This window comes from Arachis stenosperma, chromosome 7, assembly GCF_014773155.1.
Source record: "Arachis stenosperma cultivar V10309 chromosome 7, arast.V10309.gnm1.PFL2, whole genome shotgun sequence".
NCBI lineage: Eukaryota > Viridiplantae > Streptophyta > Magnoliopsida > Fabales > Fabaceae > Arachis > Arachis stenosperma.
The window spans coordinates 34,165,539-34,237,627 of NC_080383.1; the positions used below are offsets into that span (position 1 = coordinate 34,165,539).

The 72,089-nt window shown below is 36.8% G+C and overlaps 1 protein-coding gene and 1 non-coding gene across 4 annotated transcripts; both read right to left on the reverse strand.

Moving 5' to 3' along the window:
• Nucleotides 1-19,425: 19,425 nt before the first annotated feature.
• LOC130940164 ((+)-neomenthol dehydrogenase-like) lies at nucleotides 19,426-25,739 on the reverse strand. 3 transcript variants are annotated; one of them, XM_057868222.1, is made up of 5 exons: nucleotides 25,565-25,739; nucleotides 24,929-25,022; nucleotides 21,630-21,888; nucleotides 21,231-21,425; nucleotides 19,426-20,656 (listed from the first exon to the last, which is right to left on the reverse strand). In XM_057868222.1, the coding sequence occupies exons 2-5, from the start codon at nucleotides 25,018-25,020 to the stop codon at nucleotides 20,261-20,263; spliced, it is 942 nt and encodes a 313-aa protein (XP_057724205.1). In that variant the 5' UTR covers nucleotides 25,021-25,022; nucleotides 25,565-25,739; the 3' UTR covers nucleotides 19,426-20,260. The 3 variants fall into 3 exon arrangements, with proteins under 3 accessions (XP_057724205.1, XP_057724206.1, XP_057724207.1); XM_057868223.1 differs by having other exon boundaries at nucleotides 24,929-25,049; nucleotides 25,565-25,730; XM_057868224.1 differs by lacking the exon at nucleotides 25,565-25,739 and adding an exon at nucleotides 22,117-22,261 and having other exon boundaries at nucleotides 24,929-24,972.
• Nucleotides 25,740-51,457: 25,718 nt separating this feature from the next.
• Nucleotides 51,458-51,565, reverse strand: LOC130943025 (small nucleolar RNA R71). Its single transcript, XR_009071564.1, has one exon. It is a non-coding gene; the product is annotated as a small nucleolar RNA R71 (small nucleolar RNA).
• Between the last annotated feature and the right edge of the window lie 20,524 nt (nucleotides 51,566-72,089).

Here is a 72,089-nt window from a genome sequence, read left to right on the forward strand (position 1 = left end):
GCATCAACTTCTTGAAAAACCTTTTCCAAACTCTCCTTAATGTTACTCTAAAAGAAGTGCCCGAGCTTCAGAAAAAGGTGGTTGAAGGCAAAATGGGAGGCTGAAAGGGACCGCAATAAAGTCATATGCTGCCAAGCTTTGAGATATGGTGAATCAATCTGACAAAAAGGAAGATAAGGAGGAGGCCTTAAGAAAGAAGGCAGAGGAGAGCTATGTTTGTGTTTTTTGGGGAGAGGCTTGATCTTTAGGAACGACTTCAGAAGCTTAGGGAAGAGCATGAGGATCTGGAGCAAGCTTATGTGAAGGGCTTAGATGACACCGTTGAAAATCTGAAAGTGCAGTTTCAACTTCTCGTACCCGAGGTAGACATCTCTATCGTAGATCTGGACAAGAGCATAGCAAATGGTAAAATAGTCCTTATTCCGGATGATGATGAAGATGCTCTTCCTCCAAGAATATCAAAGCTTCTTCTATTGCTACTAAGGAGCTCTCCCAGACCATAGACCACAAACGACTGACCTGCCTCGGAAGCCCCTACAGACCAATCTACCCGCTAGTCCTAGCTTTTCTTTTATGAAGTTGATGACCTAAGTTTGTGGGTCCTTTTGAACAATATTTGATGTAATTTTTTTGATACTTTTAGCCTTTTTAGGTTTTTTAATTTTACTTGTTGGTATAGTTTCTTATTATGCTTTTGTTTATATTTGCATAACAAGTTTTTACTAAGTTATTTTTGCAACTTATTTTATTTTTACAACTTGTTTGCCTCCCAATTAAGAACTCATTAATCCGCTTATATAATTTCTATACAGTAACTCTGACTTTGTTGCTTTATCGTGCCAATTATAGGAGGTTGTTCATGATTTTAGTGTTTTATCGAGTATGAGTTCATACAAATAAAGAAGTAACACATGTAAAGAAAATGGTCTTTATTAATTAAAATAAATTATAAACTTGCTAGTTGCTACTAAGAGTTTTTAAAATTTTAACCCCTGGCCCTTGCTATGATACCTCGTTAAAATCCCTTTAGGAAAACTCGTTGGAAAAAAATCATGAAATCGGAAATAAGAGTACACCAGCAGGGAGCAAGGTTCACTTTCTAGCTATAGTATCTCTTCATATTGCAAGCATGCCACAACTTAGATAACTCTTCACCCTTCAGGTCCGACACTTTGTAGTAACCTCTTTCTAAGACTTCAATAATCTTATAAAGTCCTTTCTAGTTTGCTGCTAACTTTCCTTTGTCTGACCTCTACACTCCGATGTTATTTCTGATCAGCATAAGATTTTTCATGGTGAAATTCCTTATGATTATTTTTTGGTTGTACTCTATAGTCATTCTTTTCTTCAACGTTTTCTCTCATATCCGAGATTGTTCTCAGACTTCTGATAGAAGGTCGAGTTCCTCTTTTTGTGCTTGAAGACATGGCCCGAGTAGGTCTGACCACCACTTTGCAAAGGACTATGGTGAGGTGATACTGATGAGTTCCTCTGGAGGTGCCACGTGAAAGTTTGCATGTAGTTGGTAAGGCGGGCATTTCTTAACAAAGTCAACCAATAGAAACCAGCTCGTAGCACTTTATTTGCCAATGATCTCGCCTGCAGATGATTATCACATGTGCCATTATGGATCTCATCTAAGACTTCTTCCATCTTCGAGGTCGGAATATATTTCAGCAAAGGTGTAGATATCCCTTTTTTGTAAAGGACATTATGAACTAGTGTGTAATTTTGGGCTTCTCTTACCAATATCCTTGCTTCTCTTGTTCCTTGAGGAAGGATGTCGAACTTGAGGTATTTTATGATAGGAATCATCCAACCCAAATTCATATTAGCATGTTCGACCCATTGACTTTTTTTGCAACTGATAGTGATTGTAGTGTTTCTTGACTCAGGCATCTATTATTACCATATGGAGTTGTATTTGTCATTCAATTCTCGAGTTATATATCTGACCTCAACCTCTTTGAACTCAACCAATTGTGCTAGCATATTTTCTAGATACCTTTTCATGTTGGGATCTTTAGCATGATATTCACCATTTACTTGTGAAGTTATAACTTGGGAGACACTAAAGACTATTACTTTCAAGGCCCCAACCTCTTTAGCCATTCTCTGGCCAACAAGCATGACTTCATACTCAACTTGGTTGTTAGAGGTCGGAAAGTCATACCTCAAGGATAACTCCAACCAAGTTATCCTTTTATTTTCAAGAATAATTCCTGCTCCACTACTAGCTTTGTTTTATGAATCATCTACATACAAGTTCCGAGTGGTGGAGCTCTCTTTTGGCTCTCTCGTGTACTCTGCCAAGAAGTTGGCCAGGTATTGCAACTTAATGGTCGTCCGAGTTTCATATCTGTAGCCAAACTCTGATAGCTCAACAACCCATTGTAGCATTCGTCCCACAATATCTCTCTTCTATAAGATATGCTTCATGGGTTAGTTAGTTAGTCCCACAATATCTCTCTTCTATAAGATTGCAATCTCCTAGAAGCCAAAACAAGGGTGTAGAAAAATTTTTTGATGTTCTGGTAGTTCAACTCTGCTCCTTGCAATGCCTTGTGGTGCACGAATTTGCAATCCGTACAACTAACCAGCAAGTGCACTGGGTCGTCCAAGTAATACCTTACGTGAGTAAGGGTCGATCCCACGGAGATTATTGGTTTGAAGCAAGCTATGTTTATTTTATTAATCTTAATCAAGATACCAATAGAGTTCTTTAGCCTCGTATAAAGTAAAAAGGGCATAAAATAAATAGTTGTTACTTGTTGCGCAGTAATGGGGAATATGTTGGAGTTTTGGAGATGCTTTTGTCCTTTGAACTTCAACTCTTCCTTGAAATCCTTCAACACACGCAAGGCTCCTTCCATGGCAAGCTCTATGTAGGGTGTCACCGTTGTCAATGGCTACTTCCCATCCTCTCAGTGAAAACGTTCCTATGCTCTGTCACAGCACGGCTAATCATCTGTCGGTTCTCAATCAGGTTGGAGTAGAATCCATTGATTCTTTTGCGTCTGTCACTAACGCCCAGCCTTCAGGAGTTTGAAGCTCGTCACAGTCATTCAATCCCAGAATCCTACTCGGAATACCACAGACAAGGTTTAGACTTTCCGGATTCTCATGAATGCCGCCATCAATCCGGCTTATACCACGAAGATTCTGATTAAGGAATCTAAGAGATACTCATTCAATCTGATGTAGAACGGAGGTGGTTGTCAGGCACACGTTCATGGATTGAGGAAGGTGATGAGTGTCACGGATCATCACCTTCTCCATAATTAAGCGCGAATGAACATCTTAGATAAGAACAAGCGTGTTTGAATAGAAAACAAAGTAATTGTATTAATTCATCGAGACGCTGCAGAGCTCCTCATCCCCAATAATGGAGTTTAGAGACTCATGCCGTCAAAAAGTATGTAATTCAGATCTGAAAATGTCATGAGGTACAAAATAATTCTCTAAAAATTGTTTAAATAGTAAACTAGTAACCTAGGTTTACAGAATATGAGTAAACTAAGATAATTGGTGCAGAAATCCACTTCTGGGGCCCACTTGGTGTGTGCCAGGGCTGAGACTAAAGCTATCCACGAGTAGAGGCTTTTCTTGGAGTTAAACTCCAAGTTATGACGTGTTTTGGGCGTTCAACTCCGGATCATGACGTTTTTCTGGCGTTTAACTCCAGACAGCAGCATGTACTTGGCGTTCAACGCCAAGTTACGTCGTCTATCTTCGCGCAAAGTATGGACTAATATATATTGCTGGAAAGCCCTGGATGTCTACTTTCCAACGCCGTTGAGAGCGCGCCAATTGGACTCCTGTAGCTCCAGAAAATCCATTTCGAGTACAGGGAGGTCAGGATCCATCAGCATCAGCAGTCCTTTTTCAGCCTAAGTTAGATTTTTGCTCAACTTCCTCAATTTCAGCCAGAAAATACCTGAAATCACAGAAAAATACACACACTCATAGTAAAGTCCAGAAATATGATTTTTGCTTAAAAACTAATAAAATTCTATTAAAAACTAATTAAAACATACTAAAATCTACATGAAATTACCCCCAAAAAGCGTATAAAATATCCGATCATCACAACACCAAACTTAAACTGTTGCTTGTCCTCAAGCAACTAGATAAATAAAATAGGATGAGAGAAATTAAGAAGTAATAATATCTAAGAGTTTTAAATGGAGCTCAAATTCTTTTTAGATGAGCGGGGCTTGTAGCTTTTTGTTTCTGAACAGTTTTAGCATCTCCCTTTATCCTTTGAATTTCAGAATGATTGGCATCCATAGGAACTCAGAATTCAGATAGTATTATTGATTCTCCTAGTGTAGTATGTTGATTCTTGAACACAGTTATTTTATGAGTCTTGGCCGTGGCCCTAAGCACTTTGTTTTCCAGTATTACCACCAAATACATAAATGCCACAGACACATGACTAGGTGAACCTTTTTCAGATTGTGACTTAGCTTTGCTAAAGTCCCCAGTCAGAGGTGTCCAGAGCTCTTGAGCACACTCTATTTGCCTTGGATCACGACTTTAACCACTCAGTCTCATGTTTGTAACTTGGACCTGCATGCCACAAGCACATGGTTAGGGACAGCTTGGTTTAGCCGCTTAGGCCTGGAATTATTTCCTTAGACCCTCCTATCCACTGATGCTCAAAGCCTTGGATCCTTTTCACCCTTGCCTTTTGGTTTTAAGGGCTATTGGCTTTTTCTACTGCTCCTTCTTTTTTTTTTTTTTTGCTTCAAGAATCAATTTCATGATTTTTCAGATCATCAATAATATTTTTCGTGTTCCTCATTCTTTCAGGAGCCAATATTCATCAAATTCAAAGTACAAGTTATGCACTGTTCAAGCATTCATTCAGAGAACAAAAAGTATTGCCACCACACATAGTTAATTATAATTTTTATTATTAAGAACTCGAAAAATATAGATTACTTCTTTATTCTAAAAAAAATCTACTACTTTATTCATGCCTGATGATGATGAGAAAAATAAATTATAGCTTAATTGAAAATAAAATCAAAATAGATATACTAATTACTACTACTATATATCTCCTAAGGTAAATTTCTATAATAACACTATCACTAAGTTAAAGCAGAAAAATTGGAACTCAGAAACCTGTTGTTTTGAGGAGTAGATGTTCCTCTAATCTGTGGGGTGCTTTTCAAGGATTAATTTTTGGCGCTTCAGCTCCCTTAGATCACGCCCTTGCTCTTCCTGTTCCTTAAGCAGTTTGCAAAGCATGCTACCTTGATTGTTCTGTTCTTCCTTTATTTGGTCCATAGCTTCTTGCAATTTGGAAATAGAAGCCTCAAGGTGTCCCCAATATTTGAATTGAGGCAGTTCTGGGAGGGCTTCCTGTGCTCTCCTCTTGGCTGAATCATCTTATTGCTGTTGTCTGACCATTGATATTCCAGTGATTGGCCTCTCAACTGGAATATACTCTGTTATTCCCATCTTCACTCCGGCATCTTTGCAGAGCATAGAAATTAAGCTTGGATAGGCCAATTTGGCGTCCTTGAAATTCCTGTTTGCTATTTTGTATAGCTCACATGAGATCAGTTGATGGACTTCTACTTCTTTTCCCAACATGATGCAGTGAATCATTACTGCTCTTTTAATGGTAACTTCAGAACGGTTGCTGGTGGGCAATATGGAACGCCCAATGAAATCTAGCCAGCCTCTGGCTACTGGTTTTAGATCTTCTCTTTTGAGTTGAATTGGGGTGCCAGTGGTGCTGGTGGTCCACCTGACTTCAGGGATGCATATATCCTCTAGAATCTTGTCTAGACCTTTATTTACCCGCATCATTCTCCTATTAAAGGAGTCTGTGTCATCTTTCAGTTGAGGAATCTTAAATATCTCCCTGATCTTGTCAGGATGGGTATGAACAATCTTTCCTCTGACTAAGGTCCGATGGTCATAGAGAGAAGCTCCAATTATTCTTTGCCTGTCTGTCTGCCATAGATTAGCATAGAACTCCTGAACCATGTTCCTTCCCACTTTCGTTTCAGGATTGGCCAGAATTTCCCAATTTCTGTTTCGAATTTGCTCTTGGATCTCCGGATATTCATCTTCTTTCAGATCAAATTTGACTTCCGGGATCACTGATCTGTGACTCATTATTTTGTAGTAATGGTCTGAATGTTCTTTAGTTAAGAACTTCCCTTGATTCCAAAGTGGCTTTGAAGTACTCTCTTTCTTGCCTCTTGAGGTGGGTTGTTTTCCTTTAGGAGCCATGATCTTAATGAGTATGTTTTTGTGATCACAGATAACCACACCAAACTTAGAGCTTTGCTTGTCCTCAAGCAAAAGAGAAGAAAGGAGAAGGATAGGAGGAGAGCAAGTGTTGCAAGGTGATGATGAGTGGGGCGCCGAACTCAATATATAGGGAGGGGGTGGGAAATTTCGAAAATAAGAAAAGAATAAGATAGAAGATATGATTTAGAAAAGATAGATATGATAAGAAAAGGATATAGTTTAAAAAGAGAAAGATATGAATAATAATTAAAAAGATAGATTTGAATTTTTAATTTTGCAAAAGATTTTAAAAAGATAATTGAGTTTTGAAAACAAACTTTTAAAAGAGTTGGATTGGATTGAAAAATAATTTGTCTTTATGGATTAAGATATATTTGAAATTTTTGAAAAAGGGATTTTAGAAATTAGGGTTCTTAAAAAACCAATTTGATTTGAAGGATGACATTTTGAAACATGTTGATGCAAGAAATTATGAATTGAAACATAAAAATTTAGAAAATTTGTAAAAAAAATGAATTTTACCTCCTCCCCACCATCCTGGCGTTAAACGCCCAAATGCTGCATGTTTTGGGCGTTTAACACCCAAATGTTGCTTCTCCTGGGCGTTCAACGCCCAGCTGATGCATCTTTCTGGCGTTGAACGCCAGGAAGTCCTTTGTTACTGGGCATTTTTCTGAACGCCCAGGATGCTGTCAATCTGGCGTTAAACGCCCAGAAGGTGCTTTTTTCTGGCGTTTAACGCCCAGAAGATGCTCCTTTCTGGCGTTTAACGCCCAGATGGCTACCCTTACTGGCGTTGAATGCCCAGTGGGTGCTTCTTTTGGGCGTTCAACGCCCAAAATGTTTCTTACTGGCCTTTTTTCGCCAGTGAACTTCCAAATTCCCCTTTAACTCTGTGAATCCAATCAATTGCTTTTTTACCTTGAGGATATTTTGACCTATACTTGTAAAAATCAACAAAAAGGAATAAAATTAAATTTTGTGATTGGCTGGGTTGCCTCCCAGCAAGCGCTTCTTTAATGTCATTAGCTGGACTAGTACTGAGTTTTAATTAAGTCTCAGTTTTGAGCATTCTTGCTCGAAATTGCCTTCAAGATAATGTTTAACTCTTTGTCCATTAACAATGAACTTTTTGTTAGAGTCATTATCCTGAAGCTCTATGTATCCATATGGTGATACGTTTGTGATTACATATGGACCTCTCCACCGGGATTTTAATTTCCCAGGGAATAATTTGAGCCTAGAATTAAATAGCAGAACTTTCTGCCCCGGCTCAAAGACTCTGGATGACAATTTCTTATCATGCCATCTTTTCACTTTCTCTTTGTAAATCTTTGCATTCTCGAAAGCATTGAGTCTAAATTCCTCTAGCTCATTTAACTGGAGCAATCGTTTTTCTCCAGCTGTCTTGGCATCAAGGTTTAGGAATCTGGTTGCCCAATAGGCCTTGTGTTCCAGTTCCACTGGCAAGTGACATGCCTTTCCATACACAAGCTGGTATGGAGAGGTCCCTATAGGGGTCTTGAATGCTGTTCTGTATGCCCACAGAGCATCATCCAAGCTTTTTGCCCAATCCCTTCTACGGTTAATTACAGTCCGTTCCAGGATTCTTTTGAGTTCTCTATTTGAGACTTCAGCTTGCCCATTAGTTTGTGGGTGATATGGAGTAGCTACCCTGTGGCTAACTCCATAGCGAACCAGAGCAGAGTAAAGCTGTTTATTGCAGAAATGAGTGCCCCCATCACTGATTAATACTCTATGGATACCAAATCTGCTGAAGATGTGTTTCTGGAGGAATTTTAACACTGTTTTAGTGTCATTGGTGGGTGTTGCAATAGCCTCCACCCATTTGGATACATAATCCACTGCCACCAGAATATAAGTGTTTGAGTATGATGGTGGGAAAGGTCCCATGAAGTCAATGCCCCATACATCAAACAACTCAATCTCCAAGATCCCTTGTTGAGGCATGGCATAAATGTGAGGTAGATTGCCAGATCTTTGGCAACTGTCACAATTAAGTACAAACACTCGGGAGTCTTTATAGAGGGTCGGCCAGTAGAAGCCACATTGGAGGACTCTTGTGGCGGTTCGCTCACTTCCAAAATGTCCTCCATACTGTGATCCATGGCAGTGCCATAGGATCTTCTGTGCTTCTTCCTTAGGCATACATCTACGGATTACTCCGTCTACACATCTCTTAAAGAGATATGGTTCATCCCAAAGATAATACTTTGCATCTGTGATCAGCTTCTTTGTTTGCTGTCTACTGTACTCTTTGGGTATGAATCTCGCTGCCTTGTAGTTTGCAATGTCTGCAAACCATGGCACTTCCTGGATGGCAAAGAGTTGCTCATCTGGAAAGGTTTCAGAGATCTCAGTGAGAGGGAGGGACGCCCCTTCTACTGGTTCTATTCGGGACAGGTGATCTGCTACTTGATTCTCTGTTCCTTTTTTGTCTCTTATTTCTATATCAAACTCTTGCAAAAGCAGCACCCATCTTATAAGTCTGGGCTTTGAATCCTGCTTTGTGAGTAGATATTTAAGAGCAGCATGATCTGTATACACAATCACTTTTGATCCTACTAAATAGGATCTGAATTTGTCAATGGCGTAAACCACTGCAAGTAGCTCTTTTTCTGTGGTTGTGTAATTCTTCTGTGCGTCATTTAAAACACGGCTGGCATAGTAAATGACGTGCAGAAGCTTGTCATGCCTTTGTCCCAACACTGCACCAATGGCATGGTCACTGGCATCACACATTAATTCAAATGGTAATGTCCAGTCTGGTGCAGAGATGATTGGTGCTGTAACCAATCTAGCTTTCAGAGTCTCAAATGCTTGCAGACACTCATTATCAAAGATAAATGGCGTGTCAGTAGCTAGCAGGTTGCTCAGAGGTTTGGCGATTTTTGAAAAATCCTTTATAAACCTCCTGTAGAATCCTGCATGCCCCAGAAAGCTTCTGATTGCCTTAACATTGGCAGGTGGTGGTAATTTTTCAATTACTTCAACTTTAGCTTGATCCACCTCTATCCCCTTGTTCGAGATTTTGTGCCCAAGGACAATTCCTTCAGTCACCATAAAGTGACACTTCTCCCAGTTTAAAACCAGGTTAGTCTCTTGGCATCTCTTTAGAACAAGTGCTAAATGGTTAAGGCAGGAGCTGAATGAGTCTCCAAACACTGAAAAGTCATCCATGAAGACTTCCAGAAATTTTTCTACCATATCAGAGAAAATTGAGAGCATGCATCTCTGAAAGGTTGCAGGTGCATTACACAGGCCAAATGGCATCCTTCTGTATGCAAATACTCCAGATGGGCATGTGAATGCTATTTTCTCCTGATCCTGGGGATCTACTGCAATTTGATTATAACCTGAATATCCATCCAGGAAGCAGTAGTATTCATGACCTGCTAGTCTTTCTAGCATCTGGTCTATGAATGGTAAAGGAAAATGATCCTTTCTGGTAGCTGTATTGAGCCTTCTGTAATCAATACACATACGCCACCCAGTAACTGTTCTTGTAGGAACCAGTTCATTTTTTTCATTATGAACCACTGTCATGCCACCTTTCTTAGGGACGACTTGGACAGGGCTCACCCAGGGGCTGTCAGAAATAGGATAAATAATCCCAGCCTCTAGTAATTTAGTGACCTCTTTCTGCACTACTTCCTTCATGGCTGGGTTCAGCCACCTTTGTGGTTTAACCACTGGCTTGGCGTCACCTTCCAGTAAGATCTTGTGCATGCATCTAGCTGGGCTAATGCCCTTAAGATCACTGATGGACCATCCAAGAGCTGTCTTGTGTGTCCTTAGCACTTGAATTAGTGCTTCCTCTTCCTGTGGCTCTAAGGTAGAGCTTATGATTACAGGAAAGGTATCACCTTCTCCCAAGAATGCATATTTTAGGGAGGGTGGTAATGGTTTGAGCTCGGGTTTAGGAGGTTTCTCCTCTTCCTGAGGGATTTTCAGAGGTTCTACTATTCTCTCTGACTCCTCCAGATCAGGATGAACGTCTTTAAAGATGTCCTCTAGCTCTGATTCGAGACTCTCAACCATATTGACCTCTCTTACCAGAGAGTCAATAATATCAACACTCATGCAGTCATTTGGGGTGTCTGGATGTTGCATGGCTTTGACAACATTCAACTTGAACTCCTCCTCATTGACTCTCAAGGTTACTTCCCTTTTTTGGACGTCAATGAGGGTTCGGCCAGTTGCTAGGAAAGGTCTTCCTAGAATGAGAGTTGCACTCTTGTGCTCCTCCATTTCCAGCACCACAAAGTCAGTAGGAAAGGCAAATGGCCCAACCTTGACAATCATGTCCTCAATCACGCCTGATGGATATTTAATGGAGCTATCAGCAAGTTGAAGACATATCCTGGTTGGTTTGATTTCTTCAGTTAAACCAAGCTTTCTGATAGTAGATGCAGGTATTAGGTTGATACTTGCCCCAAGATCACATAAAGCTTGCTTGGTGCAAGTGCCCTCTAATGTGCATGGTATCATAAAGCTCCCAGGATCTTTAAGCTTCTCAGGTAAGCTTTTCAGAATGACTGCACTGCATTCTTCAGTGAGGTAAACTTTTTCAGTTTCCCTCCAATCCTTCTTATGACTTAAGATCTCTTTCATGAACTTAGCATAAGATGGTATTTGCTCAAGTGCTTCTGCAAACGGAATCTTTATTTCAAGAGTCCTGAGATAGTCTGCAAAGCGGGCAAATTACTTATCCTGTTCCGCTTGGCGGAGTTTTTGAGGATAAGGCATTTTGGCTTTGTATTCCTCAACTTTAGTTGCTGCAGGTTGGGAAGCCTTTTTAGAAGGGTTGTCATCAGCACTTGTATGTGACTGATCCCCCACTGGCATTTGAATGCCAGGGGTGGAAGCTGGAGTGGCGTTAGACGCCACTTCCTTGTTTGTTACTGGCGTTTGAACGCCAGAACCATGCTCCCTTTGGGCGTTCAACGCCGGACTCATGCTTGTTTCTGGCGTTGAACGCCAGGAATGAGCATGGTCTGGGCGTTCAGCGCCAGCTTTATTCCTCTCTGGGCTCTGACTGTCCTCAGAGGGATTTTGAGTAGTCATTTGTTCATTTCTTAGTTTCCTGCTGCTTTGAAGTGAGGTATTTAATGTTTTCCCACTTCTTAATTGAACTGCTTGGCATTCTTCTGCTATTTGTTTTGACAGTTACTTTTCTGTCTGCTTTAATTGTACTTCTATATTCCTGTTAGCCATTCTTGTTTCCTGTAATATTTCCTTGAATTCAGCTAGCTGCTGAGTCAGAAAGTCTAATTGCTGATTGAATTCATTAGCCTGATCCACCGGACTGAGTTCAGCAGTTACTGTTTTAGCTTCTTCTTTCATGGAAGATTCACTGCTTAGGTACAGATGTTGATTTCTGGCAACTATATCAATAAGCTCTTGAGCTTCTTCAATTGTTTTTCTCATATGTATAGATCCACCAGCTGAGTGGTCTAGAAAAATCTGAGCTTTTTCTGTAAGCCCATAGTAGAAGATGTCTAATTGCACCCATTCTGAAAACATTTCAGAGGGGCATTTTCTTAGCATCTCTCTGTATCTCTCCCAGGCATCATAAAGAGATTCATTATCTCCTTGTTTGAAGCCTTGGATGCTTAGCCTTAGCTGTGTCATCCGTTTTGGAGGGAAATAGTGATTCAGGAATTTTTCTGACAGCTGCTTCCATGTTTTTATGCTGTTCTTAGGCTGGTTATTTAACCACCTCTTAGCTTGATCTTTTACAGCAAATGGAAATAGTAATAATCTGTAGACATCCTGATCCACTTCCTTATCATGTACTGTGTCAGCAATTTGCAAAAATTGTGCCAGAAACTCTGTAAGTTCTTCATATGGAAGACCAAAATACTGACAGTTTTGCTGCACCATGATAATGAGCTGAGGATTCAACTCAAAGCTACTAACTCCAATGGAGGGTATACAGATACTACTCCCATATGAAGCAGTAGTGGGGTTAGCATATGACCCCAGAGTCCTCTTGGACTGTTCATTCCTACTTGCTTCCATGATGGAATACAAGGGATAATTTATATGTTGATATTATTTTTTTTTGAATTAATTTTTATAAAATAAAATAAAAAAAACGAAATAAATAAAAGAAATTGGAAATATTTTGAAATTGAAATTTGAATTTTTATATAAAATTTTCGAAAAAAGTAGTTCAAAATTAGTTAGAGAATATAATTTTTTTTGAATTTTGAATTTTGTGATGAGAGAGAAAAACACACAAAAGACACAAGACTTAAAATTTTTAGATCTAATGCTCCTTATTTTCGAAAATTTTTGGAGGGAAAACACCAAGGAACACCAAACTTAAAAATTTTAAGATCAAGACAAGAAAAACTCAAGAAGAACAAAAGGAAGAACACCAAACTTAAGATTTTTAGAAAACTTTAATAAAATTTTCGAAAATTATAAAAAGATTAACAAGAAAACACCAAACTTAAAGTTTGGCACAAGATTCAATCAAAGAAAAATTATTTTTGAAAAAGATTCCAAAGAAGATACCCAATTATCAAGAACAACTACCAATGCTCCAGCCAATTGGGCAGTAACTTCAATGTTGGTTTTAAAAATGTATTATATTTATAGATAAAAATATAAATTTTTGAAAATTAATGTTTTGAAAAAGCACAAGAAAAACAAGAAAAGACACAAAACAAGAACAACTCAAGATCAACAAGAAAGATAAACAAGAACAACTTGAAGATCAAGGAAAAACAAGAACATGCAATTGACACCAAACTTAAAACAAGACACTAGACTCACGAAAAATTAACAATTAATAAAGAAAAATAAATTTTTGGAAAGAAATTTTTGAAAAGAAACCATCCTATCAGAATTTAATGACTCTATAACAATAAAAATAATAAATTATTCCTAATCTAAGAAATAAAATAAACCTTTAGTTGTTCAAACTCAAATAATCCCCGGCAACGGCGCCAAAAACTTGGTGCACGAATTTGCAATCCGTACAACTAACCAGCAAGTGCACTGGGTCGTCCAAGTAATACCTTACGTGAGTAAGGGTCGATCCCACGGAGATTATTGGTTTGAAGCAAGCTATGTTTATTTTATTAATCTTAATCAGGATACCAATAGAGTTCTTTAGCCTCGTATAAAGTAAAAAGGGCATAAAATAAATAGTTGTTACTTGTTGCGCAGTAATGGGGAATATGTTGGAGTTTTGGAGATGCTTTTGTCCTTTGAACTTCAACTCTTCCTTGAAATCCTTCAACACACGCAAGGCTCCTTCCATGGCAAGCTCTATGTAGGGTGTCACCGTTGTCAATGGCTACTTCCCATCCTCTCAGTGAAAACGTTCCTATGCTCTGTCACAGCACGGCTAATCATCTGTCGGTTCTCAATCAGGTTGGAGTAGAATCCATTGATTCTTTTGCGTCTGTCACTAACGCCCAGCCTTCAGGAGTTTGAAGCTCGTCACAGTCATTCAATCCCAGAATCCTACTCGGAATACCACAGACAAGGTTTAGACTTTCCGGATTCTCATGAATGCCGCCATCAATCCGGCTTATACCACGAAGATTCTGATTAAGGAATCTAAGAGATACTCATTCAATCTGATGTAGAACGGAGGTGGTTGTCAGGCACACGTTCATGGATTGAGGAAGGTGATGAGTGTCACGGATCATCACCTTCTCCATAATTAAGCGCGAATGAACATCTTAGATAAGAACAAGCGTGTTTGAATGGAAAACAAAGTAATTGTATTAATTCATCGAGACGCTGCAGAGCTCCTCACCCCCAACAATGGAGTTTAGAGACTCATGCCGTCAAAAAGTATGTAATTCAGATCTGAAAATGTCATGAGGTACAAAATAATTCTCTAAAAGTTGTTTAAATAGTAAACTAGTAACCTAGGTTTACAGAATATGAGTAAACTAAGATAATTGGTGCAGAAATCCACTTCTGGGGCCCACTTGGTGTATGCCAGGGCTGAGACTAAAACTATCCACGAGTAGAGGCTTTTCTTGGAGTTAAACTCTAAGTTATGACGTGTTTTGGGCGTTCAACTCCGGATCATGACGTTTTTCTGGCGTTTAACTCCAGACAGCAGCATGTACTTGGCGTTCAACGCCAAGTTACGTCGTCTATCTTCGCGCAAAGTATGGACTATTATATATTGCTGGAAAGCCCTAGATGTCTACTTTCCAAAGCTGTTGAGAGCGCGCCAATTGGACTCCTGTAGCTCCAGAAAATCCATTTCGAGTGCAGGGAGGTCAGGATCCATCAGCATCAGCAGTCCTTTTTCAGCCTAAGTCAGATTTTTGCTCAGCTTCCTCAATTTCAGCCAGAAAATACCTGAAATCACATAAAAATACACACACTCATAGTAAAGTCCAGAAATATGATTTTTGCTTAAAAACTAATAAAATTCTATTAAAAACTAATTAAAACATACTAAAATCTACATGAAATTACCCCCAAAAAGCGTATAAAATATCCGCTCATCACCTTGCTTGTAAAGTAAATAGGTCACTGCCTATCTTCATCTTCTTGGATAAGGAAAAAGGCTATGGCTTTGTCAGCGATAGCTAAATATAACACGTGTTCTTCTCCAACTTCAGGTCAAGCCAATATATGGGTTTAACTCAGGAACTTTTTTAAACTCTTGAAAAACTTGTTCATATTCTTGAGTCCAATCAAAATTGTGTCCTTTTTTGAGAATTGCAACGTGGTAGTGACTTCAGGGCTGAGCCAGCCAAGAATCTTGATAGGGGTGTCAGTCTGTCATTCAATTATTGGACTTTTTTCAAACAAGTTGGGTTCTTCATGTCCAAGATCGCTTCGCATTTGTTCGAGTTAAATTTATTGCCCCTTTTGGGTAAGCATAAACCCAAGAAACTTTCCTATTTCTATTGTAAATGTGCATTTAGTGGGATTTAACCTCATTACATGCTATCTTATAGTATTGAACACTTCTGACAAGTCAGTCAGTAGGCTGGCTTCACTTTTGATTTTGACAAATATATTATCGACATAGACTTTCACTAGCTTTCCCAAGTGAGGTGAAAACACCTTGTTCATTAATCGCTAGTATGTTGCCTTTCAATTTTTTAAATTAAAAGACATAACCACATAACAATAGTTGTTCCTAGGAGTGATGAAAGACGTCTTCTCTTGATCGGACTCATACAACGGGATTTGTTATGTCCTAAGTAAGCATTCATGAAAGAGGGAAACTTGTATCCTAAAGCTGAATCCACCAAGACGTCAATATTCGGCAGTTGGTAAGGATCTTTAGGACAAGCTTTGTTGAGGTCGGTACAATCTACACATATCTTTCACTTTCTATTTTGTTTTTTTACTAGGACAACATTTGCTAGCCATAAAGAGTATTTTACTTCCCTTATAAATCCAGAATCCAGGAGCACTTGTATTTGCTCCTCCATGACCTGTGCTCTTGTTGGACTGAGCTTTCATCGTCGTTGTTGTACAGGGTAGGAGCCCGGGTATATAGCTAGCTTGTAGTACATGAGATCGGGATGGATGACGGGTATGTCAGAAGCTTTCCATGCAAAGAGGTCGGAACTCTTTTGTAAGAGCTTGATAAGATCTTCTGGTCTAAATTGGCTCCCACATTAGTGATTTTCCCGACTTCGTTGCCTATCTGTACTTCTTCCACTTTTGCATCAGGCTGAGGTCTTAAATATTCTCAAACTCAGACACCTCTGAGCTCTTTTCAATTGACCTATTTACCTCTTGCACGTCCTCTCAAATTTAAGCTTTTGTTATAATATTTTTTAGCCAATTTCTAGTCTCCTCGTATAGTAGATATTCCTTCTTGAGTAGAAATTTCATACAAAGAAGAGGAGTTGACACAACTACGGTAAGTTGAGTAAGAGTTGTCTGACTGTTTAAGGCGTTATATGTTGATGCTACGTCTACTATAATGTAGTCGATGCTTATAGTTTGTGTTTTTAACCCCTTGTCAAAAGTTGTGTATAAGGTAATGTACCTTATAAGTCTGATGGGTGAATCTCCTAACCCAAAAAAACTGTCTGTGTAAGCCTTCAAATCTTTTTCTTTCTAAACTGAATTTGTCAAAGGCTAGCTTAAACAAGATGTTAGCTGAGCTCCTCGGATCTACCAATGTTCTGTGAATATTAGCATTACTAGGATCATAGTTATCACTATTGGATCATCATGTTTAGGGACCACACATTTCACATCTTCCTTTGTGAAGACTATTGTGGGTATGTCAGGTATATCTCCTTTTCCTCGATTTGGTAGACCTCCTTCAAGTGCTTTTTGCAGGAGGACTTAGTCGTTCCTCCTCCTGCAAATTCACCAACAATTATGTCAATGTGCCTTTCAAATGTTCTTGGTGGTTGTTCATATTTTCTTTTATCTTCATCATTCCTCTTTCTTTTGTTATTTTCTTCCGACCTCTAGCCAAGGAACTTGTCCAATCGACTTTTTTCTGGCCAACTTTTCTATCACATTTTTTAAATTATAGCAATCATTAGTAGAATGGTCATAAATTTTGTGGTATTCACAATACTTTGACCGGTTTTCTCCTTTCTTGCTTTGAATTGGCCTCGGAGGTGGTATATTTTCAGTGTGGCATATCCCCCTATAGATGTCGACCAATAAAACTTGCAATGGAGTATAGGAATGGTACCTCTGATGCCTTTTCGAGTTGTATTCTTCCTTCTTCTTTGTCTCCTTTTCTTTATCTCGGAACTGACACTGGCTACTTTGTCCCATTGTAGGTTTTCTTGATTGAGTGATTTCTTCCATGTAAATATACATCTCTGCTCATTCTTAAACTTCGTACAGAGAAGTCGGTGCCTTTTTTATATAGACTGTGAGAAGGGACTCTCTCTGAAGCCATTGACAAGGCCTAAGATAGCTGCTTCAGTAGGCAAATTCTAAATCTCCAAATATGCTTTGTTGAACCTTTCTATGTGGGTCCTGAGGGGCTCTCCGACCTCTTGTTTAACATCCAAGAGGCTTAGAGCATACTTGGCTTTGTCCTTCTGAATAAAAAATCATGTGAGAAAGCTTTTGGCCAGGTCATCGAAATAAGTAATTGACATGGGGGGAGATTGTCGAACCACTTCATTGCTGCCTTAGTTAATGTGGCCAGGAACGCTTTGCACTGAGTTGCATCTAAGGCATCGGCCAAATACATACGACTTTTGAAATTTCTTAAATGATGTCGAGGGTTAGTCGTGCCATCATAAAGATCCATGTCAAGGCCCTTAAAGATTTTAGAAACCTTTGTTCGCATGATTTCCTCCAAGAATGGTTCTTCACTTCCTAAGGGTGTGGTGTCCCGATCAGTTCGAGGTCTCCTACCCTTGAGATCGAACTCCAATCTTTTCAGTTTTTTCTCCAACTCCATATGTCATCGTACCTCTCTTTGTAGGGCCCGTTTAGATTCACATTGTCTCTTTAAATCTATCTCGAGTTATTCTAGCTAACCTTGATATCCGTGAACTAGCCTCATGAATTATGTTGCATCTTTATCTTTGGATGTCCCAGGCCTGTGAATTTTGGAACTTATTCTTTTTCCTTCTAGATTGCTTCTATTTTTACCGTCATCAGTACCTTTCCTTCTTTCAAAATGTTGGAGTATGACAATTGGTCGATTATTGCTGGGTTGATCTTCTTCATGGGGTTCTATATCAGATGCAATGTATCCATCTTATAAGTAATCATCCACCATGAGTGGGTGTTGAACTACAGTTTTCCGACAACGACGCCAATGTTCCAAAGTTTCCTGAAACTGATAAGATTTGAATTTGAACATGAGATTCAGATTCTGTTTTATTAGAATTCCGATGTCTTTTCTAGCAAGCAAAACCGTCTGAGATCTTTGAGTGAAGATGAGGGATAATACCTGTATAGAACTCTAATACTTAACTTAGCAAGGATTTTAGACACGTTTTTTATGAATTAGACTTTTAAATATCTGTGTATGATAGAATATTTTTATAGTAGCAGTGATAACTTTGCTATCTTTTTGTAACTTATCCTCTTATAATAAATAAGGGGGTTACTTCTTTTATTTAGGAGTTATTGAGATCCCTTATTTAAATTTAAAATGGTAGACTGATATGTAGAGATACATGTTGGTGCAATTAAGGTCTTCTTGACGTACAAATTGGACACGAGCTTCATTAAGTTGAATACGCTTGATATGGTAAATTCGAATTCCATATAAATCAGGCCCTATTCATTTTAGGCCAGACTCTTTTTGGATCAGGATATAAATAATATTTAAAATGAAATCTCTGTCTCAACTCAACCACACTAGTCTGCAATAATTATTTTTCCTTTGTGGGGACAACGCTAGCATGAGTATTTGAACAACAACAAAAACAGCGAAATTATAAGTATTTAAAGTTAGATCCGAAGAAAAATGACTCATTTTCATCTTTAGGAAGAAAACAAAAAAAATGCTATTTCCTTCATCCAGACGAACACAGGTGTCGGACCTGCCCCTAAAAAAAAAAAAAAATAAAGAACACAGGTGTCGGTGGATATTGGTATGGTTAACTGAATAGAACCTACCGTCCTATCCCAGTCATATTATCATAGGTATAAGTTAAGTTATTTAATACATAACTATTTCTTACACAACCTACATCATCACTTCATATCTGCATTGTTTTTAACTGTTATCATATATTATTATTACAACTAATATCACCTTTTTAGCTAACCTACTTCAGAGTTTATCTGTATTCGATGTTAACCTACCAATATGCCAAGAAGTACACTTAAACGCTCAGTTGAATTAGTTGCAACGTACATTGATAACATCTATAGTTCAAACTTTTTTATTCAGCTACTGTTTCAAGTCATTAATTTTATTGATCAAATTATTGAACCTATAAAAGGAAGACCAAAAAAAAAAAAAAGTAATACCAATTTAATCTACAGTTCAATTTTTTAAGACATTGTTCTTCCCCTTGTAAGGTGATGTATACTTTTCGTTTTTCCCTGGTATCACATTCCTATTATAAAGGAAAACAACCATTTTTCAAACGTTTCTATGATTGCATGCTCTTTCAACGAAAAATTCCTCCAAGTATTTTTTTAAATAATATAAAAAAAAAACTATTTTGGTCCTTACGGTTATATGTGAAAATCGAAATCGTCTTTAACGTCTTTTTATTCAAAATTGTTCTTATTGTTGAAATTATTTTAAAACGGTCCTTTCCTACCCTAATCTTATTTTCTTGACTAAATTACCCCTAAAAAACATAAAATTATATAAAAATTTCTCCCGGTACGCCTTCTCCATCAGATCACCCCAATTATACACATCTCCATCAAGCCACCTACCTCCATCATCAACATCATCTATCATATCGTCTCATCCCATTCACAGCTCTCCTCTCCATGGGAGAAGTGTTAAAAATGCAGCCTCAATATCCCTCCACCAAATAGAACATACCTTCCCCCCTTTACAGGCTCGTCTGTTCAGCACCAGAGCAATTTCAGCAAGCACCTTTCCTGGATCATTCGACCACAGCCTCTGGCACTAGATCCAAAACTTGAATCGCCAATCCTTTCTCTTTGTAATTCTCCTATTCTCACATGTCATTCTCCGGCGGCGCTCCAACTCCACCATGCAGATGCACCAGATACACGTCATGGTGGATATGTACTCTGTGGGGATTTCCGTCGAAGGTGACGAAGAGTAACTTGACCGTACATTCGATGACGACGACCTCCAACAAATGCACCGTCAAGTTATTCTTCGCTAACTGAGTACATATCCACCGTGACGCGTATCAGGTGCAGCCACATGGTGGAGTTGGAGCGCCGCTGGAGAATGACATGGAAGAAGAAAAAGGAGAATTACAAGGAGAAAGGATTGACAATTAGAGTTTAGGATCCAATGCCAGAAGCTATGGCCAAATGGTCTAGGAAAGGTGCTTGCCAGAAATTTTACTTATCTGATTCCTTAAAAGTTGATTTCTCGTCTCTCAGCGAAAAATTTCCCAGTAATTGGTTGGTGGGAAAGAAGGGCTAGCCACACACCAGTATCAGCTCCTTCCTCGACGGTATTATTGCCGGCATAGCCAGTAAGAGCAGTCTTCACCCAACCTGGGCAATAGCAGTTAACAAAAATCTTTTCATGTTCCTGGCGATCAGAAAGTTTCCTCGCCATAAGCCTTGTATATGCATTGACTGCGAGTTTTGACAGAGAGTAGTCAGTATACACTTGAGGCCACCCACCAGATGCCCAAGTTCCATCATCGACTTGTCGGAGAAATGTGGATAGAGCCGTGTTGATTAGTTCCTCCGAAAGAGACTCCACATCACTCAGTTGTTCCCTCAAAGCTGCGTTGCTGATCCTCTGCCATTCAACAAATTTAAATCAGTTTGAAAACTACCAAAAGCCATAGTGGGAGCTGCTGTAACCTATGAAACACACACCAAATCTTTAAAATCAGATGACATAGACGCAAGAAATAAGTATATGTATATTTACAAGATTTATACAGTATTTAAACATTTATAAATGTCAAATTACCAATATTCTCAGTACTGTCAATATTTATGATACCAATATTAGCATTTTTGAACACTATTGACACCATTTCCAATTTGTATTTCAAGTGTTTTAGAATTAAGAAACGAAAAAAATATTTGGTCAAATACAGAAGCACAAATGGTATGTGTCGTGAGTAACTTCTGAGTAATGGACACTGGTACATGTCAGACACATAAACATCTCACTTGGTTGGTGTGTCCATGATCCATATGTTGTAACAGTATGTTTCATATGTGGAACCATGGGAGTACTCACAACCGAAAGAACTAAAGACTCGAAATCTTAAAGCAATTTTAATTATTATGTGAAAAGTAATAAATGAAAAATGCTAGAATATCTTTTTAGGGAGCACGATAGAAAAGCCTTTATAACTTACATTGCGTCTTCCATTTAGGCGCCCTAGACGAGAGCTAACATTTACGATACGAGCACCGACGACAGAAGGTTTCATCAGTGGAATCATTGCTTCAATCATACTCTTGGTGCCATAATAATTTGTTTCAACAACGTTACGGGCATTTTCAACTGAGTTATCAGACCCAAGATTGAAATTAATGCCAGCATTGTTCACCTGCGGTTGACAATGCTTAGATCACATGAATAAGGAATGTGTTAAACTGTATTCTACATGCTTCCTAGAAAATTTCAATGAAATGAGGAAAAAGAAGGCAGAAGCAACCTAAATGGATTAAACTGGCATGTAGATCTCAAGCAAGCATTAATTCGGTTTAAAAAGCCAGAAAAAATGTAAAAGAAACCATGTTTAGAAACTGACCAGAATATCCAAACCACCATAATTTTCCTTCAACCACTCAATAAACCGGTTGATTGATGACAAATCTAGAATGTCAAGTTGATGATAAATCAGGCTAAGGCCAACTTCACTCAAAAATTTTATTGACTCAAGCCCAGCACCGGGATCTCTAGAAGTCAGTATAACAGTCACTCCATGAGCAGCAAGTTGCCTGCAAATCTCTAACCCGATCCCTCTGTTTCCACCAGTAACCACTGCCACAGTTTCCTTGGACCACCACCTTCAATAGCATTAAAAAAAGGACTAAGTTTAGAACAGGGGTATAGAAGATCGCTTAGCAAATCTGTAATGTATGGATGGTTCAAAGATGAAATAATAATGATAGTCAAGAAATTTGCTGAACAAAAATTACCACATGCTTGCTAAATAAAGAGAACAAAGCCTGTATTGTGAAAATTTATAACTACTTCATAACAGAATATATAGAGAGGAAAAAAATTGCACATACAAAATTATAGCATCCACATCTAGATGACTCCAACTTTTAAGAATCTTGAGGATATACTTTGACTTTGAAATGGATCCTCTCATTTGAGAAATTCTCTAAAACATCGTCAAGTGTTAGATTCACACCCATCAATTGACAAGGTAGCCTAGCCATGGGTCCCACAATAAAATCTAATCAATGATATAAATCCACATTGGACACAATCAAGTAAATATTTTCAATTTGGAGTAAGGTAGCGAAAATCAAGATTTTACGTAAAATCAGAAAGATGATTTTAAAACCGTAAACCGCAAGATCGAAAAATAGATAGTAAGATTCTATGAATATATAAATATATCAATATAAATTAGGTGTCATATAATACGACATAACTAGCAATATAACTAAAGGTTTGAGTTTAAATGTGTCAAAAATATCAACATTATGCAATTTTGCCATAATATTAATCAAGGACAACAACTTAGTCAGGTTCAATAAGCAACAATTTATTATTCACACATTCAAATTTCAACTTTTAAGGAAAACAATATAAAATGATATAAAACAGAGAACTACTCCACAATTCACTACTAAGCCACTCTGTTGTTAAGGAAAAAAAAGATAAATAAAAAAATGAAAATTAAAAACGTTGAAGAGGAATAAAACCGAAGTTAGAAGGAATAAGCCAAGAAAAATAGAGCAGCAGACGGAGAAAAGATAGAAGAGGAACAAACACCAATCCAACAGGGAGCAGGGGTACAAGCATCAACAACAGAGCGCATCACCAGAGCTGGAAGCATCACTGGTGACAATGGCAAAACTCAAAAAAGAGAGGCAGCAGAATGTGATGGGTGTAGCACTGTGACTGACTAACAAACACGAATGAAATTGAAGTTGAAAGGGTGTCGAGGGCTCAAGGGAGGTGCAGGAATTGGAGGTTATGGGTTGTAGCTAGTGTCTCTCATGCATCCAGCCAGTTTCTGCCTCTATGTGACGTCAAATCTGAAGCAGTTGGAAGTGCAGCAAGTCCATGTTTTGAATATCTTCAATGGCGATTCCACCAATTGGAGCCTCAACCGGCGCAGAGGAGGGAACGGGGGCAGCAAGCACCAGCAAACTCATGGAAATGGAAATCTATGGGAAAGCATGCGATTTTCGTAACCTTGATTTGGAGGATCTCATTACCACTTGACCATGTCATGGGTACATTAGCAACATTGATGGGTAAAGGTTCTCACAAAAGAACCCAATCAATGATGGAAATGTCAATTTCAGATTTCTGCCAATGACTGAGAAGGTGGCCATGATGGCCCCAACATGGGTCCCACAAGAAAATAATGAAAAACGGAAACTGAAACTTGACATTATCGAGTGAGATTTTCAATTTAAAGTTCGTTTTCACTTTGGGATTATCATCCATAGAATAGGCATCAACCAAGCTTGACTAAAGGTCTAGCAAGAAGCATGAAACAAATAGGAAAGAAGCAGAGGTGGCATTCTCTTGTGAATTTGAGGTGACAAAGGGAATGATTCGTTTAATTGGCAAGGAAAAGTTATGCACATACTTAAGAGCTTGACTTGAAAACATTTTTTGGGTTTAGTTAACAAAATGTGCACCCATGAGCATTGATTGATTGATTTGCTAGTTATATAATCATAAACTTGAATACACAAAGCTATACATCCATGCTACAAGTGTGACTACCATTCTGCATTTGCTAATATCTTAATTTATATTGCATAACACAACACCACGGTGCATCTTGAGCTTCTGTGTCTAATCAACACCCAAGTTCTATTTGGGTCAAACTCATTAGTTCAGTGCAATCAAAGTAAGGAACACTGTCCTTGGTCACCTTAACAATGCTCTGCAAATCCCAGACAATATACTTATTGATTGGCAGTATATGGCAAGCAATAGGGCGATGTATGGTCCTATATAAAATTAGTTGTAGCTTTCTACCTTTGAAAATGCTATGTGGATGAACTAAGGTTAATTTGGAAACTTCCATTAGGAAGTAGGAACCCAATCAATCAATAATGACATCTTAAAATCGGGTGCAATAACAACAATAGTAATAACAAATATCTGAGAAAATTAGAATTAGCTTATGCGTTATGCACATTGTTGACTATTTTCCAACAAAGAACGGATAAAACAGGCTAAAATCCAATTTGCTACGAAAAGAAATTGCAGGAGTTAAACCAAAGCAACACTAGAGAGTATTGTTTAAGCCTATTTTTGCCACCAAAATAACTTAGTTAAGATACACAAAACTTGTACATAGTGGCAAATTTGAAAGTGAACAGAAAGTGTAAAGTAATATGAATTTAGTAACCCAATTCAGTGGGAGCTGTTATTGTAAACACAGCTATGAATATAAAAAGATTTAATTACTTTGTCTATCCCTATAGCTTCACCAAATTTTCAATTAGAACTTTATAGTTTTAAACGATCTTAATTGAGTCCCTGTGCTATATAAAAATTTTACATTAGATCCTTGCGAAACCATATATATATATATATATATATATATATATATATATATATATATATATATATATATATATATGAAATATTCTTGAAATATTTGTTTTCATGTTTGATGTTGGATGGATTTATGCTACATTCTAGAAGTGAATATTCTAGAATTATGCATTCTTTTCTGAAAGATACTAGTTGTTTTATCTAGTATATAGACCCAATTACAAACTTCTAAATTATAAGGACATAATTAAATAAACAATCATGAACAAAAAAAGAGAAAGTTAATTGCATAATAAAAAATCTCTAAACTCAGGGTAGGAAAGAAAATAGCAGGAAAAATCAAACCTCTGGTCATCGGAGTAGGGAACAGTCATCAGATGTTGCATCTCTTGTAGCCTCTTTTCTCTTCTCTCCTTTGCTTTTTCTTTCTTTCCCATTTCTGTGCAGATTTTATCAACCTTTGAGTCTTTGAAGCACGTGTGACCAATTCAGGTTTCATTTTTATTAGCCATATCATTCAAGTTACATGATCACCACAATTTCTTGCATATACAAGAGGTTTGCATAGAAAACCCCAATTCCCAAGCATGTCACTTATAATCTATTTATTCATTTTATAATAATATCTTTTCCAGTTTTTATTTTTATTTTTATTTTTATTTTTGAAAAAAATTTGACACCAATAATCAAAATCAAACCTTCTACATTACCCCCAAATTATTTCTATCACCTCAGAACCAGGATATATTAACACTTAACAATTGAATTACATGACTTTTATTGTAAACAAAGTTCAGAAATTCAACTATTTAGACTATCAGAACCCTAATAAAACATCACTTAACCAAAGCAACCATACATCAGAAACCAAGAAATAACTGCAAACTCCATCTACTGAAACTGACAAAATTGATAAATGTGATGAAAAATCTACAAACTCAAATTTAATGGAAAATACTAGGGCAGTGGATAGAGTAGCACCTTCTCTGAAACAGTGTCAAGAAAGCAAATGAAAGGGAGAGTCGGTGAGAGGAGAGCCACGATGAGAGAGAGAGAGAGAGAGAGAAAAGGGTGAAAACTGCTGAGAGGAATGAAAGAGGAAAACGAGCGAGTGTACTCAGTGAGTCAGTGAGAGGGAGGAGCTATTGGAATTATGGTCGGGTTAATACTTAATAGTCAAATTTCCTATTCTTTAAATTACTCTTCAAAATATTTTTTTGTGATATTAAATTATTAATATTAGTTTTTGAAAGGTAAAATATAAGTTAAATTGGTTCTTTGATTAATTAGATGATAATGTGTATATTAGTTTGTAATAGACAATATTAACTTGATCAATGTTTTAGTGCGCTGTTAGAGTTTTTTAGTGTTCTGTTAGGGTTTCTTAACGGAGTTTTTATTGCCGTCAAGACTACATTGTCAACGTCAATTAAATCTCAATACAAGTCTCCGTAATCTGCATGGCTGAGACAACGAGGGATGAAGATCAGACCGAGGAAGACAACCAGAAAGGAGGTAGGAATGTGATTCTACTGGAAGAGACAGACATATCAGAAGGTATTAACGCTTGCTCCAATAGTCTCTATGGCAGACTCTTTGCTTCCAAAACCTTCTCAATTGGAACCATGGGGAATGCTTTAAAGGCTATATGGGGAAACCCAGAAGGATTTAGCGTGAGTGATAAAGGGGATAATTCCTTCCAATTCTTTTTTAATAAAGAAGTGGATGTCTTGCGTGTTGAACGTGGTTCTCCATGGCTATTCAAAGATTATGTGCTCCATGTCAAGAGATGGAAGGAAGATCAGAACTGTGATGAAGAAATTATTTCCAATTTTTCAGTTTGGGTTCAATTTTGGGGTTTGCCAGAATCGTTTAAAACCCTCGAAGTTGGACGTAAATTGGGAGAAAAATTGGGCACAGTGTTGGAGGTAGGTAAATTTCAGATGCGAGGCAGATAAACTAGGATTGTGAAGACCAAAATCAATATTGATGCTGCCAGGCAAGTGAGAGATCAGTTAATAGTGGCAGAACCTAATAAAAAGGGGGTAGATGTGGCACTGCGCTATGAGAGACTTGGAAAGTTCTGTACCTATTGTGCAAAATTGGGGCACGAGGTGAAAAACTGCCATGATCTGTTGAAGGACACAGAGAGTGATATGGTAAAAGAGGATGACATTGGCGAATAGGTTAAAGCCAGCCAAGTGGGAACGCGAATCTACTCTAAAGGAGAAAGAGCATTCAACAACTCAACCCAAAACCAGAATAAGGCCACTCAACGTAAGAAAAAACCGGTCTTAAACTGCTTATTGGAAGAATTTGCAGGGATGTCAATGCAAGAAGGGAAACAAAGTTTGAAACCACAAGACACTGGTAATAGCGCAGCACCTGAGTCACCTCAATCAGCCAATTCTAGAACAGAATGCATGGAGGTTATCATAGCTGGTCAGTCCAATACCAAGGAGGATGAAGGGCAGCTTATGCAATTCGCTATTGGGCAGTGTCCCACCACAGAGAAAGGTAGGAAGTGAAAAAGGTTAGCAAGACAAGGTGCTGCATAGTCAGATACTAAAAGTGAACCCAAAAAAAGGTTGATGAGTGGTATAGCTGAAGGATCTACAAAGAAAGCAAGAATAGATGATGAAAATGCAGTTGAAGAGATGGTGGAGGGTGCCAGCCTACAAATGGCACCTAAGGCGCCATGAGAACTATAGTTTGGAATTGTCGGGGTTTGGAGAGACCCCTGACAATTCACACCTTAAAAGGGATCTGTAAATCCCACTCCCCCGAGATTGTGTTTATAAGTGAAACAAAGAACCAATCTCGACAGGTGGAAGCAAAACTTCGGGTATGCGGCTACAAAAACTGGCATATTGTTAACCCGGTAGGAGTGGCAGGAGGACTTGTGCTAGCTTGGAAGGACAGCATCAGTGTTCAAATTATTACCAGTGGAGAATTCTTTGTGGCAGCCGAAATTAAGGAAGTCGGAAGTAGTGAGGTATGGGTGTTCATTGGTGTCCATTTGAGTTGTTCGGAACGAATTCGATCCTTACAGTTTGAGGAGCTTACAACAATGAGCCAACACCTAGAAGGAAAAGTGGTAATAGCAGGCGATTTTAATGCTATAACAAGCCAAGCGGAAAAGGAGGGTGGAGGCCAAAAATCAGCAACCACCATTGCAACATTCACTAATTTTATTGACAGTAACGAATTAGTGGATATTGGAATAGTGGGGCACCCTTTCACGTGGACAAATCGAAGACAAGGAGAGGATTTGGTGAAGGAGAGGCTTGACCGCTATTTAGTTGGGATGGAATGGAAGTTGAAGTTTCCGAATGCAGTGGTGTACAGGCTCATAGAGTCAGGCTCGGATCATGCTCCACTTTTGATGGAAACCGAACCTCAATCCTGGCATAGTAAAAGGCGGTTTAAATACCAGGAACGCTGGTGTGGAGAAGAGGATGTCAAGAGAATTGTCAGTGAAGTGTGGAGAATGGAAGTTGTAGGCTCAGCTATGTTCTTCTTGGCCCAAAAGTTGAAAGTTTGTAGACATAGACTAGTTCAATGGCAGAAAACTCACAAAGCAAACTCTCGAAAAGAAATTGAGGACCTTCAAGCTAAACTAGAGGAGTTGCGGGTGGCTGGAATCAATGGGGGAGAGGAGGTTACCAGTTTGGAGAAGAAGTTGGAGCTGGCATATTTGAAAGAAGAGAGCTATTGGCGAGAAAAATCTAGAGTCAAGTGGCTAAAAGAAGGAGATCAGAACACTAGATTCTTTCACCAGAAATTTCAATCAAGGATGCGAAGGAACAGAATTTGGAGATTAGTGGGGAGGGACAATGAGATTGCATCGAAACCGGAGGATATTGCAAAGATAGCTGAAGACTACTTTTGCGATATTTTTACTTCTTCTTGTTCGGCTGATCCGAATCCATACTTAGAGGATTTGGAGCCAAAGGTTACAGCTTCCATGAACCGTAGGCTCCAAAGGCCAGTAACTATGGACGAGGTCAAAAGAGCTATGTTTAGTGTTCACGCTCAGAGTGCTCCTGGTGATGACGGGTTTACAGCTAAGTTTTTTCACTTTTTCTGGGATATAGTTGGAGGTGACGTTTTTAAGACAGTAAGAAGTTTCTTTCATAGTGGCAGAATTCTAAAAAGCTTCAATCATACTCAAATTTGTTTGATTCCAAAAGTGCCAGATGCCAATGACATGACTCAGGTACGACCGATCAGCTTGTCTTCAGTTATGTATAAAATTATTTCTAAAGTTATGGTGCATCGATTACAAGGTATTATGAATAAAATTATAAGTCCAAATCAGAGTGCGTTTCTCAAAGGTAGACTCATTTCAGATAATATCCTAATTGCCCACGAATGTATGCACTATTTGAAAAATAAGAGAAGTGGGGCAGAGCATGAGATGGCTATTAAACTAGACATGAGCAAGGCTTATGATATGGTCGAATGGCATTTTTTATGGTATATTATGGATAAGCTGGGCTTTGATGCTAAATGGATTAACTGGACTAAGGAATTGGTAACGACTGTTTCTTACTCTGTCGTTGTGGAAGGTCAACCTTTTGGCTATTTTAGGCCAAATAGGGGCATCCGACAGGGTGACCCCCTATCTCCATATCTCTTTCTTTTTTGTGCAGAAGGGCTTTCCTTCTTGCTACACAAGGCAGAGCAAAACAGATTAATTCAAGGAGTTCAAGTTAATCGAAGATGCCAAACAGTTAATCACCTTTTGTTTGCTGATGGTTCAATCCTTTTTTGCAAGAGCGAACCTAATACAAGCCAAAGTATTCTAGAATTGCTAGAGATCTATGAGGGTTTCAGTGGGCAAAAAGTCAATCTGAATAAGTCAGCTATCTTTTTCAGTCACAACACACCTCAGAACACAAGACTAGCAGTTGCTCAGACACTAAATATTGAACATATCGGAGCACAAGACAAATACCTGGGATTGCCCTCTATAGTTCAAAAATCAAAGAAAGCAACCTTTGGAGCTATCAAGGATAAAGTTCAGAAGAGAATTATAGGTTGGAAAAAAAGTTTATTGTCATCAGGTGGTAGGCACACGCTATTGAGAGCGGTGGAGGAGGCAATTCCTATTTATACACTCTCTTGTTTCAAGCTCCCGGACACGCTGTTGACTGAGATTCATAGCATGCTCTCGCAATTTTGGTGGGGTCAAAAAGGCGCAGAACGAAGAATGGTTTGGATTAAATGGGACACAATGACGAGACCGAAGAAAGATGGAGGGCTGGGGATCAAGGAGCTAAGGGCGCAAAATTTGGCTTTATTGGGAAAACAATGTTGGCGTCTAATGAAATATGATGAGCGGATAATTTATACGCTTTTTGGCATTGTTTTTAGTATGTTTTTAGTTTGTTTTAGTTAGTTTTTATTATATTTTTATTAGTTTTTAGTTAAAATTCACTTTTCTGGACTTTACTATGAGTTTGTATGTTTTTCTGTGATTTCAGGTATTTTCTGGCTGAAATTGAGGGATCTGAGCAAAAATCTGATTCAGAGGCTGAAAAAGACTGCAGATGCTGTTGGATTCTGACCTCCCTGCACTCGAAGTGAATTTTATGGAGATACAGAAGCCCAATTGGCGCGGTCTTAATTGCGTTGGAAAGTAGACATCCTGGGCTTTCCAGCAATGTATAATAGTCCACACTTTGCCCGAGATTTGATGGCCCAAACTGGTGTTCCAAATCAGCTCAAAACTGCCCGGCGTTAAACGCCGGAACTGGCACAAGAATGGGAGTTAAACGCCCAAACTGGCACAAAAGCTGGCGTTTAACTCCAAGAAAAGTCTCTACACATGAAAGCTTCAATGCTCAGCCCAAGCACACACCAAGTGGGCCCAGAAGTGGATTTTTATGTCATTTACTCATTTCTGTAAACCATAGGCTATTAGTTCTCTACAAATAGGACCTTTTGCTATTGTATTTTCATCTTTAGATCTTTGAATCTTTTGATCACATTTTGGGGGCTGGCCTCACGGCCATGCCTAGACCTTGTTCTTATGTATTTTCAATGGTGGAGTTTCTACACACCATAGATTAAGGTGTGGAGCTCTGCTGTACCTCGAGTATTAATGCAATTACTATTGTTCTTCTATTCAATTCGGCTTGTTCTTGTTCTAAGATATCACTTGTTCCTCAACTTGATGAATGTGATGATCCGTGACACTCATCATCATTCTCACCTATGAACGTGTGCCTGACAACCACCTCCGTTCTACCTTAGATTGAGTGGATATCTCTTGGATCCCTTAATCGGAATCTTCGTGGTATAAACTAGAATTGATGGCGGCATTCAAGAGAATCCGGAAGGTCTAAACCTTGTCTGTGGTATTCTGAGTAGGATTCAAGGATTGAATGACTGTGACGAGTTTCAAACTCCTAAAGGCTGGGCGTTAGTGACAGACGCAAAAGAATCACTGGATTCTATTCCAACCTGATTGAGGACCGACATATGATTAGCCGTGCTGTAACAGAGTGCGTTGAACATTTTCACTGAGAGGACGGGACTGTAGCCACTGACAACGGTGATGCCCAACATACAGCTTGCCATGGAAAGGAGTAAGAAGGATTGGATGAAGACAGTAGGAAAGTAGAGAGACGGAAGGGACAAAGCATCTCCATACGCTTATCTGAAATTCTCACCAATGAATTACATAAGTATCTCTATCTTTATTTTATGCTTTATTCATAAATCACCCATAACCATTTGAATCTGCCTGACTGAGATTTACAAGATGACCATAGCTTGCTTCATACCAACAATCTCCGTGGGATCGACCCTTACTCGCGTAAGGTTTATTACTTGGACGACCCAATGCACTTGCTGGTTAGTTGTGCGAAGTTGTGATAAAGAGTTGAGATTGCAATTGAGCGTACCATGTTGATGGCGCCATTGATGATCACAATTTCGTGCACCAAAATACCCTAATTCTACTCTATCAAGAATGCTCAAAGCTAAATATTTCAGATATACAGATTTCCTACGTGCAGAGATAGGAAGCGTACCGTCGTGGGGCTGAAAAAGTGTTCTTGAAGGGCGCAAGGTGATCGAGAAAAGCTTGTTATGGAAAATAGACTCTGGCACTAATGTTCGCATCTTCCATGACCCCTAGCTCCCACCACCAGTGCCCTTTAATGTCCCTCAAAATGCACTCAAAATCCTGCCAGATCTGCAAGTGTATTACGTTAGTGCGTTACTAAATCCTGATAGAAGCTGGAATAGAAATCTGATTGAGTCGATTTTTTCAGTTGATATATGCAATAAAATTTTTTCAATCAAACCAACAAAGAAGGAGGATGAAGTTAATTGGTGCTGGACAAAATCTGGTATATATGAAGTTGGGTTAGGATACAAAATTGCTTATGGATTCTTTCATTCTTCTACTTCATTGAGGCCCCAGAACATACACAACAAAGTCTGGAATAGCATTTGGGAGTTGATATTACCACATAAAATTAAGATTTTTCTATGGAAAAGTCTTCATGAAAAGCTTCCAGTGTTGCAACAAGTCCACAGCCGATTCGCATCCACTCCTGCCACTTGTCCAAGATGCATGTTGAAGGCTGAATCAATTTCTCATGCTTTGTTCCAATGCCCCCTATCTTCAATAATATGGAGACTAAGCTTAATAACCCCTGACCTATGGATGAGAGAAGAAGAGACATTTTTTAATTGGTGGCAACGAGTCTTATCCTGGGCAGCGACTCAATTAGACGGTAGACAAAAGACCCTCCTCATAGCGGCGCTGTGTTGGAGCACTTAGAAAGCGAGGAATCGGTGTGTTTTTGAGAAGATAATAAGCCCGGCACCAGAGATAGTGAAAGAAGCCAGCAATTTAGTGCGTGAACTCGTGAGCCATACCTGATAGATGCTGCTAATTTTCTTTACTCTTACTTTACTCTTCTTTAAGCTCTTAGTTTTTCAGTCATAGTTGGTGATAAATGGAAATACCCAATTCTTTTGTACTTCCTTATGGAAACACTTTTATTTTATATTAATAAAATAACATTTATCTTTGAGAAAAAAAAATTAGATGATAATGTGTTATGTTAAATGCCATGTAATATGATCATATAGTAGGTTAGTGTGACGTATTATAAGATGACAAGATAATTAGTTGACGTGTCAAGTTAATGACATCTAACATATTACATGTCACTTCATATGTAAAAGAATTATTTATAATTAAAATAATTTTGAAATTTCAGACATAAGTTATTTTCATTCTTAAAATTTTAAAAATTAATAAAATTACTCTTTATATAAATATTTTTATTTTTTCTTCATAATATTAAATTTAAAATATTTTTTGATATTATTAATTTTAATATTATTTTTTAGAATTTAATAAACAAAATTTTTTTACATAAAATAATAAAAATATTAAATTATTATAAAGTTATTTTGTCATTTATATTTTAAAATTTTATATTTTTAAATTATAATTTTTTTATTTAAACAAATTTATCAAATTATTGTTGATTGTATATTTAAAAATTTAATATTAAAATTTTATTTATTAAGGTCTAAAAAATAATATTAAAATTAGTACTATCAAAAATAATTTTAAATTTAATATTATAAAAAAATTAAAAAAATTTATATAAGAACTAATTTGATTAATTTTTAAAATTTTATGATTGAAAATGACTTATGTATGGACTTTCAGTAATTATTTTGATTATAAATAATTTTTTTACATATCAAGTGACACATGACATGTTAAGTGTCACTGACCTTGACACATCAACCAGACACGTGGCATTAATCTACCACGTCATTATGTCACGTAACATTTAACGTGATACGTCATCATCTAATTAACAGAATGACTAATTTGATTTTCATTTTATCTTTTAAAGACTAATATGACTAAAAAAATTTTTAAAAATTAATTTAAAAAATAAATCATCTTTTAAAAATGAATTTGAGTATTAATTTGATTGTGGTATGTGAAAGGACACGAGTGAGTTTTGCTGCTTTGTTCTTGCATTTGATTTTTTTCAATGCTCTTCTTTCTATTGATTGTTATATTTTTAAAAGGAAAATGATAAATTTATTTCCATCTTGCTTTGGCGATTTTTTCTTTTTTTAATATGACTATTAGTGTATGTTCTCGTGTCCTGCACGAGATAATATATAAAATTATATAAAAATTTTTTTATTAAAATTTAAATGAAAAATATCTATAGTAATTATTATTATAAATATTTTACCACTTAAAAATATTAAAAATAATTAATATTTATTTTAATAAATTTGGATTGGTTAAATTGTCATCTCATTTGTCCGTTTAAAGTCAAAACAATATGATCAACATTGTTACTTATTAAAACTTCATATTTTATGAAATAATTTCTAAATTTTTAAATTCATAAACTTATGTCATTACAAAAGTTATTAGATCAATTAATATTTCTTGATAACATAGTATACCGAAACACCATAATTGAGTATTAATTAGTGTGAAGAGAAACCAATAACAACTTTTGTTATTCAATATATAATTTATTCTATTGAAAAATAAATTAATATTTTCTAAACTTATAAATATATTTTCTTCTAATTTCTTACACTATTTTATTTGACAATATTTACCATTAAAACATAGCAAATGACCATACTATTTTACAATATATATGATGTACAAAGTAATTTCTTATCTTGAAATTAATTCTAGTTAATAAGATAAAATTTAAAATATTTATTTTTATTTTTTTCTCAAATTTAAATTTAAATTTAGAATTGATTAACAACTCATTTTTTTAATTTCAATAAAAAAATAAATTGGTTAGATACAAAATATTTAGCATTTAATAATTTCAATCATTTAAATTTTAATTATAAAAAATTGGATTAAAAATTAATTATAAACTTAATAATCGATAATATATATATATATATATATATATATATATATATATATTAGTACGTAAATAATAATATCCAATGTATTAATTATTTATTTTTTGACAGAATTAATGTATAATTTATTGAGGATTGATTTATTATCTAAAATTTTTTTCATAAACTTTGTAATATGTAAAAATAGTGATCTTATTTTTTATTATTATTTAAAAAATTCTTCATAATTTTTTAATTACGTAATTAACTTAATTAATAACCTTTATTATTGCTTTTATATTAAAAAAATATCAGTTTATACTATTTACATATTTTGTCACTACGAATAAATAAATAAGTATTTGCACTATTATATTTATTGTCCTAGATACTGACATAAGTTACTTATTTTGTATGTTAAATTTATTAAATATTAAGATGAAAAATTTTTTCAATAAATTATATAAATAGTCATTATAGAAAAGAAAAAAATTATATATCTTATATAATAATCCTTGATATATATAGTGTCATGTATATATTAAGATTATCTATTTTAATTATGTGAGTGATTATTGTTATTTTCACTTTTTCGTTACATTAGAAAATAATATTTAAAATTAAAAAAGAGATCATTAATTTTTTTAATTTGAATTAAAAAATATCTTGTAAATATATTCAACTTTTACATATACTAAGTGTTAGGGCCCCGAATTCGACTTAGGTTCATTACCTTAAATGCCCAATGCAAATGAAGTCCACGCGTTCCCTCTTAAATCGGCTAAGATTGGATCCCATTATGAGTACTCAGGGGAACGTGAGAAGCCCCTTCCCATCCCTCACTCATATTTAAAAAAAATTCCCCCGTTCCTTCTCTGTCATTGCAAGTTCCTGTTTAATAACCCCTTAGGGAACATAAATCTCCTCGGGTATCTACGAATATTCTTTGGAAATTTTTGAAAAAAATTAACATAAGACATAATATAATAATCATAAAATAATCAATTCAATATAATTTAACACAATTTATAACATATTCGTTATGAAAAATAATATTTTAAAAGGAGAATACATAAAACTATATTCCAATATAATAACATAACATAATTTTTTGGGACGATACTAAGCAATGTAGTGATGGACTTGAGAGGCAGAGAAAGTGAGTTAGAGAGAGAGAGAGAGAGAGAGAGAGAGAGAGAGAGAGAGAGAGAGAGAGAGAGAGAGATGATTGAGGCTGAGAATGAGTCTGGAAGAAAAAAGAAGAATTTGAATTGGAGGCAGAAATTAGGGTTACTAAATTCAAGAAATCGATTTATGTATATATAAATTAGGATAAATTAATAATTTTATATTCGCGTGGGTACTTATGTCTATGTCCCATTAGGGGTGACAAATAGGAAACCCACCCTATCTTGCCAAAAGCCCGCCATCTGGTGGGCTGACCTACCCCGCCCCGCCTAGTAAGGCAGTCCTGAATTTCTCCCCTGCCCCGCCTAATGGTACGCTGGCGGGTTGGCGGGTTCTCCTTTTTTATATAAACCATTAAATATTAAACAATAAATATAATTTCACAATAATTTCAATAAATTTATAATTTCTAAAAATATAAAAAATTATAATTTTTAAATTCACACATATTAAAGTCTTTATAATTATAAATATGTAATAAACATAATTATAAACCAAATTTATTGAAACAAAATAATAAAACCAACATTGTCCAAAGTAAAATAAATATTGTCCAAAATATATAATTGAACATCTTCAAGTTTATGATCAATCAAACATAAAACATAATCCAAAATATAATTTAGAACATCTTCAATTATCATCTTCATCCTCTTGTATATCAATAACATCATAGAAATTTGTAAAAAAATGGTCGTGACAAAATAAAAGCTTGGCCCAGCGGGGAAGCCTGCCGCGTCCCGCCCCCGCCCCGGCGAAGCTCGCCAAAGATCATGGATTAGGCGGTGCGGGGTAAGTGATGAGCGGATAATTTATACGCTTTTTGGCATTATTTTTAGATAGTTTTTAGTAGGATCTAGCTACTTTTTAGTATATTTTTATTAGTTTTTAAGCAAAATTCACATTTCTGGACTTTACTATGAGTTTGCGTATTTTTCTATGATTTCAGGTATTTTCTGGCTGAAATTGAGGGACCTGAGCAAAAATCTGATTCAGAGGCTGAAAAAGGACTGCTGATGTTGTTGGATTCTGACCTCCTTGCACTCGAAATAGATTTTTTGGAGCTACAGAAACCCAAATGGCGCGCTCTTAATTGCGTTGGAAAATAAACATCCAGGGCTTTCCAGCAATATATAATAGTCCATACTTTGTTCGAGTTTTGACGACGCAAATTGGTGTTCAAATGCCAACCTCCTGCCCTATTCTGGCGTTAAACGGCAGAAACAGGTTACAAGCTAGAGTTAAACGCCCAAAACAGGCTGCAAACTGTCGTTTAACTCCAAGAAAAGTCTCTACACACGAAAGCTTCAATGCTCAGTCCAAGCACACACCAAGTGGGCCCGGAAGTGGATTTCTGTCTCATTTACTTATTTTTGTAACCCTAGTAACTAGTTTAGTATACATAGAACTTTTTACTATTGTACTAGGGGAGCCGGGGACTTTTGGAACATCTTTGGATCATTTTTAGTCCTTAGACATTGGGGGCTGGCCTCACGGCCATGCCTGGACTATTATCACTTATGTATTTTCAACGGTGGAGTTTCTACACACCATAGATTAAGGTGTGGAGCTCTACTGTTCCTCGAGTATTAATGCAATTACTACTATTTTCTATTCAATTCAAGCTTATTCTTATTCTAAGATGTTCACTCGCATTTCAACCTGATGAATGTGATGATCTGTGACACTCATCACCATTCTCACTTATGAACGCGTGCCTGACAAACACTTCCGTTCTACCTGCGAAAGCTAGAGTGTGTATCTCTTGGATTCCTGGTCCTTGCATTTGATTGCCTCTCTTGATAACAGAGCCTTCAATTTCTTGAGATTAGAGTCTTCGTGGTATAAGCTATAACCAATTGGCAGCATTCTTGAGATCCGAAAAGTCTAAATCTTGTCTGTGGTATTCCGAGTAGGATCTCCAAAAAGTCTAAATCTTGTCTGTGGTATTCCGAGTACAGGTTTAGCAATAGCAAGCCTTTTCCATCATCCTCTCAGCAACAGACAGAGAATTCTGAGTAGAGCTCCTCTAGCTTAGCAAACATAGTCTCTGATCTATCTAAGGCCACTCTAAGTTTCATGAATAAAACAAGGTCCTCCATTAGAAATTTGGAGGCACAAGTGGGCCAGCTGAGTAAAAGAGTCACTGAAACTCCTCCTAGTACTCTCCCAAGCAATACAGAAGAGAATTCAAAAAGAGAGTGCAAAGCCATAACCTTACTTGGTGTGGCCGAACCTAGAGAGGAGGAGGAGGACATGAATCCCATTGAGGAAGACCTCATGGGACGTCCTCTGGACAAAAGGGGTTCCCATTTGAAGAACCTAAGGAATCTGAGGCTCATCTAGAGACCATAGAGATTCCATTGAACTTAATTCTGCCATTCATGAGCTCTGATGACTATTCCTCCTCTGAAGAGGATGAAGATATTACTGAAGAGCAAGTTACTAAGTACCTTGGAGCAATCATGAAGCTAAATGCCAAGCTATTTGGTAATGAGACTTGGGTGGATGAACCCCCCTTGCTCACCAATGAACTGAATAACTTGATTAGGTAGACATTACCTCAAAAGAAAGAGGATCCTGGAAGGTTCTTAATACCTTGTACCATAGGCACCATGACCTTTGAGAAGGCTCTGTGTGACCTGGGGTCAGGCATAAACCTCATGCCACTCTCTGTCATGGAGAAACTGGGAATCTTTGAGGTTCATGCTGCAAGAATCTCACTAGACATGGCAGACAAATCAACGAAACAGGCTTATGGACTAGTAGAGGACGTGCTAGTGAAGGTTAAAGGCCTTTACATCCCTGCTGATTTCATAATCCTAGACACTGGGAAAAATGAGGATGAATCCATCATCCTTGGCATACCTTTCCTAGCCACAATAAAAGCTGTGATTGATGTTGACAGAGGAGAGTTGGTCCTTTAATTGAATGAGGATTACCTTGTGTACAAGACTCAAGGTTCTCCTTCTGTACATATGAAGAAGAAGCATGAAAAACTTCTCTCAATACAGAGTCAAACAAAGCCCCCACATTTAAACTCTAAGTTTGGTGTTGGGAGACCACAGTCAAACTCTAAGTTTGGTGTTGAGAGGCCACAACCAAACTCTAAGTTTGGTGTTGGGAGGCCCCAACCATGCTCTGAATGTCTTGAGGCTCCATGAGAGCTCACTGTCAAGCTATTGACATTAAAGAAGCGCTTATTGGGAGGCAACCCAATTTTTATTTATCTATGTTATTTTATGTTTTCTTTAGGTTGATGATCATGTAGAGTCACAAAAACAACTACAAAAATTAAATTAAATTCAAAAACAGCATTAAAAATAGCACACCCTGGAGGAGGAACTTACTGGCGTTTAAATGCCAGTAAAAGTAACAGAATGGGCGTTAAACGCCCAGTTTGGCACCATTCTGGGCGTTTAACGCCAGAAATGGGCACCAGACTAGCGTTTAACGCCAGAACAAGGCATCAAGCTGGTGTTAAACACCAGAAAAGGTATAAAAGCTGGCGTTTAGGCCAGAAATAGGCAGCAGTCTGGCGTTAAACGCCAGAATTGCACACTAAGGGTGTTTTTGCACGCCTAAATGGAGCAGGGATGAGAAGTCCTTGACCCCTCAGAATTTGTGGACCCTACAGGATCCCCACCTACCCCACCTCTCTCTTTGTCCCACTCACACATCTCTATAACACTCTACCCAAAACACCACTCACCTATCAAATCCTATCCTCTTTCATATATTCTCTTCACCAATCACCTCCATCCCTTTTCCCCAAAATCCCCATCTACCTCACTTTTCAAATTCAAACACTTTTCCCTCCCAAACCCACCCAATTCCATTCGGCCACTCTCCCTCTCTTTCTCTATAAATACCCCTCTTCACTCCTTCATTTTCACATTTCACAATCACCTTATACCCCCTTGGCCGAACCTATCTCTCATCTCCCTCTCCTTCAATTCTTCTTCTTCTACTTCTTTCTTTCTTCTTTTGCTCGAGGACGAGCAAACCTTTTAAGTTTGGTGTGGTAAAAGCATTGCTTTTTATTTTTCTATAACCATTTATGGCACCTAGCTAAGGCCGGAGAAACCACTAGAAAGAGGAAAGGAAAGGCAAAAGCTTCCCCCTTTCGAGTCATGGGAGATGGAGATATTCATCTCAAAGGTCCATCAAGACTACTTCTATGAAGTTGTGGCCAAGAAAAAGGTGATCCCTATGCAATTCAGTTAGAATTGTCATAGACAAAGACATCCTCATTGAAGAGGACAAGCCCATCACTAGAAAAATGATGGAGCAAACAAGAGAGCCCACTCATGGACCTCAACAAGAGCATGAAGAATTCCCTCATAAAGAAATCCCTGAGATACCTCAAGTGATACATTTTCCTCCACACAACTATTAGGAGCAACTAAGGATAGGAGTACCAAAAGCTCTCCATTATCCTCCATGAAATTAGAGAAGATCAAAGAGTTATGAGGGAGGAGCAACAAAGGCAAGGAAGAGACATAGAAGAGCTCAGGCGTTCCATTGAATCTTCAAGAGGAAGAACTAGCCGCCATCACTAAGGTGGACCCATTCTTTAATTTCCTTGTTCTTATTTTTCTATTTTTCGATCTTTATGCTTTATGTGTTATCCATGTTTGTGTCTTCATTACATGATCATTAGTGTCTAGTGTCTATGTCTTAAAGCTATGAATAATTCTATGAATCCTTCACCTCTCTTAAATGAAAAATGTGCCTAATTACAAAAGAACAAGAAGTACTTGAATTTCAAATTTTATCTTGAAATTAGTTTAATTATTTTGATGTGGTGGCAATACCTTTTGTTTTCTGAATGAATGCTTAAACAATGCATATTTTTGATAGTGAAGTTTATGAATGTTAAAATTGTTGGCTCTTGAAAGAATGATGAACAAAGAGAAATGTTATTGATAATCTAAAAAATCATGAAATTGATTCTTGAAGCAAGAAAAAGCAGTGAAAAAGAAAAAAAAGTAGCGAAAAAAATATGGCAAAAAAAAGAAAGAAAGAAAAAGAAAAAGAAAACAAGCAGAAAAAGCCAATAGTCCTTTAAACCAAAAGGCAAGGATAAAGAGGATCCAAGGCTTTGAGCATTAATGGATAGTAGGGCCCAAAGGAATAAAATCCTGGCCTAAGCGGCTAAATCTAGCTGTCCCTAACCATGTGCTTGTGGCATGGAGGTCCAAGTGAAAAGCTTGAGACTGAGTGATTAAAGTCGTGATCCAAAGCAAAAAGAGTGTGCTTAAGAACTCTGGATACCTCTAACTGGGGACTTTAGCAAAGCTGAGTTACAATCTGAAAAGGTTCACCCAGTTATGTATCTGTGACATTTATGTATCTGGTGGTAATACTGGAAAACAAAGTGCTTAGGGCCACGACCAAGACTCATAAAGTAGCTGTGTTTAAGAATCAACATACTGAACTAGGAGAATCAATAACACTATCTAAAATTCTGAGTTCCTATAGATATCAATCATTCTGAATTTCAAAGGATAAAGTGAGATGCCAAAACTGTTAAGAAGCAAAAAGCTACTAGCCCCGCTCATTTAATTGGGACTAAGCTTCATTGATATTGTGAGATTCATTGTATGTTCTCTTCTTTTTATCCTATTTGATTTTCAGTTGCTTGGGGATAAGCAACAATTTAAGTTTGGTGTTATAATGAGCGGATAATTTATACGCTTTTTGGCATTATTTTTTGATAGTTTTTAGTAGGATCTAGCTACTTTTTAGTATATTTTTATTAGTTTTTAAGCAAAATTCACATTTCTGGACTTTACTATGAGTTTGTGTGTTTTTCTGTGATTTCAGGTATTTTCTGGCTGAAATTGAGGGACCTGAGCAAAAATCTGATTCAGAAGCTGAAAAAGGACTGCTGATGTTGTTGGATTCTGACCTCCCTGCACTCGAAATAGATTTTTTGGAGCTAAAGAAACCCAAATTCCATGCTTTCAATTGAGTTGGAAAGTAGACATCCAGGGATTTCCAACAATATATAATAGTCCATACTTTTCTCAAGTTTTGATGACGCAAACTGGTGTTCAAACGCCAACCTCCTGCCCTATTCTGGCGTTAAACGCCAGAAACAGGTTACAAGCTAGAGTTAAATGCCCAAAACAGGCTGCAAACTGGCGTTTAACTCCAAGAAACGTCTCTACACATGAAAGCTTCAATGCTCAGTCCAAGCACACACCAAGTGGGCCCGAAAGTGGATTTCTGCCTCATTTACTTATTTTTGTAACCCTAGTAACTAGTTTAGTATAAATAGAACTTTTTACTATTGTACTAGGGAAGCCGGGAACTTTTGGAACATCTTTGGATCATTTTTAGTCCTTAGACATTGGGGGCTGGCCTCACGGCCATGCCTGGACTATTATCACTTATGTATTTTCAACGGTGGAGTTTCTACACACCATAGATTAAGGTGTGGAGCTCTGCTGTTCTTCGAGTATTAATGCAATTACTACTGTTTTCTATTCAATTCAAGCTTATTCTTATTCTAAGATGTTCACTCGCACTTCAACCTGATGAATGTGATGATCTGTGACACTCATCACCATTTTCACTTATGAACGCGTGCCTGACAAACACTTCCATTCTACCTGCAAAAGCTAGAGTGTGTATCTCTTGGATTCCTGGTCCTTGCGTTTGATTGCCTCTCCTGACAACAGAGCCTTCAATTCCTTGAGATCAGAGTCTTCGTGGTATAAACTAGAACCAATTGGCAGCATTCTTGAGATCCGAAAAGTCTAAACCTTGTCTGTGGTATTCCGAGTAGGATCTGGGATGGGATGATTGTGACGAGCTTCAAACTCATGACTATTGGGCGTAGTGACAGATGCAAAAGGATCACTGGATCCTATTCCAACACAAGCAAGAACCGACAGATGATTAGCCCTACGTAACCCGTAGCTAGACCATTTTCACTGAGAGGACGGGAGGTAGCCATTGACAACGGTGATACCTGAACATACAGCTTGCCATAGAAAGGAGTATGAAGGATTAGATGAAGGCAATAGGAAAGTAGAGATTCAGAAGGAATAACGCATCTCCATACGCTTATCTGAAATTTCCACCAATGACTTACATAAGTATCTCTACTTTTATTTTATGTTTATTTATCTTTTAATTATCAAAACTCTATAACCATTTGAATCCGCCTGACTGAGATTTGCAAGATGACCATAGCTTGCTTCAAATCGACAATCTCCGTGGGATCGACCCTTATTCACGTAAGGTTTATTACTTGGACGACCCAGTGCACTTGCTGGTTAGTTGTGCGAAGTTGTGAAAAAGAGTTGAGATTACAATTGTGCGTACCAAGTTGTTGGCGCCATTGAGATCACAATTTTGTGCACCAGTAAGCGGGATTTTTAAGTTTAGGAGTCTCCAATTTCCAACCCAACCCGCCTTTTGGCGGGTTATGCGGGCCAATCCGACTGGTTTTGGCCCGTTTACCACCCCTAGTTTCCATCTATTTTCACATGGCAGGTCGTGAGGATTTTACGAGTCCCCATCTATTTCTAAAACGCGAGTAATCTTGTAAATACCCGTTTTGGCTTTTTTATGATCATCCCTATCGCAAGCATTCATTGGTTCATAACGTGGAGCTATTCTAGCGACTCAATAAATTCTCAGATAATCAAAGTTTAGGTTATATCATTTTTATAAAGTCACATGTATCCTTGTTATAACAATATTAATAGAAGATAAATGGATAAACACTAAGCTATTGTTTGGATATAAGATGGAAAATAAGAGGAAAGACAATGGAAAATAGAGAAAATGAGAGGAAAGAAAATGGAAAGAAAAATATATTTTTTTGTGTGTTATTTAGATGAAGAAAAAATGAATGGAAAGAAAATAGAGAAAAATTTTTCTTTTACTTGGATGGAAGAAAAAGTAAGAAGAGAAAAAATTATAATAGAGTAAAATTATATTAATATTTTTATATATTATATATAAATTATAATTTAAATGGTAATTCTGTATTTTTATCTATGTTTGCACTTCTACATCAATTTTCTTCACAATTTTGAAGGGAAAAAATTTACATGAGCTCCACATATACTTTTGTAAACCCCGCTAAAGTGGTAAATAATTAGTTAATAAATTGCATTTTAATTAGGAAAGTTAAAAATACAAAACTAATATCAAATAGGATAGAGCTCGTCGAAACGAGAATTTTGATACCAATTTCGAAAATTTGGTCCAAAATTAGACTGGAAAGACCGAACCGGGCTCCAAATCGGACCGTGGGTCCAACCGGACCTATACTTAAAAAGGGGACAGAAGCTCTTCTTCCCCATTCTGCATCAAACATGCCAAACAGGTTGGGGGAGGAAGAGAGCTCCCTAACCCTCACTCAAACTTCATGTCTCAATAACTTTTGATCTGGAGCTCCGATTGACGAACCGTTTGTGACTACACGTTTACCGCGACGAGCTCTATGAAACCCATGGAATAATTTGGTAGGTAACTCATTATTTCCTTCTCATTTAGCTTCCCCTAATTTTGGAAATTCATGAACAATTAAGTTAAAAATTGTTCAATTCTTGTGTTCTAGGTTCAAGTTAGCTTCCAGGACTTATGGGTTCAAGTTATTGAGCATATGGGTATGGTAAGGATACCCTAATCCTAGCTTAATCTTGTATTTATTATGGGAAAACTGAAATTGGAATATGTATATGTATTAGGTGTAGATTAAGTGGGTATATATGCATTGGAATTTAATTGGGAATATTTGGAGGCTTGTTGGTGATCAAAGCATAGTTTGTGGCTGTTTTACTTGAGCTTGGAGGGGCTGTAATTTTGTGTTGAGAGGCTATCTTGGGTCAGCCAAGGTATGATTTAAGTTTCGCACGTTTAATATTTACGGTGTTGTGAAAACTTAGGTTAGAAGAACCATATGATAAGTTGAATTATTTGGTGTATTTAATGATTAGTCTTGTAATGTTGTTGGAATAGATTTGTTGGTGGATATATATTGGAATTATGAGGTGTGAAAGTTATTAATAGTGTGCTCTTATATTTATTTATGATGGATTAGGATTGGTGTTTGTTAATAAGAATATAGAGTTGTGTTGTGGTGCTATTGCATATGCTGTAACTAATTATGTAATGATTGGAATTACATGAAACCAAGTTTGGGCTAAACTTGGGAATATAAGGAACTAAACTGGAAAATTTGGGACCTTTTTGTTAAATATACAATTTATGGCAAAATTTTAAAGTTAGGTTGTTAAATCTGTCCAGCAGCAGAAAAGGTCAAATAAGGCAGCAACTTGTTTGTCTTGCTGCGACTTCGACGAGTTGAGTTTTGGAGCAAAACCAATTTTTTTACAAAATTTGATTAACTTGCTTTATTTCTCTAAAACTGCATAATTTTAAGAGTTGAGGATTGGGAGTTATGAATTTTTGAATATTGGTGGTCAAAGTTGAAAAGAACCAGATTTCAACAAGTTATGCACCAACTTCCAATGCTTGTAACTCTTAGAATTGAATAACAATTGGGTTTCAACCAAGACACTCTTGTTCCTGGATGAGCTAGGAGTTCCCAAACCAAAATTTAGCTTAATTGAAGTTTTGTAATAAAAGTTATTCAAATTGAAAGGTACTAAGCTTGTTGGTTTCTAAAACAGATTTTGACTCATTTTTACTTAACTTCCAGGTAATGTAACTTCTTCATTAAAAATGGTATTAACTCAGAACCAATTGAGAAAGACACCTGGATGAGTAAAGTTTAACTACATTAATATTTAAAGTCATTGGATTTAACTTGGAATTTATATTGAATTTTGAATATCACATGCTGCTGCTGTTTTTCTAGTTTTATGCACTGTAGAACAGTCACGGTTTTTCATTTATTCCTGAGGCTAGAAAAATCAAAAAATTATGATCTTTGGTTTGTTAGAAAGCTTATTTCAAGATGAACGCCTGAACATAAAGTTTGCACAATTCCGAGTTCATTTGTTATATTAAAAATAGAAAAGAAAATAGAGTGTCGAGGATGTCTTAGGGATAGTCATGGATTTGAGAAGTTAAAGTTTAATCTTCGTGTGATGTGATTGATTTAATGTTAGAGTTGGGTTGATTTTAAGATTATTCGATATTAAAAAAGTTGAGAAGAGTTTGATAAATGGTTTGGTCGGGACCCGGAAAGAGTAAACGTGATGAATTATAAGAGAATGATGTGAAAGCTAAATGAATACATGTTGTTATGGCTATAAAGAACGAATGTAAGGAAATGATGATGATAAATGATGAGATTTGGGAATGACTGTGTGTGGTTGAAATGGTCGATATGGCAAGTTGAGGACGGAAGTTCCCTCTCTTGTCGTGATGCAGATGTGGGAAATGTGGAAAGGCACTTTCCTTCGTATTGTTTTTCCCACATTCTTCTCTGGTTGCAAGGTGGAAAGGCACAGTCCTTCGATGTGGAAATGCACTCTCTTTTGTTTATGATCCTCCTGGAGATGCGAAACCTAGAGACCAATGCCTGGGTTAGCTACCAGATGTGTCGGGTTCTGGCAAAATAACCGACACGTGAGCTCACGGCCAGTAGGGTAGACATTCATCATATGCATATGTGTGCTTTCTTTGCTATGCCTTAATTGGGAATGCCTAATTGATATATATCACCTGCTACTTGTATATTTGCTACTTGTATTATCTGTTCATTACTTATGCTTGAACTTGTTTGGTTGTTTGTTCGTGTTGCATTATGGATGATGGAGGAATGGAGGAAATGGAGAAATGGTTTTGTGATAGGTGTGAATTGAAATTGAGTAAGTTTGGTGGATTTAGAATACCCACCCTTGTTTATGGTTTTTGTTTAGTAATTAAGTTGGATAATTGAATAATTAAGTTCTAAGATTGCCTATGGCATTCTCAGGACCTTATTTATTATACGCGTGACACTTTTACCATGCTGAGAACCTCCGGTTCTCATTCCATATTGTATTGTTGTTTTTCAGATGCAGGTCAAGAGGTTCCTCGCTAGGCGTCTGGATCCTGGGAAGCGAAGTAGTCTTTGGGTGTATTTTGGTTTTCTATTTGTATATATGTATATATGTATTTAGCTTATTCTCCAAGTAACTTATGTATGCTGCTCCTCTTAGAGGTTCAGGGAGAGATAGGAGTTTATTTTGGTATTTTGGTATATTTTGGGGATACCTATATATATATATATATATATATATATATATATATATATATATATATATATATATATATATATATATATACCAGCCTTAGTTTCGCAGGCTGAGTCAGGGACTAGTTATGCTGTTTCCTTGGCTTTCCTTTATTCTTTTGCTTATCTTTATCATGTTCCTATTAGGTTTCTTAGCACGCAAGTAATCCTTTTCTGAGCGTTGTGCTTTTTGTTTTGCGATTTTCTTTTACCCCTGTTTCAAGGCTCATAGTTAAGTATCATTTTCTCTATTATATATATATATATTACTATTCTTAGAGGTCGTAATACCTTACTATCTCAGTCTTATGACTTAAGCATAAGATTAAGTATGGTAGGGCATTACAACTTTTACGTTTTCCATTCAATTTTTTTGTTGATCCAAACAATGGAAAATTGATTTTTTTTGTCCATTTTCTTTTCCAGCATTTTATTTTCCTACAAATTTTTTATATCCAAACAATGCATAAATAAGTCACATTTTTCATATATATAGGAATAACTAATATCACATATTAGGTTAATTTACGTTGATAAACCAAAGCCACCTTAAAATTATCTAAATCTTCCAAACCTAAAAATATTACTTAGTTATCTTCATTTATATAAATCAATTTTAATGAATTTGAATTAGGATAATAAGGACTAATATAAGTAAAAAAATCTTTTAAAAATTAATTTAAAGAATAAATATTTTTTTAGAAACGAATTTGACTATTAATTTGATTGTGGTTGATGAGCGGATAATTTATACGCTTTTTGGCATTGTTTTTAGTATGTTTTTAGTATGATCTAGTTGGTTTTTATTATATTTTTATTAGTTTTTAGTTAAAATTCACTTTTCTGGACTTTACTATGAGTTTGTGTGTTTTTCTGTGATTTCAGGTATTTTCTGGCTGAAATTGAGGGACCTGAGCAAAAATCTGATTCAGAGACTGAAAAGGACTGCAGATGCTGTTGGATTCTGACCTCCCTACACTCAAAGTGGATTTTCTGGAGCTACAGAAGCCCAATTGGCGCACTCTCAACGGCGTTGGAAAGTAGACATCCTGGGCTTTCCAGAAATATATGATAGTCCATACTTTGCCCAAGATTTGATGGCCCAAACCGGCGTTCAAAGTCACCTCAAGAAATTCCAGTGTTAAACGCCGGAACTGGCACCTAAATGGGAGTTAAACGCCAAAACTGGCATAAAAGCTGGCGTTTAACTCCAAGGAGAGTCTCTACACGAAAATGCTTCATTGCTCAGCCCAAGCACACACCAAGTGGGCCCGGAAGTGGATTTTTTGTGTCATTTACTTATCTCTGTACACCCTAGGCTACTAGTTTTCTATATATAGGACCTTTTACTATTGTATTTTCATCTTGGTTCTTCTGGTTCCCTCTTTGGGGCCGAAACCAATGATCACCTTGTTCTTATGTATTTTCAACGGTGGAGTCTCTACACACCATAGATTAAGGTGTGGAGCTCTGCTGTACCTCGAGTATTAATGCAATTACTATTGTTCTTCTATTCAATTCCGCTTGTTCTTTGTCCAAGATATCACTTGTTCTTCAACTTGATGAAGGTGATGATTGTCACGGATCATCACCATTCTCACTCATGAACAAAGTGACTGACAACCACTCTTGTTCTACAAGCATTCGAGGCTTAGTGAATATCTCTTGGATTTCTGATTGCATGATGCATGGTTGATCGCCTGACAACCGAGTGCTCGCCTGACAAATGAGCCAGCCATTCCGTGAGATCAGAGTCTTCGTGGTATAGGCAAGAACTGATGGCGGCATTCAAGAGAATCCGGAAGGTCTAACCTTGTCTGTGGTATTCTGAGTAGGATTCAATGATTGAATGACTGTGACGTGCTTCAAACTCCGAAAGGCGGGGCGTTAGTGACAGACGCAAAAGAATCACTGGATTCTATTCCGGCCGGACCGAGAACCGACAGATGATTAGCCTATGCTGTGACAGAGCATCAGGGACGTATTTTCACTGAGAGGATGGGAGGTAGCCATTGACAACGGTGAAACCCTACACAAGCTTGCCATGGAAAGGAGTAAGAAGGATTGGATGAAGACAGTAAGAAAGCAGAGAGACGGAAGGGAAGGCATCTTCATACGCTTATCTGAAGCTCTCACCAATGATATACATAAGTATCTCTATCTTTATCTTTATGCTTTATTCATCATCTATACCCAATTGAGTCTGCCTGACTGAGATTTACAAGGTGACCATAGCTTGCTTCATACCACCAATCTCCGTGGGATCGACCCTTACTCGCGTAAGATTTATTACTTGGACGACCCAGTGCACTTGCTGGTTAGTTGTGCGAAGTTGTGTTTATGCCATGGTATTGAGCACCAAGTCTTTGGAGCCATTACTAGGGATTGTTTATGTTTTGAAAAGTATTGATCACAATTTTGTGCACCAAGTTTTTGGCGCCGTTGCCGGGGATTGTTCTTGTGTATGGACAACTGACGGTTCATCTTGTTGCTTAGATTAGGCATTTATTTTTTTTTCGAAATTCTTGAAGATGAATTCTAGAGTTTCATGATGATTTGCTGAAATCTGGCTGGCTGTAAAGCCATGTCTAATTTTATTGGACCGAGGTTTCAACTTATCATCACAAGAGCTTGTTGATCTTGCTTTTGGAGCAGTGATCTGCTAAGGCTTGGCTGGCCTTTGGCCATGTCTAGTGTTTTGGACCGAAGCTTTCTTTGAAAGCTTGGCTGGCTGTGAAGCCATGTCTAATTCCTGGACCGGAGTCTTAGACTAGCATTGCACTGATTCCTGGAATTCTCATTAAGAATTTTGATATCTTTTTTTCCACTTAATTTTCGAAAATCACAAAAAAAATTCACAAAAACCATAAAAATCAAAGATATTTGATGTTTCTTGCTTGAGTCTAGAGTCTCATCTTAAGTTTGGTGTCAATTGCATGCATTCATTCATGTGTCTTAAGGATCTTCAAGTAATTCTTGATGATTTCTTACTCTGATCTTTGAATTCTTTTGACTTGAGTGTTTGTGTGTCTCATATAGTGTCAATAGTATACAAACTGCTAAGTTTGGTGTCTTGCATGCATTGTTATTTGATTCTTGTTGCATTTTGATTATTAAAAATCCAAAAATATTTTTTACTTGTGTCTTCTCAAGTCAATAATACAGAGAATTGAAGATTCAGAACATACTGCAGAGGAATTATACAGAAAAAGCTGGGCATTCAAAAATGCCCAGTGAAGAAGGCAGACTGGCGTTTAAACGCCAGCCAGGGTACCTGGTTGGGCGTTTAACGCCCAAAAAGGGTGCATTTTGGGCGTTAAACGCCAGAATGGATACCATTCTGGGCGTTTAACGCCAGGATGGTGCTAGGGGGAAGATTCTGTTTTTCAAATCAAATTTTTTTTCAAGTTTTCAAAGTTTTTCAAAATCAAATCTTTTTCAAATCATATCTTTTCAAATCAAATGTTTTCAAAATTAATTTCTTTCCTTTTTCAAAGATACTTACTAACAATTAATGATTTGATTGAACATTTTTTGCCTTTTCTGTTGAGTAAGGTTTTATGTTTGAATCATATCTTTTCTTGTTAGGCAAGTCATTTATTTTCAAATCAAATCTTTTTAAAATTGTTTTCAAATCATATCTTCTCAATCACATCTTTTTAAAAGCATAACTTTTCAATCATATCTTCTCAATCACATTTTTTTTTTCAAAATAGTTTTCAATCAAATCTTTTTAACTTCTAATTTCAAAGTCTTTTTCAAAAATCACTTGATTTCTTTCTTACTTTTAATTTCGAAAATCAATTAGTGTTTTCAAAAATGTTTTCAAAATATTTTAATTAATTTTCGAAAAATTACTTCCCTCCTTCTCACATCCTTCTATTTATGGAGTACCACTCCTCCTCAATGCACAATTCGAACCTTATCTAATTAAAGTTCGAATTCTTCTTCTCCTTCTTCTTTCTATTTCTCTTTTCCTCTGACACCTCAAGGAATCTCTATACTGTGACATAGAGGATTCCACATTTTCTTGTTCTCTTCTCTTTCATATAAGCAGGAGCAGAGACAAAGGCATTCTTGTTGAAGCTGACCCTGAACCTGAAAGGACCTTGAAGAGAAAGCTAAGAGAAGCCAAAGCACAACTCTCTTTAGAGGACCTGACCGAATTCTTCAAAGAAGAAGAAGACATGGCAGCCGAAAACAACAATAATGCAAACAATGCAAGGAAGGTGCTGGGTGACTTTACTGCACCTACTCCCAACTTCTATGGGAGAAGCATCTCTATCCCTGCCATTGGAGCAAACAACTTTGAGCTTAAACCTCAATTAGTTTCTCTAATGCAACAGAATTGCAAGTTCCATGGACTTCCAATGGAAGATCCTCATCAGTTCTTAGCTGAATTCTTGCAAATCTGTGACACAGTCAAGACTAATGGGGTAGACCCTGAGGTCTATAGACTGATGCTATTCCCTTTTGCTGTAAGAGACAGAGCTAGAATATGGTTGGACTCTCAACCTAAAGAAAGCCTGGACTTTTGGAAAAAGCTAGTCAATGCCTTCTTGGCAAAGTTCTTTCCACCACAAAGATGGAGTAAGCTTAGAGTGGAAGTCCAAACCTTCAGACAGAAGGATGGAGAATCCCTCTATGAAGCTTGGGAAAGATACAAACAATTGATAAGAAAATGTCCTTCTGACATGCTTTCTGAATGGAGCATCATAGGTATTTTCTATGATGGTCTCTCTGAACTATCTAAGATGTCCTTGGATAGCTCTGCTGGAGGATCTCTTCATCTGAAGAAGACGCCTACAGAAGCTCAAGAGCTCATTGAAATGGTTGCAAATAACCAATTCATGTACACTTCTGAGAGAAATCCTGTGAACAATGGGACAAGTCAGAAGAAAGGAGTTCTTGAGATTGACACTCTGAACGCCATTTTGGCTCAGAATAAACTATTGACTCAACAAGTCAATTTGATTTCTCAAAGTCTGTCTGGAATGCAACATGCACCTGGCAGTACTAAGGATGCTTCATCTGAGGAAGAAGCTTATGATCCTGAGAACCCTTCAATGGAAGAGGTGAATTACCTAGGAGAACCCTATGGTAACACCTATAATTCTTCATGGAGAAATCACCCAAATCTCTCATGGAAGAATCAAGAGAGACCTCAACCAGGTTTCAACAACAACAATGGTGGAAGAAACAGGTTTAGCAATGGCAAGCCTTTTCCATCATCTTCTCAGCAACAGACAGAGAATTCTAAGCAGAACCCCTCTGACTTAGCAACCATGGTCTCTGATCTAATCAAAACCACTCAAAGTTTCATGACTGAAACAAGGTCTTCCATTAGGAATTTGGAAGGACAAGTGGGACAGCTGAGCAAGAAAGTTACTGAACTCCCTCCAAGTACTCTTCCAAGCAACACAGAAGAAAATCCAAAAGGAGAGTGCAAAGCCATCAATATGGCCGAATTTGGAGAGGAAGGGGAGGAAGTGAACGCCACTGAGGAAGACCTCAATGGGCGTGCACTAGCCTCCAATGAGTTCCCCAATGAGGAACCATGGGAATCTGGGACTCAAAATGAGACCATAGAGATTCCATTGGACTTACTTCTGCCTTTCATGAGCTCTGATGAGTATTCTTCCTCTGAAGAGGATGAGTATGTCACTGAAGAGCAAGTTGCTAAATACCTTGGAGCAATCATGAAGCTAAATGACAAGTTATTTGGAAATGAGACTTGGGAGGATGAACCTCCTTTGCTCACCAAAGAACTGGATGACTTGTCCAGGCAGAAATTACCTCAAAAGAGACAAGACCCTGGGAAGTTTTCCATACCTTGTACCATAGGCACCATGACCTTCAAGAAGGCTCTGTGTGACTTAGGGTCAAGTGTAAACCTCATGCCTCTCTCAGTAATGGAGAAGCTAAGGATCTTTGAGGTACAAGCTGCAAAAATTTCACTAGAGATGGCAGACAACTCAAGAAAACAAGCTTATGGACTTGTAGAGAATGTTTTGGTTAAGATTGAAGACCATTACATCCCTACTGATTTCATAGTCCTAGAGACTAGGAAATGCATGGATGAAACCATCATCCTTGGCAGACCTTTCCTAGCCACAGCAAAGGCTGTGATTGATGTTGATAGAGGTGAACTGATCATTCAAGTGAATGGAGAATCCTTTGTGTTTAAGGCTCAAGGATATCCCTCTGTCACCATGGAGAGGAAGCATGAAGAGCTTCTCTCAATTCAGAGACAAACAGAGCCCCCACAGTCAAACTCTAAGTTTGGTGTTGGGAGGCCACAACCAAACTCTAAGTTTGGTGTTGAACCCCCACATTCAAACTCTAAGTTTGGTGTTGGGAGGTTCCAACATTGCTCTGAGTATCTGTGAGGCTCCATGAGAGTCCTTTGTCAAGCTACTGACATTAAAGAAGCGCTTGTTGGGAGGCAACCCAATATTATATTTTACATATTTTCTTTTGTTATTTTATTTTATTTTGTAGGTTGATGATCATAAGAAGTCACAAAATTAATTGAAAAGCAAAAACAGAATGAAAATAGGAAGAAAAACAGCACACCCTGGAGGAAGATGCTGCTGGCGTTCAAACGCCAGTAAGCCTAGCAGTTGGGCGTTTAACGCCCAGTCTGGCACCATTCTGGGCGTTTAACGCCAGAAAGGGGCACCAGACTGGCGTTAAACGCCAGAAAAGGGCAAGAACCTGGCGTTAAACGCCATGAATGGGCACCAGTCCGGCGTTTAACGCCAGCAATGGCTCAAAACATGAATTTTGATGCCATTTGGTGCAGGGATGACTTTTCCTTGACACCACAGGATCTGTGGACCACACAGGACCCCACCACCACTTTCTTTCTTCTTCCCCCATTCACCAATTACCTCAACACCTCTTCCCCAAAAACCCTTCACCTATCAAATCCCATCTTTCTCTTCACCACTCACATCCATCCTTCATAAAACCCCACCAACCTCACCCTTCAAATTCAAACCACTTTTCCTCCCAAACCCACCCATAATGGCCGAACCTCATCTCCCCTCTCTCCTATATAAACCCTTCTTAACCCCTTCATTTTCACACAACCTAAACAACACTTCTCCCCCTCTTTGGCCGAATACACCACCATCTCCCTCTTCCTCATTTCTTCTTCTTCTACTCTCTTCTTTCTTCTTTTGCTCGAGGACGAGTAAACATTTTAAGTTTGGTGTGGTAAAAGCATTGCTTTTTCGTTTTTCCATAACCATTATGGCATCCAAGGCCGGAGAAACCTCTAGAAAGAGGAAAGGGAAAGCAAAAGCTTCCACCTCCGAGTCATGGGAGATGGATAGATTCATCTTAAGGGTGCATCAAGACCACTTCTATGAAGTTGTGGCCTTGAAGAAGGTGATCCCCGAGGTCCCCTTTTCACTCAAAAATGGTGAATATCCGGAGATCCGCCATGAGATCCGAAGAAGAGGTTGGGAAGTGCTTACCAACCCCATTCAACAAGTCGGAATCTTGATGGTTCAAGAGTTCTATGCCAATGCATGGATCACCAAGAACCATGATCAAAGTGTGAACCCGGATCCAAAGAATTATCTTACTATGGTTCGGGGGAAATACTTGGATTTTAGTCCGGAAAGTGTGAGGGTGGCGTTCAACTTACCTATGATGCAAGGAGATGAACATCCTTACACAAGAAGGGTCAACTTTGATCAAAGGTTGGACCAAGTCCTCACAATCATATGTGAAGAGGGCGCACAATGGAAGAGAGATTCAAGAGGCAAGCCGGTTCAATTGAGAAGGCATGACCTCAAACCCGTGGCTAGAGGATGGTTGGAGTTTATCCAACGCTCAATCATTCCCACTAGCAACCGGTCCGAAGTTACTTTAGACCGGGCCATCATGATCCATAGCATCATGATTGGAGAAGAAGTGGAAGTTCATGAGGTCATAGCCCAAGAACTCTACAAGGTGGCGGATAAGTCCTCTACCTTAGCAAGGTTAGCCTTTCCTCACCTCATTTGTCACCTCTGTTATTCAGTTGGAGTTGACATAGAGGGAGACATCACCATTGATGAGGATAAGCCCATTACCAAGAAAAGGATGGAGCACACAAGAGACCCCTCTCATCATGAGATCCCTGAGATGCCTCAAGGGATGCACTTTCCTCCACAAAACTATTGGGAGCAACTAAACACCTCCCTAGGAGAATTGAGTTCCAACATGGGACAACTAAGGGTGGAGCACCAAGAACACTCCATTCTCCTCCATGAAATAAGAGAAGATCAAAGAATCATGAGAGAGGAGCAACAAAGGCAAGGAAGAGACATTGAGGAGCTCAAGCACTCCATAGGACCTTCAAGAGAAAGGAAGAGCCGCCATCACTAAGGTGGACCCGTTCCTTGATTTCCTTGTTCTTTATTCTTCTGTTTTTCGAATTTTTATGCTTATGTTTATCCATGTTTGTGTCTTGTGATCATTAGTGTCTTAGTGTCTATGCCTTAAAGTTATGAATGTCCTATGAATCCATCACCTTTCTTAAAAATTGTTCTTAATTGAAAAAGAAAAGAATTGCATGAATTTTGAATTTTATAACAGTTTAATTATTTTGATGTGGTGGCAACACTTTTGTTCTCTGAATGTATGCTTGAACAGTGCATATGTCTTTTGAATTTGTGGTTCATGAATGTTGGCTCTTGAAAGAATGATGAAAAAGGAGACATGTTACTGAGGATCTGAAAAATCATAAAAATGATTCTTGAAGCAAGAAAAAGCAGTGAATACAAAAAAAAAAGAGAAGAAGGAAGCAAGCGAAAAAAAAAACCGAAAAAAAAAGAGAAAAAGAAAGAAAAAGAAAGAAATAAAGTTGTGATCCAAGGCAATAAGAGTGTGCTTAAGAACCCTGGACACCTCTAATTGGGGACTTTAGCAAAGCTGAGTCACAATCTGAAAAGGTTCACCCAATTATGTGTCTGTGGCATGTATGTATCCGGTGGTAATACTGGAAGACAGAGTGCTTTGGGCCACAGCCAAGATTCAATAAGTAGCTGTGTTCAAGAATCATCATACTTAACTAGGAGGATCAATAACACTATCTGGATTCTGAGTTCCTAAAGAAGCCAATCATTCTGAGTTCCAAAGGATAAAGTGAGATGCCAAAACTATTCAGAGGCAAAAAGCTAAAAGCCCCGCTCATCTAATTAATACTGATCTTCATAGATGTTTTTGGAGTTCATTGCATATTCTTTTTTTTATCTTATTTGATTTTTAGTTGCTTGAGGACAAGCAACAATTTAAGTTTGGTGTTGTGATGAGCGGATAATTTATACGCTTTTTGGCATTGTTTTTAGTATGTTTTTAGTATGATCTAGTTGGTTTTTATTATATTTTTTTTTTTTAGTTAAAATTCACTTTTCTGGACTTTACTATGAGTTTGTGTGTTTTTCTGTGATTTCAGGTATTTTCTGGCTGAAATTGAGGGACCTAAGCAAAAATCTGATTCAGAGACTGAAAAGGACTGCAGATGCTGTTGGATTCTGACCTCCCTGCACTCAAAGTGGATTTTCTGGAGCTACAGAAGCCCAATTGGCGCGCTCTCAACGGCGTTGGAAAGTAGACATCCTGGGCTTTCCAGCAATATATGATAGTCCATACTTTGCCCAAGATTTGATGGCCCAAACCGGCGTTCAAAGTCACCTCAAGAAATTCCAGCGTTAAACGCCGGAACTGGCACCTAAATGGGAGTTAAACGCCCAAACTGGCATAAAAGCTGGCGTTTAACTCCAAGGAGAGTCTCTACACGAAAATGCTTCATTTCTCAGCCCAAGCACACACCAAGTGGGCCCGGAAGTGGATTTTTTGTGTCATTTACTTATCTCTGTACACCCTAGGCTACTAGTTTTCTATATATAGGACCTTTTACTATTGTATTTTCATCTTGGTTCTTCTGGTTCCCTCTTTGGGGCCGAAACCAATGATCACCTTGTTCTTATGTATTTTCAACAGTGGAGTCTCTACACACCATAGATTAAGGTGTGGAGCTCTGCTGTACCTCGAGTATTAATGCAATTACTATTGTTCTTCTATTCAATTCCGCTTGTTCTTTGTCCAAGATATCACTTGTTCTTCAACTTGATGAAGGTGATGATTGTCACGGATCATCACCATTCTCACTCATGAACAAAGTGACTGACAATCACTCTTGTTCTACAAGCATTCGAGGCTTAGTGAATATCTCTTGGATTTCTGATTGCATGATGCATGGTTGATCGCCTGACAACCGAGTGCTCGCCTGACAAACGAGCCAGCCATTCCGTGAGATCAGAGTCTTCGTGGTATAGGCAAGAACTGATGGCGGCATTCAAGAGAATCCGGAAGGTCTAACCTTGTCTGTGGTATTCTGAGTAGGATTCAATGATTGAATGACTGTGACGTGCTTCAAACTCCGAAAGGCGGGGCGTTAGTGACAGACGCAAAAGAATCACTGGATTCTATTCCGGCCGGACCGAGAACCGACAGATGATTAGCCTCTGCTGTGACAGAGCATCAGGGACGTATTTTCACTGAGAGGATGGGAGATAGCCATTGACAACGGTGAAACCCTACACAAGCTTGCCATGGAAAGGAGTAAGAAGGATTGGATGAAGACAGTAAGAAAGCAGAGAGACGGAAGGGAAGGCATCTTCATACGCTTATCTGAAGCTCTCACCAATGATATACATAAGTATCTCTATCTTTATCTTTATGCTTTATTCATCATCTATACCCAATTGAGTCTGCCTGACTGAGATTTACAAGGTGACCATAGCTTGCTTCATACCACCAATCTCCGTGGGATCGACCCTTACTCGCGTAAGGTTTATTACTTGGACGACCCAGTGCACTTGCTGGTTAGTTGTGCGAAGTTGTGTTTATGCCATGGTATTGAGCACCAAGTCTTTGGAGCCATTACTAGGGATTGTTTATGTTTTGAAAAGTATTGATCACAATTTCGTGCACCAGTGGTATGTGAAAAGACACTAGTGAGTTTTGCTACTTTGGTTACCGCATTTGATTTTTTCCAATGCTCTTCTTTCTATGGATTGTTATATTTTTAAAAGGTAAATGATAAATTTATTTCCATCTTGCTTTGGCGATATTTTCTTTTTTTAATATGACTATTAGATGGGTGTAAATGTAATAGGAGAAAATGAGAGTAGAATCATTAATTACAATTTAATATAAATTATATCCTACAATTTATTTGAGGTTGAGAATACTATATATTGTTAGATCTACAATCAACAAGTAGGGACACAAATAAATCGGCAAATAAAGTGGTAATTAAATGTTTAAAGATGTTGATTTTGGATTAGTTAGTCTTTAAAAAAAATATTAATTAAATTTTTTAAAGTAATAGACGATAAATATGTATGTCCTTTTGTCAATGAATAATGCAAAATAAAATGAAATTATCTATGTATTTCGTTATTTATAGTGGTGTATGTATCGTTACTGTCACATGAGTATGAAAACGATGTAGTTTTGGATAGTGAATCATTTATTATCTTTTGAGTTTTTATATCATTTTATCAACTACTCTCTATTTATCACAAATTCTATCAAAACAAGTGAAGTTTCGCTCCAAAAGTTTTTATCTACATTACTATCTTTCATAAATAGACATGACAGAATAATTAATAGTACATATAACTATATTCGTTAAGTTTTAGTTGATGAATTAATAGAAAAGATATCATGTGTCCACTATTTATTATTTTAGAGGACCAAATTGGTATTTTTTTAAGGCTAATTAATTTAAAATCGAAATCTTCAGGAATCTAATTGTCACTTTACTGTAAATTGGCAATACCAATTTTTTTTTATGCACGTCGCATGTCATATATGCATGTGATTCTTATTTGAAAACATTAGATGCATTCAGTTTAAGGAAATGTTTTCTATTTTTATTTTCAACTTTTATTTTTTGAAAATTATTTTTGTTTTCAAATTTTAGGAAATATGTTTGTTTTGATCATTGTTTTCAATTTTCAAAAAAATGAAAACACTGAAATATGTTTGGTTTGATTGTTTTTAATATATTAAAAATATTTAAAATAATATTATATGAACAAATGAACAAATAGTCATTAAAAATTCATTCTTCTTAAAATATTAGTCATACATAAATTCATTCTTCTTTAAACGTCATAATCATGTATAAATCCATTTCACTCTTCTTAAATTTCATGTAGTTCTTTTGCAAGTATAAATACAATTAACAAATAAATTAGAATTTTGATACAAAAAATACAAGCAATTTTTTAAGATAGTTACTAATAAAATAGCCAAAACACAATCTTATCAAATCATCCAAAATCACATTATGTTCAACATACTTGTTATCATATATTAAATACATTTATTATATAATACTCAATGGTTATAATTAGCCCATAGTTCATTTGCAATTGTATCTCACACAATAACCATTTAGTTTGCTTGAGCAACACCACTACTCATGCCTTGTTGGTCTACCCTTAAGCCAAGTTCATCTGTAATCATGTCATCCATAGAGTAATTTTGAAAATAGACCTGTTACACATACAAGTCTTTTTAGCAAATAAGTCCAAACAAGTTGGCCCAACCCCAATAAAAATAACCCTAATGTTAGAGTGCGTGTAAACACGTACTTCTAAGATTATTGAATAGCGTGAACCTCATTATGAAAAACGGTTTTTCTTCCTCGATCAAAATTGTAACACTTAAAATTCAAACAACTCTCAAAACCTCTCAAAATCGTCACGAAAAAGTTGAGGAAGTTTCAAAGCTAAAGTCGAAATCTTCACCAACAAACACAGAAAGAAAAGACGTAAGATTATTGAAGACAATGTTTACTAATCTTGCAATTTTCTCACTTTTCTCTTTCACATTCTGATTGTAAAATGCTACGTAGTAATATTGCATTTTATTTTGTGTTCTTGCGTTACTATTCTCATTAAACGCTTTATTCGGTGATAATTGTGTTAGGTCGGTGTAAAAATACAACGTAATATTCGTTGTATAGTTTAACCTATATTTGCATGTGTTTGAGGGATGTGAATGTGTTTTGCATATTTCGAAATGAGTGTTCGTAGTGCTTCTGGTATCATTGTATTCATGTTTGCGTTTTAGTCTATTTGGTTTGTATTTCGGTGTATTTGGCCTATCTTTCTGTGTATTTCACCGGAATTGAGGTGTACTTGGTGGTGTTATACTTTTTATGCTGTAACTAGATAATAGAATATTATCCTTGTACTTCTGATGTTATTATGTACAAATTTGAGTGATTTGCAACTGTTTTTGTCCACTTATCAGGAATTTTGTTCATTGATTTCTTGTAAGAAACCATAGAATTTTATTCTAGTGCTTCTAGTATCATTTTATGCATGTTTGATTCAGTTGCATGTCTTTCTGATATCACATTGTAGGATGTAATAAAAAAATAATAATGGCGTGTTTGATTTATATTTCAGTTTATTTGGTTTGTGTTTTGGTGTATTTGGTTTGTCTTTCGCTGTATTAACCTTTTTTCTTATTCCTTACAGAAAAAATGGCACCAAAGGTAGCACTAAAATATAATGTAAGCATATATATGTTTGAACAACTCAATTTATTTTGTATAAATATAGTTTATTTACATGATTCTCATTTATTTATAGAAAATCCATGATTTGAGATGCTCCACAAGATCTATTCAAGATAAATTCCAAAACATGAGCAAGGACAAGAAAACAATTGTTTGAGAACTAGAATTTGGTGGTTTGATGCATATCCCTCCAATGAATATGCCACATAAGCTATCGAAACAGTTGGCATATTTATTTGATCTGTCCCGTAACAAACTAGACACTCGGTATGGTATAATCAACATCACCCAAGAAAATATAGCTGCTATCATTGGCTTGAGTATAACTGGTGAAATCAATTTCCTAATATATTCTATGAATCAAATTTCAGTGTATTATCAAATTATTTCTGTGTCACTGAAATATTTCTTGCTGCTTTTGTAGGACCACGTTATCCATCAAAAATTAACTTTCAAGAACTTAGTGAGGAGAATAAGAAAGTTATTAGAAACTTCCAAGGCAAGACCTTGTCACAATTATCAACCTCTATGTCCATGATAATGGCTGGAATTTGATTGCAAACCATTGAACTACCATCATAAAAGTTCAATTGCAAAAGGTAAATCATATATTAGCAAAACTATTAACATGTACAAACTTAATTCCCACTATTTAAAGAACATGAGTTTTACCTCAATTAGAACTTTCTTTTTCTTTTTCTTTGTAGTATTTACAATATGTCTTTTAGTGATCGACCCCAATCTATTTTTTTGATGTCCTCTTGTTCTCACCCGTGAAGGGTTTTGAAGCTAGTTAATATCTTCCAACGAAGTATCTTCATGAGATAATGAACATTTTTTCTTTACTTTTGGCTTTGTATTCTTGCATCTCAACCATAGCATTGTCATATGCGCGGTACAGAATCACAGTGAACTCCTCAGATTCTTATGCAAATTTACAAAAATTTTGTGATTAAAACACTAAATCGTCAAATCTTCTACTTCTTGGTTCCAAAAGAGGCTCGTCGTGGCGGTTTGATAAACCCCAATTTTGTGGTTTATCTTGTGTTGAATTTAGGAGATTTTATCAACTTATCCCACATTTATTCACCAAAATAGCATGGTTTCATGAATTTCTCCTAATTGTGCTTAATGGTTAAAAATATGCTTTTTAGGCCTTCAATTAGTCAATTTTAATTCACTTTTGATTCCATTTGATGCCTTGATATGTTTGTTAGTGATTTCATAGTTAAGAGGCAAGGAATGGATCAAAGGAGTGAAGAGAAAAGCATGCAAGATGGAGAATTCATAGAAAATGAGGATTTGAAAGATTCAAGACGACGCGTACGCGTGACCGACGCGTACGCGTGAAGAAGAGACTCGTCAAGGCGACGCGTATGCGTGACTGACGCGTACACGTGATAAGGAAAGTTGCCAAGTGACGTGTACGCGTGACCCATGCATACGCGTGACAAGCAGCACGTGACCTCATTAAAGGCAAAATGTTGGGGGCGATTTCTGAGCTTACTGAGGCCCAAATCCAACTCAATTATGAAGTATTTGAGGCAAAATTCAGGAAGAAAGAAGGGGGGAGCAATTAGATAGTGTAGGAATCATGCTTTAGGTTAGTTCTCGAGAGAGAAGTTCTCTCTTTTCTCTAGAAATTAGGGTTCTTAGTTTGATTTCATCTTAGATTTAGAGTTTAATTTTTATTTTCAATTAGTTTTTCTTGCAATTTCTTGTTTCTACATCTTTATTCTCTTAGTTTACATTGTTAATTTCTCTTTTATGCCACTTTTTAGTTGATGAACACTCTTGTTAATTTCAATTTCTTTTGATACAATTTTATGTTTTATGTTCTTTTAATGCTTATTTGAGTTATTGTTGTTATTTCTTGCATTGGGTAGTTGTAGAATTCATGATTCTTGCAAATTAACATGCTTTCTTTTTATGCCTTCCAAGTGTTTGACAAAATGCTTGGCTTAGGTTTAGAGTAGTTTTTTTAGCATTCTTGGCTTCGAAAGAGAAATTGGACAATCTTGAGTCATTAATACCCAATTTAGATTGGTGATCTAGAGTTATTAGTTAGTCTTGTATCCATTAACATTACTTATGGATTGGGATTAACTAGTCCTATTTTACTTTCTCTCAATGTGAAGATAACATTATACCTTCTTCCAATGTCAGAGATGACGAAATAGGATTAGCTCTTTACAACTATTGTATGATAATTAATGACTAGGATAGAAAGGCTTGATTCTCAATCTTTGCCATGGAAGTCTCTTTTAGTGAATGTTATCTTACTTGTTTTCTTTATTTTCTTGTCATTTAGATTATTACCTTCTTATTTGCAAACCGCCCCTTGAACCTCATAACCAATAACATGCATACCTCACTACAATTCCTTTGAGAGACAACCCGAGATATAATACTCTCGGTATTTTTATTGGTTTGCACTTGTGACAAATAAAATTAAACTTTGATGAGGATCCATTGTTGGTCTAGACTATGCTTGCAACGAAACAATTCTATTTCTATTGAGAAATTCTAGATCAACATAAATTCTTCCATCACTGCTCTTGATATGTGTGTGCCTCCTCTTTACGTTCTTATTCCATTGTTCCAATATATATCTTAGTGACACCTTATTTAGCTGCTCAAAGCTTAACGCGCTCAGAGAATGACGGCACAATATCCCTCTTGACTTGAATAATAAGCACGGACATTTAACTTAAGATGATATCATGTCGTATGTAACTACAAACTTGTTGAATGTTGAGTTAGAAACTTGTTTTACAACTTCATATACCATATAACCTAGAGTGGATTGCGTTGATCTTGTGATGCAATTCACCTTTCTTCTAAATTGTTCTTGGACTTCCCTGAACTTCTCGTGAGTATACACATGTTGAAATTGAGCTTCTATTGAGGATTTTGTTACACAAGGTATGACAGTATGAAAATTTGCAGCATCTGATTCTCTCTCTCTGTGCTTTCTACTTCTTAGGCAATTATTATACTATTTCACGAATTGGATAAGTGAGCAGCTGCACGTAATAAACTTGTTAAGAAAATATGCATGCTCTCACTCCTTTTTGTGCTTCTCATCTCAACCCAGAAGTGGTGATCCAGATAAACGGAATCCATAAATGACAATCTTCAAAAAGCTCTGAAAAAATTAAAAAAATACCAATTAGAACGGAAATACACCGAAAGACGTATAGTTTGACACCTCTACTGCAGAAGAAAAACACATAAATATCCACACACTAAAAGCAACAACATCACTTAATCCTAATAAAGACAACATTACTTGAAAGTCACTTGTTGTCCCCAACACCATACTTCATCAAAAAATCATTCCAATTCCTATCAAATGATTCTTTTGTAAAAGAGTTCCGAACAACATGACTCATCTCGTGTTTAATTTCTTCGTGTCACTTGTAGCCATTTAATTTACTTGGAACCTTCTTCATTATATGCCAAATATACCACCGGTGAATTATTGTGGGCATACATGCCTCAATAGTCCTTTACATCGATGTGCATTGATCGGTAAGAATACTTTTTGGAGCATTTTTTTCCATGCAATGAAGCCAACATTGAAATAATCATTTGAATGATTGAATATCCACATTTTCCATCAAAGCACATCCTAGAAGTATTGACTGACCATGGTGATTCACCCCAACAGAAGAACCAAAAACCAGATTATACCTGAACACAACGACACAGAAACAAAATCATATATACATCGAGAACCTGTCTAAGTACACCGAAAGTAATATCAAAATACATATAAACCAGAATAGCATATTACCTATTTGTATTATAAGTGGTATTGAATGAAATAACATCTCCAAAATACTTACAGGCAGCCCTGCTTCTTGCGTTGGCCCAAAAAACAATCTTAATTGACTAATCAACCTCAAGTTCAAGATCGAAAAAGAAATTCTAATTCTTCTCTTTCATTCTTAATAAGTATTTTCTAAATTCTTTTGCATCCTCTAGTTTTGAAATATTCCGCACTTCTCTCGTGATGTAATTCCACACATCTTTTTCAATAAAACTTTATTCACGATGACCCCCTACTGCTATGACAAACGATTGGTAAGTTTTGCTTGGTATGATTCTGGCTTCTTTATTATTTTCTATTGTACGTCGTACAGACAAGCTTAATTGTCTGTGTTGTTTAAGTATCTCTACTTGATTTGGACACACAGATGTGAATGATGCAACACAACCTTCGAAATGATCTAAACACCAATATCCTTCAATATATGTATATAAATTCTCGCAGGATAATTAAATCCAACTGAGGAATTTGTCTTCTCAGTTGGAGATATGATTGATTTCCATTATCCCTCTCTGATACATATAATCAATTGGTTCTTAATTTCATTTTCCTTCATATTTGTGCTCCCTATTTTTGTAGAAAAACCTGCAAGTTTAGAATAATCTTTGTAGAATTTTTTAGCTCTTCAAGCATGTTAAAAGTCATCCCAACCTTTGGAACAAGCTGCTCATCAATATCGCACAGAAACTAAAAATAAACCAAAATCAGTGCAAAATAAAACATATTAGAAACTAAAATACACCGAAATGGGAGGAAACAGATTTATCAAAATAATAGAATCAAATTTAGAACTGGTACGTTACAATCAAATAAAAACCATCAACTATGCACAATAAATTTCACAAACAAAAACAAAATGATTCAAATTCAAAATCATAAACTACTAACAAACTAAATTAACTAGAATCAAACCACACCTCACCACTTGATTCGATTCAAAACAGTAATACAATTTACCCTAGTTCAATTGAAAGTCTGAACCTACAAATATAATGAAAGGTTTCCAAAATACACTGAAAGAATTCCAAAATACACCAATTTATAATCGAAATACACCAAAATTGAGGGAGGAAACAGATTCATCAAAATAATAGAATCAGATTCAGAATTGGTATATTACATTCAATTCAAACTACCAACCATGAACAACAATTTTCATAAAGAAAAACATCATTATTTACCTGGAAAATCATAAACTACTAACGCACAACATTAAACTAGAATCAAACCACACCGCAGCCGCTTCATTTGATTCAACACAATAATCCACTTTGCTTTTATTCAATTGACAGTCTGAGCTTAAATCATTCATTATCTTCAACAAGAAATAGTTATTCAAACTCGATTTCACAACTTGATTTCAAAAACTTGAATGAAGAGCATTAATCTTGAACAAAGAAAATGCAAAGAACAAAGAGAACATAGAGAAGAAGGAGAAATACAGAGAACATGGAGATGGAATGGAACGTAGAGACTTAGAAAATGCTAAGAAAAAGAAAGTTATGTATTGGTGCATTGGGTGAAAATATTGTTGGAGAAAGTGGCGCGTGAGTTCAATGAGGTCAAATATGTAGAGATTAATTGTTTCAAAAAGATTATCAACATCATATTCCAATCTAATAAAATTATGTATAGTGCAACAAACAGTTGGAGTTAATGTTTGTCTTCTAACAAGATAATTTGGCATTAACTTCAAGATTGGAAATTTTGCTTTTAATGCTCCAAAACATTTCTCTGTAACATTCCTCAACGATGAGTGCCTATAATTAAACAGTTCTTGTTTTCCTCGAGCCCGTCTCCCATCACTAAAGTCACTCAAATGATATCTTTCCTTACGATATGGAGTAAGATAACCCGACATATTAGGAAATCCAGAATTAGAATCAATCTGTAAAATAATTGAAAGTTGAAACTCCTATTAAATCAACCATAAACATACACATATTTGCATTAGAAGAAAACACACCTCCATGAGGCTTTGGAAAATTATTTTCGGGAGTTAAAGCATCTAAAAACACCCTTGAATCGTTTGTTGTCCCTTCCCATCCAGAATAAATAAATGTGTATAACATGTCAAGATCGCATACTGCCAAGATATTTTGTGTTATCAAAATTTTTCTTTCACGAAAGGCAGTTTGCTTTGATGCAGGAGCCCATTCTAAATCGTATGTGCCATCAATTGCACCGATCCAATTCTGCATATGAAATATGACTAATAATTTAATACAAAAACAATTAAACAATTATACATTTAAGCAATATTTAGAAATACTTGTACATAATTTTACCTTAAAATAAGGAAAGAATCTTGAATCTCCCATGATGCGCGGATGAGTTGTTGTTTGATTTCCTAATCGAATAATTTTACTACCCAACTTACAAATAGTTTTCAAGACCTTATTAACCACCTGCAACGACTCAACGTTGTAAATTATGACACATTATTATTAAAAACATAACAACTTCTTCCACATTTACTTTCTTGCCGCTTTTAAAATTTCCAATGTTTTTTAAGGTATCACAAAATTTCTTGAACACATCTTTTTTCATTCTAAAACTTTGATAGCATCTAGCTTCATGACTGAACAAAAACTCAAGTGTATACATTTTTTCAGTCAATGTTGAAGTCCTATAAATATCTTACTTATGAAACTTTGTTCATATTCCTCATTCAAAGAAACTATAATTAAATCACTCATATCTTTGTCTAAATCACTTGAATTTGTGCTATTATCACTACTTGAACTAATTAAGGGTACATACTTTGACATAATAAACCTACTCAAAATATTAATAAAGTTAATTTGGTTCATAGTAAAAAACATTTAAATATATTACACAATGATGAGTCACCATATAAAAGATAGCATACATTAACAATTCAATAATTAAAAATTTAAATCAGTCATTACAAGAATTAAAAATAAAAACAGCTAAGATATCACACATTAACAATTCAATTCTTAAAATTTAAGCAAGCTGTTACCAGAGTTAAAAAACAATAGTCAAATATTATCTTAAAACTACTCAAGTAATGCTAGCCAATCATTCCTCTTAAATGAAGGCATCTTAAAAAACCTGCATCTCCAATACTCATTTTTAAACTTTTTGAGTGCTTTATTGTAGACTTTATTCGAAATGTCTTTGATAGAGTCTAACAATTCCATGCATGCGTCTATGGAGAAATGGGTCATACAGTGAGCTAATAGCTTGGCTAACTTGAAGTTTATATCGTTTAGCCTTAGCTTTTAATACTTCTGTTTTTGCTTTGGATGACTCTGTCCTTTCACTCATTTATTCACACCATTGACTCAATGCATATTCAAGTATTACTAATCTTGAATTCTTCGCTTCTTTACGTCTACTCTCACTTGAAGATCCTTTTTGTTTTCTTTTATTGCCAACATCATCGGCATTATCTTTATAAATGACATCAGAAAGAAGCATACCTTTGAAAGAAAGTCATTCTCTATTTGTTTTTCTTCATCAGAATTTGGAGGCTCTTGAGTAGAAACATGACTTAATTTACCAATTGCAGTGCTAGAATTAAATATTTACACCAAAATATCATAGTCATACACACACACTCTGATACTCTCCCTCGCTCACTATATGTTCACACGTTATCTTTCATGCCTCACTCATTACAACTTTCACACACATTTTGTTTATAAGTCCTTACTTAACACACATACTCTTAAACTCTCGGAGAAAGTGTTTAAATTTGAAGAAGAAAACTTGAAATTTTGGAATCTATAAAAATTTTTTAAAATGGTAAAGAGGAACGTTTTAGTAGAAAATCATATTGTGAGACATCTTGATTATTTTAAATATGTAAATATTTTAAATTTTTTTATGTTAAAAAATAAAATTTAATATTAATATTAATTATTAATGGTTTAGGTAACTTATTATAGTCAGGGACGGATTTATGCATAAGCCAGTGGGGGCAACTGCCCCCAGTCAAATTTCAAATAATAGAGAGTAGTTCTTAGTGAAATGTCAAGATTGCCCCCATTATATAATTACTTTTGCCCCCAACCCCAACCCAAAGCCCCAAATCCCTAAACTACTCTTCTTCTCCCTTTCTCTCCAAATCCCTAACTACTCCAGCCTTTGCCCTCCAACCTCCAAGCCCCAAAATTATTGTCGCCAGGCGCCAAACCATTACTCCGCATTTCTGCCGCTCCGTGGCTCCGCCAGTGTGGGCTATGTGGCAGTGTCACTATCTCCCTATCACTCTGCGTTTCTGCTCCCCGCGACTCCTTGTATCGCCGTAATTCTCCCACATGGCTCTGTCCTCCGTCGATTTCTCCTTGCATCGCCTCCACATCTCGTCTAGTGGTTCTCACTTCTCAGGTTCTACCTTCTTTTGCGTCACTGCTTATGATTTATGTGGATCTGCTGCTGCGTTCCTCTTCTGTGTTCCTTCCTTTGGCACTCAACAATTCGGCATCTGATTCTGCAGTTCTTCCTTCTTCTTCAACAAACATCAATTTCTTTTGGACTTCAAGAGTTCTGGCTGACTGGTTCTTCTTTTCTATTCTACAATCCTCTTTTCTGTTGCCGCTGGCGCTACACCGCTACTAGGTCATCCTCCTGGAGTTTAGTTTGCCTCTTGGTACATGATTGGGAACACAAATTAACCTATCAACTTATTAAGAGTGGTAAATGATGCGTGAGCATCTTATCTATCTTTTTCTAGTGAATTTGCATCTAAATTGTTGAGTTTAATTAAGAATTAATTATATTTTAGCCACTATGGATGCTATTTTGAGTTTTGTGCAATTTTATTTATTTTAGGTAGCATTCAGAGAGATTTGATGAAGTTTCTGCAGAGAAAAGAAGAAACCAAAGAGATGACCAGCGAAGACCGACGCGGACGCATGACTCACGCGACCGCGCGGAATGGAGAAAACGCAATGACGCGATCGCGTGCCTGATGCAAACGCGTGGACTGGAATATGCACAAATGACGCGATCGCGTGGACGACGCGGACGCGTCGCATGCGCGATCTGCAAAAATAAATATGACGCTGGAGGTGAATTCTGGGCTGTTTTAACCCAGTTTCCAAGCCCAGAAAACACAGATTAGAAGCTGCAGAATGGACAAAGCAAGTGGTCCCTACCCATCAACTGAAAATCTGTTAATTAATTCAAATTTAAATTCAAATCTTATTTTTTAGGAAAAGATATTATCTTAATTTAAAATATTAGATTTTAAATTAATTATGATTAGTTATAAAAGGGGAGACTTCTCTTCTATTAGAGGAACACATTACATCACATTACATTAGAGGGATTCCATTAGGGAATTCTATACAAATTTACATTCTACATTCCATGAGCAACTAAACCTCCACTGTTAAGGTTAGGAGCTCTGTCTATTTGTAATGGATTAATTCGTTTAATCTTTCTAATTTATTCCATGCTTTGATTTATATTTCAATAATTATTTTCGCTCTTATTTTATGAATATGGGTGGAACGGAAGTATGACCCATGTTCTAATTGAGTTCTTGTAAAACTTGGAAAAGCTCTTTACTTGAACAACAGTTTGGAAACATATTATCCTAAATTTTAATTATTTGGATTTAATGGGATACGTGACATATAATCCCCTTATTTTTGGGTAATTAGAATTTTTGTGGCATATAAACTGAAAATTGATTTTTACCCTCTAATTGGAATTAACTGACCAAGGAATTGGCAGTTAATAAATTTTAGAGGAGACTAGGAATGTCTAAGGAATTAGGGCCTAGTCACATATAGTTTGTCATGAAATTATATCTTGCATGATTAAATTAGTTAGTAATAAAAATTAATCCGGAAAAATAGATAACTCTGAAACCTTAACTATCTTCTCATTATATTATTCCCAACTTATTTATTTGTCTGTGTTTAATGCTCTTTGAATACCAAAACACTCTTTTCTGCTTGCCTAACTAATCCTATCAAATACTATTGTTGCTTAATCCACCAATCCTCGTGGGATCGACCCCTTACTCACGTAAGGTATTACTTGGTATGACCCGGTGATGAGCGGATAATTTATACGCTTTTTGGCATTGTTTTTATATAGTTTTTAGTAAGTTTGAGCTACTTTTAGGGATGTTTTCCTTAGTTTTTATGTTAAATTCACATTTCTGGACTTTACTATGAGTTTGTGTGTTTTTCTGTGATTTCAGGTAAATTCTGACTGAAATTGAGGGATTTGAGCAAAACTCTGAAGAAGGCTGACAAAAGGACTGCTGATGCTGTTGGAATCTGACCTCCCTGCACTCGAAATGGATTTTCTGGAGCTACAGACCTCCAATTGGCACGCTCTCAACGGCGTTGGAAAGTAGACATCCAGGGCTTTCCAGCAATATAATAGTCCATACTTTATTCGAAGATTGATGACGTAACTTGGCGTTAAACGCCAAGTTCATGCTGCTGTCTGGAGTAAAACGCCAGAAAAACGTCATGATCCGGAGTCAAACGCCCAAAACACGTCATAACCTGAAGTTTGACGCCAAGAAATGCCTCTACACGTGGATTGATCAAGCTCAGCCCAAACACACACCAAGTGGGCCCCGGAAGTGGATTTATGCATCAATTACTTACTCATGTAAACCCTAGTAGCTAGTCTAGTATATATAGGACATTTATCTATTGTATTAGACATCTTTTGACCACTCTAAGTCTTTTATCATTCGGTCACTTGATCATGGAGAGGGCTGGCCATTCGGCCATGCCTGAACCTTCTTTTACTTATGTATTTTCAACGGTGGAGTTTCTGCACACCATAGATTAAGGGTGTGGAGCTCTGTTGTACCTCAAAGATTAATGAAGTTCTATTTTCTTTTATTCAATTCTCTATCTTATTCTTATTCCAAGATATTCATTCGTACTCAAGAACATGATGAATGATGATGAGTTAGATAACCCTCATTATTATTCTCACTGATGAACGCGCGTGATTGACAACCACTTCCGTTCTACATGCAACAAAGCTTGAATGTGTATCTCTGAGATTCCCCAACAGAATCTTCGTGGTATAAGCTAGATAGATGGCGGCATTCATCTGGATCCGGAAAGTCCAACCTTGTCTGTGGTGTTCCGAGTAGGATCCTGGGAATCCGGAAAGTCTCACCTTGTCTGTGGTATTCCGAGTAGGATTCCGTTCATGAATGACTGTGACGTGCTTCAAACTTTAACCTGCTGGGCGTTAGTGACAAACGCAAAAGAGGGATTCTATTCCAGTAGGAGCGGGAACCAACCGGTGATTGGCCGTACTGTGACAGAGTGCGTGCATTAGCTTTCACTGCGAGGATGGGATGTAGCTATCAACCATGGGTGATGCCTCCAGACTGGTTAGCTGTGCGAGTGACAGCCGTACAGGTTATTTCTCCGAGAGGAATGAAAGTAGCCACAGCTGATAGTGAACCCCTATACAAAGCTTGCCATGGAGAGGAGTAAGAAGGATTGAGTAGAAGCAATGGGATAGCAGGCGTCCGAGAGCTCTACAGCATCTCCATTCCGCTTATCTGAAATTCCTACCAATGAATCTGCATAAGTATCTCTATCCCTTTTATTATTCCTTTTTATTAGAACAATCCAATTATCACTATTACCCTTTAATCTGCCTAACTGAGATTTGCAAGGTGACCATAGCTTGCTTCATACCAACAATCTCTGTGGATTCGACCCTTACTCACGTAAGGTTATTACTTGGACGACCCAGTACACTTGCTGGTTAGTTGAACGGAGTTGTGACTTCAAATAAGGACAATTATTGAATAAATCCA

Bases quoted from the DNA above. Each gene is read 5' to 3' on its own strand.
- LOC130940164 (XM_057868222.1), bottom strand. From the start codon at position 25,020: ATGGGAAAGAAAGAAAAAGCAAAGGAGAGAAGAGAAAAGAGGCTACAA. The intron at 21,889-24,928 runs GTTTGATTTTTC...ATGCTATTGAAG, and splicing joins CCCTACTCCGATGACCAGAG to GTGGTGGTCCAAGGAAACTG. The intron at 21,426-21,629 runs GTCAGTTTCTAA...TGTCAACCGCAG, and splicing joins ATGGTGGTTTGGATATTCTG to GTGAACAATGCTGGCATTAA.